The following is a 72089-nucleotide window of genomic DNA, read 5'->3' on the forward strand; positions in this document are numbered from 1 at the left end:
ACTACCTATCCCATTTATGTGGCGTTGTCAAAGATGGAATCTTTGCTATCGTCAGTTTATTCCAAGGTCAGCATGCAGCTGTAGTGCTTCAAAGTCCCTGTGATAAGGTTAGCGATAAACTGAACATAACTACACCCTCTTCTACCATTGTCTAAAATATATTTAATGGTCTCGTTGCAAAAGCTAAATTGTCGCCAGGGAACTTTAAAAAAATATATTTCACCTTTATTTAACCAGGTACATACTGGACTGATAAGGAACAGTGCTATAACTATTATTATTAGTAGTGTTATAATGATTTAAACATTTGAACAAGTTGGGACAACCCTTCAGTTAACTACTGTACCTATAAATTATCCAATAGTAGTGATTATGGTTCCTCAATATACATTTAACATATTAAAACGTAGGCTGTGTTACAGCACTACTTTTGGTGTCCCCCTCAGGAATTGCTCTTGAGAAAATTTGGTGTAATTGTCCCCTCCAAAGTTGGTATCAGATTTTCGCGCCTGCATCTTCCACGCTATATTTGACTATTTAGCAATAATCTATGTTATGTGAAGTGCCCTTGTCGTTATTTTCCGTGTAATGCATTTTTATGGAATAGTTTTAAGCGTGCTGGGTTTGTCCATTGACTAGTGGTCTGTTGCGACTCCTGTTGGTTTTCCTCAATCGCATTATGACCACGAGATTCATGATCTTAATAAATAGGTTATGGTCAATATCTTAAAGTAGATCATGAGTGACGAAATATGGATGATTAAATGTCCAAATTAGTATGAAATGGTATATTTGGAATTGTGACACCTACTGAACACTACATTTTCTTGCTTTCTATTTATTTTCCGTCATGATTGAAGACGCTCAGTCATAGACCGTATTGTGTATAAGTACTGAATCAGAGACGGTCATTGTGCTACAGAATTATATAATTTATTAATTTATCAGTTATTTATTATTTGATCACTTTTGGCTTCTTGGCAGTCACAATACATTCAGTTTCTCTTGTTTTAATAGTGCTGTAGATAAATCACACAAAATATTGAATATCACATTTTATACAAAATCTAAATATACTTTATCTTTTATAAAACATTTAGACATCATCTACAGTCATTTAATACAGTCATCACTTGTATCATCTGGCATAAAATTCACTGAGAAAGAAGAAAAACATCTCTTAAAGGTCCAATGCAGATGTTTTTATCAGACATCAAGTCATTTCTGGGTTACAATTAAGTACCTTACTGGGATTGCTGTCTATTCAAATTGTCAAAAAGTAACTAATATCTAAATAACCAGATAGCAAAATTAGAAATTGCTCTTCGCTAAGAAGCTAAGACTATATGGGAGTGGTCTGATTGAGGGGAAAACTTAAAACTAGCTGTTATTGCCAGAGAGGTTTGGAACTCTCTTATTTGACTATTAACTAATGTACCACCTGGCAGTAAACAGGTGGTATTTTCAAACAGCGCTTACACTAAAAGGGCATTATCATCATTTTCACAGTATTACTCAAACCTCAGTGTGGAAATATACATAAAACACAGGAATATCACATTTGACTGCACTGGGCCTTTAAGGTACATATATATGATTTGTTTTCATTACAGTACAGTATTTAAAATATCTTTATTTACCACAGCAAAACATATACAGTAGGCTAATACTTCTGCCCCAGAGGTTGCTAAAATAAACAGAGGGGAAGTTTTAAAGTGTAATACACAGATCGCCATCTCTCCCAGTGGGTCCCAATGCTTTTGGCTTCCCATCCTTACCTTATTTCCTTCATGGCCACTGATAGGACTGGAGAAGTGTCCACCATATTGCTTTTACCTGTCCGTTTTTTCAGTAAGGTGGTGAGGAAGTAAAGGAGGCAAGGAAAGTTATCTCTAGAAGATTATTGGCGTTGTCTCCAGTGTGGGGTAGAGAGAACTGCATCTGAGTAGTCTATAGTGGCTCCCTCTCCTTGTTCCCTTTCTTTCATCAGATATACAGTGCCTTGTGAAAGTATTCGGCCCCCTTGTGAACTTTGCAACCTTTTGCCACATTTCAGGCTTCAAACATAAAGATATAAAACTGTATTTTTTTTGTGAAGAATCAACAACAAGTGGGACACAATCATGAAGTGGAACGACATTTATTGGATATTTCAAACTTTTTTAACAAATCAAAAACTGAAAAATTGGGCGTGCAAAATTATTCAGCCCCCTTAAGTTAATACTTTGTAGCGCCACCTTTTGCTGCGATTACAGCTGTAAGTCGCTTGGGGTATGTCTCCATCAGTTTTTTACATTGAGAGACTGAAATGTTTTCCCATTCCTCCTTGCAAAACAGCTTGAGCTCAGTGAGGTTGGATGGAGAGCATTTGTGAACAGCAGTTTTCAGTTCTTTCCACAGATGCTCGATTGGATTCAGGTCTGGACTTTGACTTGGCCATTCTAACACCTGGATATGTTTATTTTTGAACCATTCCATTGTAGATTTTGCTTTATGTTTTGGATCATTGTCTTGTTGGAAGACAAATCTGTCCCAGTCTCAGGTCTTTTGCAGACTCCATCAGGTTTTCTTCCAGAATGGTCCTGTATTTGGCTCCATCCATCTTCCCATCAATTTTAACCATCTTCCCTGTCCCTGCTGAAGAAAAGCAGGCCCAAACCATGATGCTGCCACCACCATGTTTGACAATGGGGATGGTGTGTTCAGGGTGATGAGCTGTGTTGCTTTACACCAAACATAACGTTTTGCATTGTTGCCAAAAAGTTCCATTTTGGTTTCATCTGACCAGAGCACCTTCTTCCACATGTTTGGTGTGTCTCCCAGGTGGCTTGTGGCAAACTTTAAACAACACTTTTTATGGATATCTTTAAGAAATGTCTTTCTTCTTGCCACTCTTCCATAAAGGCCAGATTTGTGCAATATACGACTGATTTTTGTCCTATGGACAGAGTCTCCCACCTCAGCTGTAGATCTCTGCAGTTCATCCAGAGTGATCATGGGCCTCTTGGCTGCATCTCTGATCAGTCTTCTCCTTGTATGAGCTGAAAGTTTAGAGGGACGGCCAGGTCTGGGTAGATTTGCAGTGGTCTGATACTCCTTCCATTTCAATATTATCGCTTGCACAGTGCTCCTTGGGATGTTTAAAGCTTGGGAAATCTTTTTGTATCCAAATCCGGCTTGAAACTTCTTCACAACAGTATCTCGGACCTGCCTGGTGTGTTCCTTGTTCTTCATGATGCTCTCTGCGCTTTTAACGGACCTTTGAGACTATCACAGTGCAGGTGCATTTATACGGAGACTTGATTACACACAGGTGGATTGTATTTATCATCATTAGTCATTTAAGTCAACATTGGATCATTCAGAGATCCTCACTGAACTTCTGGAGAGAGTTTGCTGCACTGAAAGTAAAGGGGCTGAATAATTTTGCACGCCCAATTTTTCAGTTTTTGATTTGTTAAAAAAGTTTGAAATCTCCAATAAATGTCGTTCCACTTCATGATTGTGTCCCACTTGTTGTTGATTCTTCACAAAAAAAATACATTTTTATATCTTTATGTTTGAAGCCTGAAATATGGAAAAGTTCGCAAAGTTCAAGGGGGCCGGATACTTTTGCAAGGCACTGTAAATGTGCTGGACACACAGAGGTGTAAACAGATTGAAACCTAGTAGGCTTACCCCAAGTTGCTTTTCAGTGACCCTGTCTTTTTTTATAACAGTTTAGATGAATGAGAGGAGAAGAGGAACCCCCTCAAGACTAGATGCAACCTAGGTTAGGAGAGAGGTAGGTGAGAGGAGGTTAGGCGAGAGGTAAGGGGAGACTATGTTAGAAGAGAGGCTTGGTCCAAGCATAAAATGGAGACAGATTAGACAGTGATGTCCAGATTATTTAGGGAGTATCCTATACCTGCTCTGGGAGCCAATTGGAATTCCCAAGCCCATTTCACAGGGGGAGGAAACAACTGCACACTTCAGAGAGAAGTGGGGAGATCAGATTTGTGCTCCAGTGAATGGAAGTGAATAAACCAATTGGAATAGTCAGTTTCAATTTGCAATTCCGGGTTCATTATGTAATGGTCTTTGTCTAATCCTTCTTCATCTTAATCTAGAGCCAGTCCAGGAACACTCTTCAGAGGTGATTTCAGGCTTGTGCAAATAGGAGACTCAGTGATACGAACACTAAACGTGTGTTATTCACTAATGCAAAGCAAATGCCCATAGGTTTCTTTATATCATATTTTGAAGAAAGAAATCTCAAGCACATTTTACTAAGGCCATTTCAAAAACTGTAATACTGATTTGAATGAAATCCCCACTAGGTGAAATCAAGGGGTGGTTATGTAGAGGCAGGTTTGCCCAACCATTCAGATTTAGTTTGGATTTAGAGTTTTGGTCTCAGATGGTGGTTGTGTTGCAAGGTGCTAACTCTGTGTTCTTTTATTACAAGGGGACATGAACAGAAGGAGAGGAGGAAGGGAAAGGGAGAAGTGGAGATCATTGAAACATGCAGAGTGATTGGTTAGCTTGGGTGTCTGCAGGGGGCTGAGTAGGAAGGGGATTGGGTAGGAGAATGGGAGATATTTCCTGGTCAGTCTCAGAATCATGACAGTAGAATGCTCATATAGAGGGAACTCGGCTCCAAGACATTTGAGGTGTAGTGCTAGTTTATTCTCAGAAACCCTGTCTGTATCCATCCTCTGTTGTGGGGAGGGAGAGGATTAGATGTGTGTGTAAATTGAACTTGAACCTTTATTTAACCAGGAAATACCTTTTAGGTTAGACTGATGTGACCTGGATGTTTGTGTTTGCATTTGTATTTCTGTTTGTATGAGGGATTGGAGTGTGTTTGTCTTCAAAGCCGATTCCTCCTTGAGGGTTTCTCTCGCCCTGTCTGCACTCCATCGGCTGGTCGTCCTTTAGAATATGCTCTGCCTTCTGTTCTTCCCCCGACCTGGGTTTGGTAAAGAGAACAGGAGGATCACATGAATGAACTGAACATGTTTCATGGTTTATTTGCAGTAGTTGTTATTTGTGTTATTGTGATGGTTTATGGGAGTAGTACTGTATTTGTTGTACTGTATTGTACCTGGAGGCTGGAACAGTGAGCTGCGGTGGCCTGGGTCTTTCTGTAGTTTAATTTCTCTGAGAGAAAACACAGAGGAGGCTAGAGAGAGGTGAGAGAGAGAAAGTGAGAGGGAGGGAGTGAGATAGAGGTGAGAGAGAGAGAGAGGTGAGAGGGAGGGAGTGAGATAGAGAGAGCATGAAGCACAAAACATAAATTGCAACTTAATACATCATTCTCACCACATGATTGAAGTCAAATACATTTAATGTGTGTGTCTTACTGTCTGCGAGGCTGTGGATGTTCTCTCCCAGGGTGAGGAAGTAGGGGTGTCTAAGAGATGCTTCAGCTGAGACTCTGGTCCTAGTGTCATACTGAAATAACACGGACATGCACACAACGCCAGAATAAAGGTTTGGTACTGAACACTATTGGTTACAGGTTGGTGTAAGTGTTTTTCTTACCAGGAGTAAAGCAGTTAGCATGTCAATCCCCTCAGTGTCCAGCCTGGAGAGGACAGTAGATTCTGGTTATGTTACTGGGTTGTGGTTTGTGTTACCTGAGCTAGTGGTTGGTGAGTGGTCTTATTGCGGTAATGCTGTGGTTGTGTTACCTAGGCACATGGTTGATGAGTGGCTGAGGTCTGTACTCGGGGAACATGTAGGATCTGAACTCATCATTATTGGAGATACCTGGCCAGCTGTCTTCTTTTGGGGTACCTGAGAGAGAGCGAGAGAGAGAAAGGTTCATGTAAATGCTTCATATTCTATGTCTGTATGGGGGGGTTGTCTGTATGTCTTTGAGTCTACCGTAATTGCTGGACTATTAAGCGCACCTGAATATAAACCGCACCCACTGAATTATTAAAAAATATGTATTTTGTACATAAATAAGCCGCACATGTCTATAAGCCTGCCTACTGGTACATTGAAAGAAATTAACTTTACACAGCCTTTAAACGAAACACGGCTTGTAACAAAAATTAAAACAGAAGCCTACCAAGAAAGTCATTGGTCACTATCTTCCTCCTCCTGTGCACTGAAACCACTGAAGTCATCTCCTTCAGTGTCGGAGTTGAAAAGCCTCAGAATTGCTTCATCCGATGTTGGATCGTTTTCATTGTCGCTCTCGTCACTTTCATCCGGAGGCAAATACCCCGCTGAGCTCAGGCTGCCCCTTCAACACAGAGCAGTCCAGCCTTTCGAAAGACGTTGATGATAGTGGATTTTTTGACAATGCTCCACGCTGTCAGGACCCACTGGCAGACTTGACCATAAGATGCTCTTCGCCTGCGGCCCGTTTTAGTGAAGGATTTCTCCCCACTTGTCATCCAAGACTCCCACTGAACAAGGAGCGCCACCTTAAATGCACGATTTACACTGATGTCGAGTGGCTGCAAATACTTTGGGCCATCTGCTTTTCTTCCCTCTGAAAGCTTTTGTTGTCTTTCTGCACTGAGTCAGTTCCTCACGCTGCTGTTTCCAACGTCTTATCATCGACTCATTAAGGCCAAGCTCCCATGCAGCAGCTCTATTTCCTTTTCCAACAGCCAGATTTATCGCCTTCAACTTGAAAGCTGCATCATATGCATTTCTCCGTTTCTTTGCCATGATGAGGGTGACAAAATTACTACCGTAATGAGAATGATGGGAGGTTTGAGCGCGCTCGATTTACGTCACATTATGTGACGGTGCTCAGTTTTTTGGCGGCATGAATCTTGTGAAAGAGGGAAAAATCCATAAATTAGCCGCGTCATTGTATAAACCGCGAGGTTCAAAGTGTGGGAATAAAGTAGCGGCTTATAGTCCGGAAATTACGGTAGTTACCAGCACAATTGCCCAGTGGTATAAATGAAAGAGTAGAATTACCAATGATTCTGAAGACTAAGTGCAGCTCCTCTTTCACTGAGGAGCCTGGGAACATGGGACGACCTGTCGCCATCTCAAATAGAATACAGCCCACGCCCCTTTAACACATACACAGGAAGCACAGACACAGAGGATTGAAATGGAAAGTAAAGGATGCGTTTGACATAGCAGATTATTTGTAGATCAGTCAGTCATTCACAATTGACCCATGATACATGACAGTTTTGATGTTCTGGAACATGTCCAAAGTGATCTTTGGAGACTAATGCCTGAAGGGAGGTGGTAATGCTTCACAGTGTGTATGGAAATAACAAACCCCTGGAGCTGCACACACACTCACACTGATGGACTCACATCACATGGTCTAGACCACCATGTACACACACCACACACGCACACATAAGTAAATATTTCACTGTTAGTCTACACCTGTTGTTTACAAAGTATGTGACAAATAAAAGTTGATTTGATTTGACACAGAGCAGGAGATTTGTCAGTAGAACAGAGACACACACACACATCTAAAAGCAGGCCTGTGTATAAGCCAAGGTGTAAGAGAGTACAATGATGTCCTCTGCTCTGATGGAGACCCATCCACTGATGAAAATAATGTGTTGCGAATTAGTTGAAAGTTGCTGTATTGTGTTGCTGGATAACAGCATTTGAAGATTCAAGGTAAATTCATGTGATGCAGAAATGATCACCATGGTGATTACTCATATCAGGAGTGATGGCTTATATGCGAGTTAAGTGAAGGAACAGCTTAGCTATGTTGCTGTGATCAAGTATAGTGTGGACAAGACATCTGATCAAAACATGGTTTCTCTCATTTAGGTTTCCATTGTTGTTAATGAAGGTTAATCAACGTGACAGACATGTAGAGGTTTTCTGAAAGGATTCTGTCTCTCCGAGTCAGAATGGAGGTCTGTGTGTGTGTGCATTTTTGTGTGTACCTGTGTAGTGTACTACTCACCACATGTCGATGGGTGTAGAGTACTCTGTGGTACCCAGAAGTACTTCAGGGGGGCGGTACCATAGAGTCACCACCTCGTTGGAGTAGGTCTTAGTGGGGACAGACTTGGCCCGTGCCAGACCTGACCAATCAAACAAACAGTCATGAGCTGGATCTCCGAGAGGGAACGTTATCTACTGATCTGGTCATCTACATGCCGAATGGGTGTTGAAAAGGTTGCTAAGTTACCAATGTCTGTGTATCGATCTGTATGGGGAGACTATCTGTATGTGTGTGCGTGTGTGCATGTCATACCAAAGTCAGCTAGTTTGAGCTCTCCCTTGTCGTTGATGAGCAGGTTCTGAGGTTTGAGGTCTCTGTGAAGGATCTTCCTCTTATGGCAGTAGGACAGACCACGTAACAACTGGAACATAAAGATCTACAGAGAGAGAGAGAGAGAAGAGAAGATGATGAACTGTTTTCAGTAGGGGTGACAATAACCATATATTTAGAGTTAGGACATTGAGGTTTCTGCTTTATGATGCATTTACATGATACAATTACAATCAAATAATTCCACACGGCAGCCATGTTAGCTCCCCATGAGAAGTATTGTCCAATAGCAATTCCTGGAATTTTTCTTAATTTTAAACAATGCTACAGAATGTTACTGAACTTCTAAAATTAGAATCCAAATTCTTGTCATGACTGGATAAATGGACTGCTCATTGGCAACTACATGGCGTCTGTTTCTAAAAGGTGGCCCAACTCTCTATTGCTCTGGGGACTAACCTTGACGTTGTTCATGCTCATCAGGTTTCCACAGTTGTCCAGGTACTGTTTCAGATCACTGTCCTGAGAGACACACCGACAAACACACACACTATTTAAGAACATGAAGCTATGTAAAAAAAAAAAAAAAAAAGATACTGATTATTAAACTGCTCAAAGTATTTGAAAGATGTTTGAACTACTCACCAGGTACTCAAAGACAAGAGTGAGGGAGCGTTCTGTGTGTATGATGTCATGCAGTGTGACAATGTTGGCGTGTTTTAGGTTCTTCAGTAGAGACACTGCAGAGAGACAGAGAAAATGGTTGGATGTACCTCTGGCTGCATGGATGACATGGTAATTACATTTTCGCTCCACTGGGTGGCGTCACATCCATTTCTATGGGCACAAGCACTGTTCATGACACAAACTGTTCACACTTCTTGTTGGCAGAGAGAAAATGAGCTACAGTAGTAAATCTCAGCCCTGTTGAAACACGTTTGTGGGTATGTGTGGTGTGATGAGGGGTGAGCAGAGGTTCGGAGAGAGGTTTGATGGTTGTATAGGGTGCTGTGTGTTACCTTCTCTGATAGCTGTACAGGGCGCACCCTCCTCGTGCTCTAGCCTAATCTCTTTCAGCGCCACCAGGTTCTCTGTCAGTTTGCTCCGACCCTTAAAAACGGTGGCATACGTCCCCTACACGGGATCAGGAAATAGGAAACAGGAAGGAATAGTCATTGCCAAATGTCTAACCCTGACCCTTTTAACTACTGAGTCTAACCCTATCCCATAACCTTACCCCTAACCATAACCTATTAAGAATAAGGTTAATTTTGCTACCAGGCAGCTTTAAGTCATTGCTGTCTCTCTTGAAACAATGACTTGTTTCATGGCAGGATGTAAGGTATTTAAAGAGGACCACATTGTTATGTGGAGGAGCAGTCATGGTTGGCCATTCATTGGTTCTGTTAGTTTACTGTAAACACATGTTTTAACTCCCCCCTCTGGTTTGAGATGACCTAGACTGCAATACATTCCAGAACACTGCTCCCACCCTGATGCGGCCCATGTTCACTCCCCTTCACAGATCTGGCAGGACTGAATAGGTGTAAGACATATGAAGAAAACTAAGTAGGGGGATTGCTTACACCTATCCAGCTATTGTAGATTGGTGAAACCCAGTATGACCCCAGAGAATGTGTTGACTCACTTGAGGTAAAAGGGAAGGTGAATACCCACACGCTGATAACACCCACACGCTGATAACACCCACGCGCTGATAACACCCACGCGCTGATAACACCCACGCGCTGATAACACCCACGCGCTGATAACACCCACACGCTGATAACACCCACGCGCTGATAACACCCACGCGCTGATAACACCCACACGCTGATAACACCCACACGCTGATAACACCCACGCGCTGATAACACCCACGCGCTGATAACACCCACACGCTGATAACACCCACACGCTGATAACACCCACACGCTGATAACACCCACACGCTGATAACACCCACACGCTGATAACACCCACACGCTGATAACACCCACACGCTGATAACACCCACGCGCTGATAACACCCACATGCTGATAACACCCACACGCTGATAACACCCACGCGCTGATAACACCCACACGCTGATAACACCCACACGCTGATAACACCCACGCGCTGATAACACCCACGCGCTGATAACACCCACGCGCTGATAACACCCACGCGCTGATAACACCCACGCGCTGATAACACCCACGCGCTGATAACACCCACACGCTGATAACACCCACACGCTGATAACACCCACACGCTGATAACACCCACGCGCTGATAACACCCACACACTGATAACACCCACGCGCTGATAACACCCACACACATTTACTTTCAAGTTTCTCCTTTATTTTCACATGTTATTCTCTGTATCCTGCACCTATTCCATCAGCTGGATGTGTGGCTTGAACTGCAGCTGAAAGAGCGTGACCATAGCGATACACACTTACCTCTCCCAGTTTGCCCAGTTTCACGTACGTCTCCAGCTTTCCAAAGCCAATGTCAGACTGCATGGAAAAACACATTAGGTAGCCTACTATGGTTAGGGCAATAGGGTATTATTACAGTATTGGGATATTGGTTAGTTATGTGTAGGGTAACTGTGCTGTAGGGTTATGGATGGTAAAGGGATATATTTATGGTTATGACCATATGATTTAGGGATCATGGTATTGGGTATAGGCGGTAGCCTACTGGGTGTTGTGGTATGGGTATATTAGGCTATTGGGGTATAGGGGGGGGGGGGTACAGGATACTGACCAGTGATGCCCGTAGGGACATGCGTCTGAGTGGTTTGATTTAGTGTATTGGGGTATGGGTGTATTATGGTATATAATGGTACAGGTATGTGATACTGAACAGTGAAGCCCGTAGGGACATGCGTTTGAGGGGTTTGATTTAGGGTATAGGAGTATGAGGTATACAGTAGGGGTACGAGGTCTGGGGTACTAACCAGTGAAGCCCGTCGAGACATGCGGCTGAGGGGTTTGCAGGGAGGAGAGTTGTTCTCACTCTCCATCTCTCTCTCCATCTGCAGCTTCTTGAGGAACTCAGGAGGAAGGCGGATGTCCATGGGCAGAGACATACGCTTACTCACATCCTGCAGACAATCAATAATCCGTCATCAATATGCAACACTCACACATAATCAATCAGTATTCGTCAATATACATACCATCATAAATGGGCAATATTCTCATATTATCAATGACACATTGCACCAGAATGTTCATTGCCAGAGGTGAGGAGGGATTGTGGCTATTTAAAGCTAGGGATGATGAGACAACTATTGGTTTGAGAATGTCATCTTCTCTCTGTGACTCTATTCTGTATGAATGGAGACCTGTTTGAATATAGGCAGAGATGAATCAAACCTCTGTTCAATTAATCATTTCCCCCAGTCTCTCACCCTCTGACACAGTTTCTCCTGTGAGTGACTATCTCACGCTTCCCCCTGTAATACACATCTGGAACTGTCTAAAATAACGTTTTTGTGTGTATGTACATTTCCCCAGGGTGTGTGTGTGTGCTCGTTTGTGCGTGCGTACACAAACATATGCATTTGTGACAGTCGCTCTTTGCAGTTATTTTTGTTGAAAAGTAATACGGCTGAATTCTCCCACTAAAGGTATCTGTCACGGCTGGGTTTAGTGGAAGCAAAAAAGAAGAAGAAATAAAGCGAGAGACGGTAAAGAAAGAACATTCCGATGATTGTAATTCCCTGTGGGCTGTCTAGCAGCTACTGCTGTTCTGAGGCTGAGAGGAAGCCACTCAGCCTGGAGAGGAACCCAGTCACTTATGATATCATAATGGTGTTATGACTGGTTTCATAACGGTTTTATGAATGCCTTATGTATACCCCCTTCAAGTAATGTGTTACCTGACTTGTGTACAGGAGGCTATATTTACTTAGTGTCTCTCTCAGTATAGCAGTTCCTTTCAGATTGGTGTTTCGAGCTATACTATACTAATCGGTCTGTCAATATTAACTTTATCACATTTAAACTCTCTATATTTTATATACATTTGTCTTTCTTCCCAACTCTCCCTCCCTGTCTCACTTCCATAGAGAAGCGTCGGTGGGGTGCTTTGCTGCGGTACTGGAGCTGGGAGGGGGACTGTGCTCCGGGTATGGCTGGCTCAGGGCTCACTGGACTGGGACTGGCCTCAGGGTGCAGTGTTGGCAGAGTCAGGCTGTCTGGAGTCAGTGCTGCAGGTCAGACAGAGAGGGAGACAACATACACTTTAGTGTTATAGAAAACGTAACACACAGATACTGATAAATACATATTGTAGCCTCATACACACACACACACTTGCTTTAACAATCTATCCTCTTCAGTTTTGTACACAACATATTGAGTGGACAATTACTCTTTATGAAACAACAACACAGCACTCTTTCAGTCTGGACACTGCACAAGGCTGTATCAGCTATACTGTGTGGAAGTGTGTGCATGTGTAACTGTGTCAGGCCGTTGAACAGCTCAAGGTGGAGTGTTTCAGCCTTGGTTTGACCCTGTATGTGAATGGATTGTTGGTCTCACTGCTTTTGGATGTGTTTGGAGTGGATATGTGTCTCTTCCATCACACCGATTGAAACCTCTATGTATGTGTGTCTGTGCATGTGTGCCTATGTGTGTATAGTGATTTGATGTGTGTGTGTGTGTGTGTGTGTGTGTGTGTGTGTGTGTGTGTGTGTGTGTGTGTGTGTGTGTGTGTGTGTGTGTGTGTGTGTGTGTGTGTGTGTGTGTGTGTGTGTGTGTGTGTGTACAGTAGCAACGCGCATAACCCACCCACTTGAGGATCTGTCGTTTTCAGCCATTTATTTTGATGGTTGTTCATTTTTTTTGTAATTGAAAAAAGTAATGATTTAATACAGTTGAAATGTTTACAAATTAGATGCACTGAAATGAAGGCAAGTTCCGAAAATGAACACTTGGATTATAGTGATATTATAGTATGTCTGATCTCGCAAACAATTAAAAGTTTGTATAGGTACTGTCACGTTCTGACCTTAGTTCGTTTGTATTAGTATGGTCAGGGCGTGAGTTGGGGTGGGCTGTCTTTGTTTTTCTATGTTGGTTTGTGAGTTCGGCCTAGTATGGTTCTCAATCAGAGGCAGCTGTCAATTGTTGTCCCTGATTGAGAATCATACTTAGGTAGCCTGGGTTTCACTTTTGGTTTGTGGGTGTTTGTTTCGTGTTTCGGTTATGGTAACTTCACGTTGTCATTTATTGTTTAGTGAGTTTTAATTAAACATCATCATGAACACTTACCACGCTGCGCTTTGGTCCTCCTCTCTTTCTCCCGACGACATCCATTACAGGTACAGTTGAAGTCAGAAGTTTACACACACCTTAGCCAAATACATTTAAACTCAGTTTTTCACAATTCCTGACATTTCATCCAAGTAAAGATTCCCTGTCGTAGGTCAGTTAGGATCACCACTTTATTTTAAGAATGTGAAATATCAGAATAATAGTAGAGAGAATGATTTATTTCAGCTTTTATTTATTTTATCACATTCCCAGTGGGTCAGAAGTTTACATACACTCAATCAATATAAAAAAATATTTTTGTTTCATCAGACCAGAGGATATTTCTACAAAAAGTACGATCTTTGTCCCCATGTGCAGTTGCAAACCGTAGTCTGGCTTTTTTACGGCGGTTTTGAGCAGTGGCTTCTTCCTTGCTGAGCGGCCTTTCAGGTTATGTCGATTTAGGACTAATTTTACTGTGGATATAGATACTTTGTACCTGCTTCCTCCAGCATCTTCACAATGTTCTTTGCTGTTGTTCTGAGATTGATTTGCACTTTTTGCACCAAAGTACATTCATCTCTAGGAGACAGAACATGTCTCCTTCCTTAGCGGTAAGACGGCTGCGTGGTCCCATGGTGTTTATACTTGCGTACTATTGTTTGTACAGATGAACTTGGTACCGTCAGGTGTTTGGAAATTGCTCCCAAGGATGAACCAGATTTGTGGAGGTCTACAAATTTTTTTTAAATCTGAGGTCCTGGCTGATTTCTTTTGATTTTCCCATGATGTCAAGCAGAGGCATCAAATTTGAAGGTAGGCCTTGAAATACACCCACAGGTACACCTCCAATTGACTCAAATTATGTGAATTAGCCTACCAGAAGCTTCTAAAGCCATGGCATAATTTTTGGGAATTTTCCAATCTGTTTAAAGGCACAGTCAACTTAGTGTATGTAAACTTCTGACCCACTGGAAATGTGATACAGTGAATTATAAGTGAAATAATCTGTAAACAATTGTTGAAAAAATGACTTGTGTCATGCACAAATTAAATGTCCTAACCGACCTGCCAAAACTATAGTTTGTTTACAAGAAATCTGTGGAATGGTTGAAAAACGAGTTTTAATAACTCCAACCCAAGTGTATGTAAACTTCCGACTTCAACTGTATACTCCACACACAGAGACGCATACAGAGTTCTCCCTCGCCCTCAATTTAACAAATCTGACCATAATTATATCCTCCTGATTCCTGCTTACAATTAACAATTAGAGGGAAGCACTAGTGACAAGATCAATAAAAAGTGATCAGATGAAGCAGATGCTAAGCTACAGGACTGTTTTGCTAGCACAGACTGGAATATGGAGTACACCACAACTGTTAATAGCTTCATCAATAAGTGCATCGATGACGTTGTCCCTACAGTGACTGTACATACATACCCCAACCAGAAGCCATGGATTACAGGCAGCATCAACACTGAGCTAAAGGCTAGAGCTGCCGCTTTCAAGGAGCAGGATTCTAACCCGGTAGCTGATAAGAAATCCCGCTATGCCCTCCGACAAACCATCAAACAGGCAAAGTGTCAATACAGGACTAAAGTCAAATTATACCACACCGGCTCTGACGCTCGTCGGATGTGGCAGGGCTTGCAAACCATTACAGACTACAAAGGGAAGCACAGCCGAGAGCTGCCCAGTGACATGAGCCTACCAGACGAGCTAAACTACTTCTATGCATGCTTCGAGGCAAATAACACTGAAACATGCATGAGAGCACCAGCTGTTCCAGAAGACTGTGATCACGCTCTCCACAGCCGGTGAATAAGACCTTTAAACAGGTCAACATTCACAAGGCCACAGGGCCAGACGGATTACCAGGACGAGTACTGCGAGCATGCGCTGACCAACTGGCAAGTGTCTACAATGAAATGTTCAACCTCTCCCTGTTCGAGTCTGTAGTACCAACATGTTTTAAGCAGACCACCATAGTGCCTGTGCCCAAGAACACTTAGGTAACGTGCCTAAATGACTACCGACCCGTAGCACTCACGTCTGTAGCCATGAAGTGCTTTGAAAGGCTGGCCATGGTTCACATCAACACCATTATCCCAGAAATCCCTAGACCCACTTCAATTTGCATACCACCCCAACAGATCCACACATGACGCAATCTCTATTGCACTCCACACTGCTCTTTCCCAGCTGGACAAAAGGGACACCTATGTGAGAATGCTATTCATTGACTACAGCTCGGCGTTCAACACCATAATGCCCTCAAAGCTCATCAATAAGATAAGGACCCTTGGACTAAACACCTCCCTCAACAACTGGATCCTGGACTTCCTGGGTAGGTAACAACACATCCGCAATGCTGATCCTCAACACAGGGGTGCTTGCTCAGTCTCCTCCTGTACTCCATGTTCACTTATTTGACTCCAACACCATCATTCAATTTGCCGATAACACAACAGTGGTAGGCCTGATCACTGACAACAACGAGACAGTCTATAAGGAGGAGGTCAGAGACCTGGCCATGTGGTGCCAGGACAACAACGTCTCCCTCAACGTGACCAAGACAAAAGAGATGATTGTGGACTACAGGAAAAAGAGGACCGAGCACGCCTCCATTCTCATCGACGGGGCTGCAGTTGAGCAGGTTGAGAGCTTCAAGTTCCTTGGTGTCCACATCATCAACAAACTAACATGGTCCAAGCACACCAAGACAGTCGTGAAGAGGGCACAACAAAACCTATTCCCCCTCAGGAGACTGAAAAGATATGGCATGGGTCCTCAGATCCTCAAAAGGTTCTACAGTCTGCCATGAGAGGTGACTGTATAGTTCCCCTAAGGAAAAGCACCTTTAATAAATCTGCATTCTCTGTGAGAGCTTCCCATGTCTGGAATACACTGCCATCAGACACACATAACTGCACCACATATCACACTTTCACAAAATGCTTGAAGACATGGCTAAAGGTCAATCAGATTTGTGAACATGGTCCCTAGCTGTGTGTTGCCGCTTTCCATGTTGTCTGTTGTCTATAGCTTGTGAGGTGTGGAAACACTTTGTTGCTTTTATGAATTTTGTCTTGCTGCTTTTTGTTCTGTGTTGCTCTGTCTGCTACGTCTTGCTTGTCCTATGTTGCTCTGTCTGTATGCTATGTCTTGCTTGTCCTATGTTGCTATGTCTTGCTTGTTCTATGGTGCTATTGTCTATATTGTAATTGTTTTTAATAACCTGCCCAGGGACTGCGGTTGAAAATTAGCCGGCTGGCTAAAACCGGCACTTTTACTGAAACGTTGATTAATGTGCACTGTCCCTGTAAAAAATAAAATAAAATAAAAAATAAGCTGCACCTTCGAGAGCATCCTGACTTGTTGCATCACTGCCTGGTATGGCAACTGCTCAGCCTCTGACCACAAGGTACTACAGAGGGTAGTGTGAACGGCCCAGTACACGGGCCAAACTTCCTGCCATCCAGGACCTCTACTCCTTTACTGCCATTCAGGACCTCTGTTGTCATCTAAGCATAGTCACTTTAATAACTCTTACCTACATGTACATACTACCTCAACTAACCGATGCCCCCGCACATTGACTCTGTACCGGTACCCCCCTGTATATAGTCTCGCTATTGTTGTTTTACTGCTGCTCTTTATTTACTTGTTACTTTTATCTCTTATTCTTGTCCGTATTTTTGGTTGGGAGCTTGTAAGTAAGCATTTCACTGTAAGGCTTACACCTGTTGTATTTGATAATAATAAAATATATAAAGTAACAGTCAAAAGTTTGGACACACCTATTAATTCAAGGGTTTTTCTTTAAAAAAAAAACTTTTTCTACATTGTAGAAAGTGAAGACATCAAAACTATGAAATAACACATGGAATCATGTAGTAACCAAAAATGAATGAATGAACGAACGAACGAACGGACGAACGGACGGATGGAGAAACAGACACCTCACAATTCCTCAACTGGCAGCTTCATTGAAGAGGTGAGTTGCAAAGAAAAAGCCATATCTCAAAATGGCCAATAAATATAAAATATTAATATGTGGAAAAAAATGACACTGGACAGAGGAACTCTGCCTAGAAGGCCAGCATCCCGGTGTCACCTCTTCACTGCTTACATTGAGACTGGGGTTTTGCAGGTACTATTTAATGAAGCTGACAGTTGAGAACTTGTGAGGCGTCTGTTTCTCAAAGTAGACATTCTAATGTACTTGTCCTCTTGCTCAGTTGTGCACCTGGGCCACCTACTCTTCCTATTCTGGTTAGGGCCAGTTTGTGCTGTTCTGTGAAGGGAGTACTACTCAGCGTTGTACGAGATCTTCAGTTTCTTGGCAATTTCTCGCATGGAATAGCCTTTATTTCTCAGAACATGAATAGACTGACGAGTTTCAGAAGAAAGTGCTTTGTTTCTAGCCATTATGAGCCTGTAATCTAACCCACAAATGCTGATGCTCCAGACACTAAACTAGTCTAAAGAAGGCCAGTTTTATTGCTTCTTTAAATCAGCACAACAGTTTTCAGTTGTGCTAACATAATTGCAAAAGGGTTTTCTAATGATCAATTAGCCTTTTAAAATTATAAACTTGGATTAGCTAACACAACGTGCCATTGGAACACAGGAGTGATGGTTGCTGATAATGGGCCTCTATACACCTACGTAGATAATCCATTTATTTTAAATCAGGTGTTTCCAGCTACAATAGTCATTTACAACATTAACAATGTCTACACTTGTACGGGTTTCTCCTCCTCTGAGGAGTAGTAGGAAGGATCGGAGGACCAAAGCGCAGCATGGTATGCGTTCATGATGTTAATATTTAATGAATCAAACTGAACACTGCAATACAAAACAACAAAGTGAACGAAAGAAACCGAAACAGTTCTGTCTGGTGCAGAATACAAACACTCAACAGAAGATAATCACCCACAACTCAAGGGTGAAAACAGGCTACCTAAGTATGGTTCTCAATCAGGGACAACAATTGACAGCTGCCTCTGATTGAGAACCATACCAGGCCAAAACAGAAATCCCAAATCATAGAAAAAAGAACAGACTGCCCACCCCAACTCACGCCCTGACCATACTAAAACTAAGACAAAACAAAGGAACTCAGGTCAGAACGTGACAACACCTTATTTCTGATCAATTTGATGTTATTTTAATGGACAAAAATGTGCTTTTCTTTCAAAAACAAGGACATTTCTAAGTGACCCCAAACTTTTGAACGGTAGTTTATATACACACACAAGTACATACATTTTTTTTGCCATTTGACAATATAATGCCTGAACTCCATTCATAAAAATTTGAAAAATGTAGTGCCACAAGGCTCAGTTGGTAGAGCATGGTAATGTCAGGGTTGTGGGTTGGATTCCCACAGAGGACCAGTACGAAAAGGTATGAAAATGTATGCACTCAGTACTGTAAGTCACTCTTGATAAGAGTATCTCCTAAAAGACTAAAATGTTTTTTTTTAAGTGTTCATCCATTGTCCAACTGTTGCATTTATTAAAATAGTTTTTAAAACCTTTTAACAATTTCAATGACCGTTGCTAGGGTGTGTTTGTGCTTCTGCGCGTTCTTGTGTGTGTTCAGCCAATTGCCTCCTGAGGTGTTTGATGTAGTCTGCAGTGAGCTCTTTAACTCCTTGTTTCCATGGAGACACTGATTGCAAACAAAAGCATGTGAGGATAGGGCTAAACAGAGGGAAATATTCTCTCTTCGCACCCCTCCCCTATCTCTCTCTCGGTCTCCTCTCCCCCCTCTTTCTCTGTTTCCTTCTCTTGTCTCCTCTCTCTCTGACAGATAGCTCATCCATTAATATTTATTCCTGCACCCACAGTCTTCCTTTTATTAGTAGATACACTTGTGTCTGCAAACACAGATACCATTTCTGGTATACATGCACGCAAATGATGATGATGGAAATTTAGATGGTAGATTTTAGTTTAAATAAAAGTGAATCATTCATAGGCAGAAGGCAAGTATCTAACCAGCTCACTTAAGTGTTAGAAAAATAAGGTGAATAATTGATTGGGCAAGAGAGCGATAGAGAGATGGAATAGAGATCGAGAGATCAACGAAGGCGAGAGAGAGGGAATTGGATGGAATGAAGTAGAGGTCGACCGATTATGATTTTAACGCCGATACCGATAATTGGAGGACCAAAAGAAGCCGATACTGTCATGTGTTTTCTTAAATTATTTGTTCAGGCCAGGGTGTGACATGGTGTTATTGTATTGTCGTATTGGGGTTTTTGTAGGCATTGGGATTGTGGTTGATTAGGGTGTGTCTAGTATAGGCTTGGCTGCCTGAGGCGGTTCTCAATCAGAGTCAGGTGATTCTTGTTGTCTCTGATGGGGAACCGTATTTAGGTAGCCTGGGTTTCACTTTGTATTTCGTGGGTGATTGTTCCTGTCTCTGTGTAGTTTCACCAGATAGGCTGTAATTAGTTTTCACGTTCCGTTTGTTGTTTTGTTTTTGTATTAAGTTATTTCATGTATCGCTCTTCATTTATTAAAGTCATGAGTAACCACCACGCTGCATTTCGGTCCGACTCTCTTTCTACAAACGAAGAACGCCGTTACAGATACCAATACCGGCTGATTTAAAAAAAATATATATTTGTAAAAATTACAATTACAACAATACTGAATGAACACTTATTTTATCTTAATATAATACATCAATAAAATCAATGTAGCCTCAAATAAATAATGAAACATGTTCAATTTGGTTTAAATCGTGCAAAAACAAAGTGTTGGAGAAGAAAGTAAAAGTGCAGTATGTGCCATGTAAGAAAGCTAACGTTTAAGTTCCTTGCTCAGAACATAAGAACATATGAAAGCTGGTGGTTACTTTCAACACAAGTCTTCAATATTCCCAGGTAAGAAGTTTTAGGTTGTAGTTATTATAGGAATTATGGGACTATTTCTCTCTATACCATTTGCATTTCATTAACCTTTGACTATTGGATGTTCTTATAGGCACTTTAGTATTGCCAGTGTAACAGTATAGCTTCTGTCCCTCTCCTCGCTCCTACCAGGGCTCGAACCAGGGACACATTGACAACAGCCACCCTCAATGCAGCGTTACCCATGCAGAGCAAGGGGAACAACCACTCCAAGTCTCAGAGCGAGTGACGTTTGACGCTATTAGCAACCCCCCCCCGCTAACTAGCTAGCCATTTAACATCGGTTACACCAGCCTAATCTCGGGAGTTGATAGACTTGAAGTCATAGCCTTAGGTCATTAATATGGTCGAATCTGGAATCTATAATTTCGAAAACATTTATTATTAAAATTCTGGCAAATTAGGCGACCCAAACTGTTGCATATACATTGACTCTGCGTGCAATGAACGCAAGAGCAGTGACACAATTTCACCTGGTTAATATTGCCTGCTAACCTGGATTTATTTTAGCTAAATATGCAGGTTTAAAAATATATTGTTTGTTCTGTTATTGTTATGATTGTTATGAAAATTTGAAATCATCCCTAATTAATTGGCCATTCCGATTAATCGGTCGACCTCTAGTATGAAGTGGTGATAGATTAATGGTGAGAAAGATAGCTATGATATCTTAGTTTGATTAATACTTCTGCTATGGGTGGTTACAGAACGAGAGAGCGAGAGGGGAAGAAATAAAGGGAGCAGGCTGGTCATTTAAATATCACAGTTACAGCAACCCTTTGATCTGTCTGCTTGTAATTGGGGTCAGGGCAGGTGAGACACACACACACGCGCACGCACACGCACACACACGTATAAGACAGCCTGTTTGGAAAAGGACAATCCAATCAGTGGACCACAAGATGTCTTTATGTAAGGCCATGTCCACAAAGAAGGAGAGTTAGTGAGTTTGAGATAGTTTGTAGTCGTGTTTTTGTTGGTGTGCGGGTACAGGAGGAAGAAAAGTGTTCACAATAATATTGTTCTTTATAATGAGAGGGTACAGAGTCTTCAGCCGATGTGTATATTTAAAAGACTGTGTGTTATAGTCCTATCCTATCTAAATTGGGAGATCATATAGACATCTGATGAAGTGAATCATGTATTAAAGGGCAGACAAAGGCTCTCACATGGCCAGGTAGGAAACTCAAATTCAAGCTGTCTGCTGATTGTTGGTTCCTCTCAGAGTTGCATTTCTAATGAAGCTTACTGTTGTAGGCTACTACAATGTTGTCTACCGATGGGGCATCCATTCTTCTCTAGCTGGCTCTGGTAATGTGATGCCCTGAACTAATTCAATTATTTCATTATGTTTATCTTTCCATCAGCATATAAAAGTATTACTTAATATAGTGAAACTATACCCCTTGACTTTTTCCACATTTTGTTATAGCCTTTTTCTAAAATTGACTAAATAAATAATCCTCAGATATCTACACACAATACCCCATAATGTCAAAGCTAATTATTCAGACCCTTTGGTATGAGACTCGAAATTATGCTCAGGTGCATCCTGTTTCCATTGATCATCCTTGAGATGTTTCTACAACTTGACTGGAGTCCACCTGTGGTAAATACAGTTGATTGGACATGATTTGGAAAGGCACACAACTGTCTATATAAAGGTCTCACAGTTTACAGTGAATATCAAAGCAAAAACCAAGCCATGAGGTCGAAGGAATTGTCCGTAGAGCGCCGAGACAGGATTGTGTCGAAACACAGATCTGGGGAAGAGTACCAAAAAATGTCTGCAGCGTTGAAGGTCCCCAAGAACACAGTGCCCTCCATCATTCTTAAATGGAACAAGTTTGGAACCACCAAGACTCTTCCTAGAGCTGGCCAAACTGAGAAATTGGTGGAGAAAGGCCTTGGTCAGGGAGGTGACCAAGAACCTGATGGCCACTCTGACAGTGCTCTATAGTTCCCCTGTGGAGATGGGAGAACCTTTTTAGAAAACCTGCTCCCGAGCCCTCAGGACCTCAAAGTGGGGAGAAGGTTCACCTTCCAACAGGACAACGACCCTAAGCACACAGGCAAGACACCACAGGAGTGGCTTTGGGACAAATCTCTAAGTGTCATTGAGTGGCCCAGCCAGAGCCCAGACCGGAACCCGATCAAACATCTCTGGAGACCTAAAAATAGCTGTGCAGCAACGCTCCCTATCCAACCTGACAGAGCTTCAGAGGATCTGCTGAGAAGAATGGAAGAAACTCCCCAAATACAGGTGTGCCAAGCTTGTAACGTCATACACAAGAAGACTCGAAGGCTGTAATCGCTGCCAACGGTGCTATAACAAAGTACTGAGTAAAGGGTCTGAATACTTATGGAAATGTGATAAGTTTTTGCTTTGTCATTATGGGGTGTATAGATTGATGAGGGAAAAAAAACTATTTAATACATTTTAGAATAAGGCTGTAAACGAACAAATTGTGGAAAAAGTCAAGGGGTCTGAATACTTCCCGAAGGCACTGTAAACTAGGTTGCTCTATTCGATTGGCTTAAAGATTAGACTGGCAGGTGGACGGGTGGCCTCCCTGGTACACACACATTAGCCTGTAAGGTTTGCTAATGAATTAATCTCTCACTCAGACGTGACTAATTGACGTTTTTTGCTTACCTACCGAGACAGGCGACTGAAGGAGATATTATGTTGATAAAACTGCCTTAAGGATATACACCTATATATAGTCATTCTGATCTGCGAGCTGATTGTGTTTCTCTTTTTGTTTGCAATAAAGATCCATTAGAAACAATAAAGACATGACCACTGTAAAGACAGCTGCTCTGATGCATGTGACAAACTGTTTGTGTGTTCTGGTATTTCAGTGTCAGGGAATATGATTGAGCTGTATCTTGATGTGAAAAAACATTATTTGAGAGTCTAGGAAAGGTTGTGTTACTGATGTTTTATCCCAAACTCATTAGGAGTTGAAAGGAATGTTAGGTTATGTGGTTAATTCTGGGGAAAATGTCAGCCAATTCCTCACTCCAAACATGGACAGAAAGTTGGACAGCATCGCCCTGATTCAAACTCTTTGTTCAGTTGTTGTCTGAAACAGGCTGTGATGGAATAAGGGGTTGCGAAGGGTAGAATGTCTGGATTGACAGAGAGCCTAAAGAACACTATGAACACCAGAGCACAATAGTTAAAAGGTTTTCTTTCACTGCTTCAGGGCAGACTAGTGCCAGATGAGAGGATGGTTGTTGCTCTGACCCAGTGGCCTACAACAAGCGAGATTGGCTTGTATAAATGTGTCTTGAACACTGCTAATCCCCATCAGCCTCAGCTCCCAGCACCCCGTCTCACTCTTCCACCCCTCCCTCTCCGTCTTTCTCCCTCCCTCCCTCCCTCCCTCCCTCCCTCCCTCCCTCCCTCCCTCCCTCCCTCCCTCCCTCCCTCCCTCCCTCCCTCCCTCCCTCCCTCCCTCCCTCCCTCCCTCTCTGTCTTTCTCCCTCCCTCCATCCCTCTGTCTTTCTCCGTCTTTCTCTCTCCCTCCCTCCCTCTCGGTCTTTCTTCTCCCTCCCTCCCTCTCGGTCTTTCTCTCTCCCTCCCTCCCTCCCTCTCCATCTTTTCTCTCCCTCCCTCTCTGTCTTTCTCTCTCCCACCCTCCCTCTCCATCTCTCTCTCACTCCCTGTCTTTCTTTCTCTCTTCCCTCTCCCTCCCTCCCTCCCTCCCTCCCTCCCTCCCTCCCTCCCCCTCCCTCCCTCCCTCCCTCCCTCCCTCCCTCCCTCTCTTCTCTCTCTCTCCCTCCCTCCCTCCCTCTCCGTCTTTCTCTCTCTCTCTCTCTCTCTCTCTCTCTCTCTCTCTCTCTCTCTCTCTCTCTCTCTCTCCCTCCCTCCCTCTCAGTCTTTCTCTCTCTCCCTCCCTCCCTCTCCGTCTTTCTCTCTCCCTCCCTCTCTGACTTTCTCTCTCCATCTTTCTCTCTCCCTCTCCTGTCCTCTTATACACACCTCTCTTTCTGCTTCTCCTCTCTTCTATCTCTCCACTCGGAGCTTGTGTAAATGTGTGTCCTAAACTCATCAAACTGCAGCCTTCCCTTAGCTGGATATCAGTGATATACAGGCTGTGGGGACAGAGTGGGGCTGGTACAGAGATGACTGGGCTGGTGGTTTGATTACAAACGGATCAAAGAATGGCCTGATCCATTAATAAAAGGATGAATAAATGAATGCAGGGAGGTATGGAGGAGAAAGTAGTGTAAGATCTGGGATCAGGATTTTGAGCTTCCTGTTTCTAAATATAGTCCCAAAACGTTGTCATCCATTAGCAACACTCATAACAGCAAGACCCACCGGATACAAGGAGGACAGAGGAGATGATTTGCTGTGTGTCATTGGACAGTGTTAGACAGGCAGTGCAAGGTAGTTAGTGGTCTTACCCTGAGTGTGTTGGATGTTGAGCTGGTTGATTTGCTCAGTGAACTCGTTTTCCTCGATGGTCTCAGTGCGAGGGACAGACAGAGAGAAACGTCGCTTAAAGTTCTTCATCTTGTTCATGGCGCTGAGAGAGAGAGAGAGAGAACAAGGCATACATGTATGTAAATTAACTGGGTATCGAACCCTGTTTGTTTGCTGTATATCACTCCAGACTCATACTACACCGGCTCCGACGCTCGTCGGATGTGGCAGGGCTTGCTAACTATTACAGACTATAAGGGGAAGCACAGCCGCGAGCTGCCCAGTGACACGAGCTAAATCACTTCTATGCTCGCTTCGAGGCAAGCAACACTGAGGCATGCATGAGAGCATCAGCTGTTCCGGACGACTGAGTGATCACGCTCTCCGTAGCCAACGTGAGTAAGACCTTTAGCACATTGGCTAACCGGGCTATCTGCATTGTGTCCCACCACCAGCCAACCCCTCTTTTTACGCATCTGCTACTCTCTGTTCATCATATTTGCATGTCACTTTAACGATACCTACATGTACATACTACCTCAATCAGACTGACTAACAGGTGTCTGTATTTAGCCCTGCTACTCTTTTTTCAAATGTCTTTTTACTGTTGTTTTATTTCTTTACTTACCTACACACACACACACACACACTTTTTTTTCACACCATTGGTCAGAGCCTGCAAGTAAGCATTTCACTGTAAGGTTTACACCTGTTATATTCGGCGCATGTGACAAATCAACTTTGATTTGATGTAAGCCCACTGAGGTAAAAGTCATCCCAGCTTACAATTGGCTCATTCATCCCCCCTCCTATCCCCTGTAACTATTCCCCAGATCGTTGCTGTAAATTAGAATGGGTTCTCAGTCAAAGTACCTGGTAAAATAAGGGTTAAATAAATAACACAATTTTTCAGATCCAAGGCAAAGTTACTCAAACAACACCATGTCCTTAACATTTTACAGGCTACGACCACATTATACAATTTGAACCACTAACCATAATCCCCGGGGTGAAAGAGCATAACGATCAGACTGTCTGGACAGAGGAAAGTGAATATGTAACTACCCTCTGCTGAACCAATGTTCTCTAACCTAACTGCACACCCTCCCATGGCACACCAAACAGAACAGCTCCCGTTAGTGATTGGGTTGTGGTCTTTGGTCAGAAACAGAGAGACAGAGAGGCAGTCTCTGTGTGTGGTGCTCCCTGGCTGTTAAAGATGCTAACATCAGATCACTGATTGACGGAATAATGAGGCAGCGAAATAGCAGGAGAGCATTTAATCAATACAGTCACCTCTCTGTCATGGCCCAGACACTGCTTTGTCAATACATCACATAACCATATAACCCTCTCCCCCACTCATTATATCGTTCTCACACTCTCACTCACTGAGCAGCAGTGCAGGTTGGTTGCTATGGTCTCCTACTTTCTAATTAGTTTCCTTTCAGACTGTGTGTGTGATGTCATTATTTTAAGACCTAAGAGTAGGCAGAACTATGTTCCTCAGTCGTACACATGCTTGTGCGTGCATGTGTGTAACGGACATCACGCTGCTTGCTTAGAGTACCACGTCCTCCTAATTTGGCTCACCCCGAGGCATGAATCCAGGACCTCTGCATTTCTAGCACACGTGATCACCCTCTTGAAGCATCTTACCAGTCGGTGCCACTACAAAATGTACAATTCGTCTGTGTAATTTCTTATTCCATTTTTCAATCATTTGAACCTGAAGATGCACACTTCCCTTTAAAGTGACAATCAACAGTAGAAGCAATATCAGCTCCTGTTTAGGTAAAAAGGCTGAGGGATAGGCCTGGAGAAATGTAACCACCATCCATGATATCAACATCTTAGTTCTGACAATGTTGAGGCTACATAGTGTTTGTTTACATTTACAAACATTGGAGTAAAACAAGCTTATATTTTGGGTTCTGATGGGGTACAACAGTTGAACTAAGCTCATGATAATAAGAATTCTGTTAATTGACTACAGCTCAGCATTCAACACCATAGTAACCTCCAAGCTCTTCATCAAGCTGGAGGCCCTGGGTCTTAACCCCACCCTGTGCAACTGGGTCCGGGACTTTCTGACCGGCCACCCCAGGTGGTGAAGGTAGGAAACAACATCTCCACTTCGCTGACCCTCAACACTGGGGCCCCTCAAGGGTGTGTGCTCAGCCCCCTCCTGTACTCCCTGTTCACCCACGACTGCGTGGCCATGCACGCCTCCAACTCAATCATCAGGTTTGCAGATGACGCAGCATTAGTGGGCTTGATCACCAACAATGACGAGACAGCCTACAGGAAGGAGGTGAGGGCACTCAGAGTGTGGTGTCAGGAAAACAACCTCTCACTCTACGTCAACAAAGCAAAGGAGATGATTGTGGACTTCAGGAAACAGCAGAGGGAGCACCCCCCTATCCACATCGAAGGGACAGCAGGGGAAGTTCCTGGGCTTACACATCACAGACAAACTGAAATGGTCCACCCACACAGACAGTGTGGTGAAGAAGGCACAACAGTTCCTCTTCAACCTCAGAAGGCTGAAGAAATTTGGGTTGTTAACCAAAACCTTGACAAACTTTTACAGATGCACAATCAAGATCATCCTGTAGGGCTGTATCACAGCCTGGTACGGCAACTGCACCGCCCTCAACCGCAAGGCTCTCCAGAGGATGGTGCGGTCTACACAACGCATCACCGGGGGCAAACTACCTGCCCTCCATAACAAAAATGATCATCAAGGACAACCATCATCCAAGCCACTGTCTGTTCACACCACTATCATACAGAAGGTGTGGTCAGTACAGGTGCATCAAAGCTGGGACCGAGAGATTGAAAAACAGGATCTATCTCAAGGCCATCAGACTGCTAAACAGTCATCACTAACACAGAGGCTGCTACTGTATACATTGTGACCCAATTACTATTAGTTTTATTTCACCTTTATTTAACCAGGTAGGCTAGTTACACATGGAATAAACAAACAATACAGTAGAAAAGGTCTATATACAGTGTGTGCAAATGAGGTAAGGCAATAAATAGGCCATGGTGGCGAAATAATTACAATATACCAATTAAACACTGGAGTGATGGATGTGCAGAAGATGAATGTGCAAGTAGAGATACTGGGGTGCAAAAGACAAAGATAAATAAATAAATAAATAAATACAGTATGGGGATGAGGTAGTTGGATGGGCTATTTACAGATGGTCTATCTACAGGTGCAGTGATTTGTGAGCTGCTCTGACAGCTGGTGCTTAAAGCTAGTGAGGGAGATATGAGTCTCCAGCTTCAGTGATTTTTGCAGTTCATTCTAGTCATTGGCAGCAGAGAACTGGAAGGAAAGGCGGTCAAAGAAGGAATTGGCTTTGGGGTTGACCAGTGAGAAATACCTGCTGGAGGGCTTGCGACAGGTGGGTGCTGCTATGGTGACCAGTGAGCTGAAATAAGGCGGAGCTTAACCTAGCAAAGACTTGTAGATGACCTGGAGCCAGTGGGTTTGGCAACGAATATGAAGCGAGGGCAAGCCAACGAGAGCGTACAGGTCGCAGTGGTGGGTAGTATATGGGGCTTTGGTGACAAAACAGATGGCACTGTGATAGACTGCATCCAATTTGTTGAGTAGAGTGTTGGAGGCTATTTTGTAAATGACATTGCCGAAGTCGAGGATCGGTAGGATGGTCAGTTTTACAAGCATATGTTTGGCAGAATGAGTGAAGGATGCTTTGTTGTGAAATAGGAAGCCGATTCTATATTTGATTTTAGATTGGAGATGGTTAATGTGAGTCTGGAAGGAGAGTTTACAGTCTAGCCAGACCCCTAGGTATTTGCAGTTGTCCACATATTCTAAGTCAGAACCGTCCAGAGTAATGATGCTGGACGGGCGGGCAGGTGCAGGCAGCGATAGATTTAAGAGCATGCATTTAGTTTTACTTGTATTTAAGAACAGTTGGAGGCCACGGAAGGAGAGTTGTATGGCATTGAAGCTCGTCTGGAGGTTAGTTAACACAATGCCCAAAGAAGGGCCAGAAGTACACAGAATGGTGTCGTCTGCGTAGAGATGGATCAAAGAATCACCAGCAGCAAGAGCAACATCATTGATTGTATACAGAGAAGAGAGTCGGCCCGAGAATTGAACCTTCTGGCACCCCCATAGAGACTGCCAGAGGTCCGGAACACACGCCCTACAATTTGACACACTGAACTCTATCAGAGAAGTAGTTGGTGAACCAGGCGAGGCAGTTATTTGAGAAACCAAGGATGTTGAGTCTGCCGATAAGAATGTGGTGATTGACAGAGTCGAAAGCCTTGGCCAGGTCGATGAATACGGTTGCACAGTAATGTCTCTTATCTATGGCGGTTATGATGTAATTTAGGACATTGAGCATGGCTGAGGTGCAACCATGACCAGCTCTGAAACCAGATTGCATAGCGGAGAAGGTACGGTGGGAATCGAAATGGTTGGTAATATGTTTGTTAACTTGGCTTTCGAAGACCTTAGAAAGTCAGGATAGGATAGATAGGTCTGTAGCAGTTTGGGTCTAGAATGACTCCCCCTTTAAAGAGGGGGATTATGGTGGCAGCTTTCCAATCTTTGGGAATCTCAGACAATACGAAAGAGAGGTTGAACAGGCTAGTAATAGGGGTTGCAACAATTTCAGCAGATAATTTTAGAAAGAGAGGGTCCAGATTGTCTAGCCTGGCTGATGTGTAGGGGTCCAGATTTTGCAGCTCTTTCAGAACAACATTCCAATCACTGGACACTTTAATAGATGGATCACTAGTCACTTTAAATAATGCCACTTTAAATCGTGTTTACATATATTACATTACTCATATCACATGTGCAGTATATACTGTATTGTATACCATCTATGCCGCTCGGCCATCGCTCATCCATATACTTACATTTGAAGTCGGAAGTTTAAATGTATTTGGCTAAGGTGTATGTAAACACAGTTTTTCACAATTCCTGACATTTAATCCTAGTAAAAATTCCCTGTTTTAGGTCAGTAAGGATCACCACTTTATTTTAAGAATGTGAAATGTCAGCATAATAGTAGAGAGAATGATTTATTTCAGCTTTTATTTCTTTAATCACATTCCAATTGGGTCAGAAGTTTACATGCAATCAATTAGTATTTGGTGGCATTGCCTTTAAATTGTTTAAGCTTCCCACAATAGGTTGGGTGAACTTTGGCCCATTCCTCCTGACAGAGCTGGTGTAACTGAGTTAGGTTTGTAGGCCTCCTTGCTCACACACACTTTTTCACTTTTTCTTTTTCACTTTTTCTGCCCACACATTTTCTATATTCAACAAAGTCCAATACCTTGACTTTGTTGTCCTTAAGCCATTTTGCCACGACTTTGGAAGTATGCTTGGGTTCATTGTCCACTTGAAAGACCCATTTGCGACCAAGCTTTAAGTTCTAACTGATGTCTAGATGTTGCTTCAATATATCCACATAATTTTCCTACCTCATGATGCCATCTATTTTGTGAAGCACACGAGTCCCTCCTGCAGCCAAGCACCTCCACAACATGATGCTGCCACGCTGCCACGCTGCCACCCCCCGTGCTTCATGGTTGGAATGGTGTTCTTCGGCTTGCAAGCCTCCCCCTTTTTCCTCCAAACATAACAATGGTCATTATGGCCAAACAGTTCTATTTATGTTTCATCAGACCAGAGGACATTTCTCTATAAAGTATGATCTTTGTCCCCATGTGCAGTTGCAAACCGTAGTCTAGCTTTTTTTTAACGGCGTTTTTGGAGTAATGGATTCTTCCTTGTTGAGATGAACGTGGTACAGATGAATGTGGTACCTTTGAAAATTTCCCCCAAGGATGAACCAGACTTGGAGGTCTACAAATTTGTCAAGCAAAGATGCACTGAGTTTAAGGTAGGCCTTGAAATACATACACAGGTACACCTCCAATCGACTCAAATGATGTCAATTAGCCTATCAGAAGCTTCTAAAGCCATGACATACTTTTCTGGGATTTTCCAAGCTGTTTAAAGGCACTGTCAACTTAGTGTATGTAAACTTCTGACCAACTGGAATTGTAATACAGTGAAGTATAAGTGAAATAATCTGTCTGTAAACAATTGTTGGTAAAATTACTGTGTCATGCACAAAGTAGATGTCATAGCACTATAGTTCTAGCAAGTCAGTTAGGACAAGAAATTTGTGTAGTGGTTGAAAAAACGAGTTTTTAACCAATAAAATTAGATTGAGTCATTTATAAACTATATTCTTTAAGAATGAATGGGTGTATGCCATTCATTTATAAAAATAGATGTAGCATCTGGTGATTGCCCCTTTAAAAGCAACGTCTGTTAGGCAGATGACCAGCAAACCTGGTGTTGCATTAAATCTTTCCCCTCAAAGGTTGGGAGAGACAAGAGAATGATAGTTCTATGTCCTTTGGATTCAACCTCTCGATTCATTGCTCTTCTCAGAGATCTGTATTCAATGATGAGATGCTCATGTCTCCGTGCCCTAACAATGGGAGTCATTGTCCCAAAGGCGGGAAGACAGGCGACAAGCTTAGATCCAAAATAAGCCCATAGAAACGCATTTGGCTTATTTTGCAAAGATTTGGGCAAGAGTGAAACATCTCACTTCACCTTTTCCTCACTGCTCTCCTCCCCCTTTCTCTTTCCAGCTCTCCAAAGCAGCTTAATTGTGTGTCGTAAAGTAAATATTTTGTATTTCTTACAGATCGCCATTAGTATCTGCCAAAGCAGCAGCTACTCTTCCTGGGGTCCAAAAAAGACTAAGGCAATTACAAATCACACAACACACTACTTTACCACATCATATTGTAACGGAATTACTCTTCTTCAGAGGAGGAGTAGCAAGGATCAGACCAATGTGCAGCGTGGTAAGTGTCCATAATGATATATTTAATAAATCAACAGAACACTGAACAAAAATACAAACAAACAACCGAAACAGTCCCGTATGGTGAAAACACTAACACGCGATACAACCACCCACAAAACACAATAGAAAACAGGCTACCTAAATATGGCTCCCAATCAGAGACAACGACTGACACCTGCCTCTGATTGAGAACCATACGAGGCCAAACACATAGAAATATTACAACAGAACAAAACATAGAAAAACAACATAGAATGCCCACCCCAACTCACACATGTTATTGATGTTAGCTCTCCGTGTACATTTAAGGGCCAGCCGTGCTTCTCTGTTCTGGGCCAACTGTTGTTTGCTTGTCCCTTTTTGTGGCACTTGACCATATGACTGGGCAGTAGTTCAGGTGCGACAAACCTAGGGCCTGTAGGACTTGTTTTGTTGATAGCGATACGAAGAGGCCTCTCCCCATCTTAGCTACCGTTGTAACAATATGTTTTGACCATGACCGTTTGCAATCCAGGGTTACATCAAGCAGTTGTCTCCTCAACATGCTTGATTTACACATTAGTCATTACATGATTTAGTTGAGGTTTAGTGTTTAGTGAATGATATGTCCCAAATACAATGCTTTTAGTTTTTTTTAGCTTTTAGTTTTTTTTGCCAAACATTCTAAAAATGACTGCAGCTCTTTGTTAAGTGTTGCAGTCATTTTATTTGCTGTAGTAGCTGTAGTGCTGAGTAATCAGCATACGAAGTGTTCCTGAGCAGAGTAAGTATGTTTGTGTGTTGTCAGGAAAGTGTTACCAATGGTGGTGTGCTACAAGAATCTTGTTTACAGACAACATATCCCTCTGTTTGGAGCAGGGTGCATTCTGGGAGCTCTATGCTCTGAGCCAATAGGATGGCTTTAACACTGTCAAAGAACATGGCGTCAGGCTCAGTAAATGTACAGTATGACTATGTGTGTGTGTGTGTGTGTTCAATGCAGGATACACAACTACAGAAGACCAGAAGATGCAGAGAAGATTGAGAAAAATAAGTTACGAGTGTTCTATGTTCAACACATGAAGGCTCAGTGGGGTTTGGTGTATTTGATTGGGAACACAACCCCCCACCACACACACACACACACACACACACACACACACACACACACACACAGATGGATCATGATGATTCATTCAATTAACTATTGTTCAAATAGTCTTTCTAGCAAAAAGGACTTCCATAATAACTCCTGTCATATACTGTAAATCCACAACCCAAATGTCTGTAGAAATCAACCATTGTCCTGGATTAAACTTCTCTCAAGAATACAGCCTACTGAGGTAGATGATGTGTTGCTTGTTCACTTTGGCTTCATGGGTTTATGCAGGTCAGTGCACATCAGGAACATGACACACACACACTCTCCAGCCCACAGAAATATCCCAAAACCACATGAAATAGGCTGAAATGTGTGCCTGGGCTCAATGGTAGGAAAATCCATTACAGTAGGAAGCAGTCTAATCTGACCAGTGTGATTTTCCAATCAGACCTCTGAACCTGGCAGGAGAGGAGACAGCAGTCACAAACACACAGATACACAGATATTTCAATGGAAAAAGAAAGGATGAGAACATTGAAAAAAACATTCAAAGTACCATGGCAAATGTGCATCACAATCCTAAATACCAATAACTTGCCCTTGACATGGTTTGATGGGTTTTAAAAAGGAAGTTGTGGAAAGCAGATGAGCATGCAGTAAGAATGGCACATGCTGTGAGGAGAGGGGGATGTGAGAGGAAGAGAAAGAAAGATTGAGCTGGTGTTTATTTTTTATAAATGGATTTAAGGAAGAACAATGCATGAGTGTGCCTTTGTACTGTGCAGACTTTGTTACTGCTCAGTAGTGAGGCCAACTCTGGGCCTGTGGTCATATTACCTCTCGCCCCAACAGTTCACACGCACCGAAAGACTGCTCATTCAAGCGCTGCCTTTGTAACCGGCGGTAGCTCTCCAAAACACACACAAACATACATACACACACATTGCACATGCAAACTCTTTCATCCACACAAACTCGTTGTCTACGAATACACACAACACATACACTGTCTCTACACACATCCGACAACATTCTCCTAGAGAGAATGTCCCGACAGGACTACAGACAGAAGGCACACACAGGAACATTAAACATCTGTCCCCCATATACCAGAGTACAGAAGCACCATTGCACACAAGCAGGTACACGCACAAACAAATTCACATCCAAACACAGCCGTTGACCAGTCCAGTGCAAAGTTTGTTATTTCCAGGTGCAAGAGACTAAAAGACAAGCTACTTTCAAGACACAAAACAATCCATTATACACAAAGAAAACAGAATTGGAAGCACTTATGTTCTTCAGTGAAATGTTAGGGCTGTAAAGGGCTGTTGCGGTAATTGTGTGTGAGTGACTGCAGATAATATAAGTACAGTGGTGAAGGACTGTTGTTTCTCCTCTGGTAATGTTCCAAAGGGACTGTTGTTGTGTTCAACATTACAATGACACGTCTCATGGACTCAGACTCACCATGCATGGTAGGAGTTTTCCCCTGACCTGTCCCTCCTCCATCCATCCCTCTCTCCTCATCTGTGGTGAGACAATAATAAAGATAACCTTTTGTATTTCTCCTCGCCAGCAGCAGAGAGATGACTCGTAAGACAACAAATGCTCCTTTCTTTGGGCTCTGTCTTATCCTCCCTCTCGGTCTCTCCATCTTCGGTGTGTGTGTGTGCATCTCTCTCGCTCTCTCTCTGAACAGAAGGCCGACTGTACATCATGGGCCTAAGTGAAAAACAAATATCTCACTCTGCTGGGTCAACATTAGAGTGCTCCATTGTGTTCCAGGCTTGGCCATGCAGCTTTATGTAATAGGACATTTATGTTATGCATTCTTATCTTGTTTGGTCATTTTCCTTTTGGTTGTAGTCATAATATGACATTGTGCTTGCAATTACAAAGTCTTTGTGTGCACTCAGTGTTTGCAAGTGTATATTGTAAAAAATAAGTGTGTGTGTATGCTTGTTAATGTGCTTATGCAGGTGCATGTGATGTGATTGTACCTGGAACATCAAATGTCGACCTTGGCTGTGTTGAACTAAGTCTGCTGGAGAGTGTATGATTGCAGAGTGTCAATTACTATGTACTGTACTGACTCACACAGGTGATTTTGGCATATATACAGAAAACAGAGCAGGCTGGGCACTTTCCTCTGTCTGTACTTACAGTAAACACCCCTGCACAGTTATTGAATGATAATGTCTGTTTAGTCTCTACACATAACCTTTGGAAGGTATCTCAGTGAGCTAGATATCTAAAGGAAGAGTGGAGAATCAGGACATACTTAATCTGCTGCTGAGGTCAAGTTATGGTTAAGATAAATGTTATTTACATAATGTACAGTCATAGCCGCAGGAAGTAGGGGGGGGGGTCATTAAAGTAGTGCACTGGGCCTTTAATAGTCCTGTATAAGCGGAACCACACACCGACAAAACACACACGCACTACCCTCTGTAGTGCCTTGCGGTCGGAGGCAGAGCAGTTGCCATACCAGGCCATACCATACAACCAGTCAGGATGCTCTCGATGGTGCAGATGTAGAACTTTTTGAGAATCTGAGGACCCATGCCAAATCTTCATAGTCTCCTGAGGGGGAATAGGCTTTGTCGTGCCCTCTTTACAGCCATCTTGGTGTGTTTGGACCATGATGGTTTGTTGGTGATGTGGACACCAAGGAACTTAAAGCTCTCAATATGCTCCAATACAGCCCTGTCGATGAGAATGGGGGTGTGCTCGGTCCTCCTTTTCCTGTAGTCCACAATCATCTCCTTTGTCTTGATCATGTTGAGGGAAGAGGTTATCTTGGCACCACATGGCCAGGTCTCTGACCTCCTCCCTATAGGCTGTCGCATCGTTGTCGGTAATCAGGCCTTCCACTGTTGCGTCATCGGCAAACTTAATGATGTTGGAGTAGTGCCTGGCCATGCAGTCATGAATGAACATGGAGTACAGGAGGGGGCTGAGCAAGCACCCCTGGGAGGCCTCCGTGTTGAGGATCAGCGTGGCAGATGTGTTGTTACCTACCCTTACTACCTGGGGGCGTCCCGTCACGAAGTCCAGGATCCACTTGTAGAGGGAAGTGTTTAGTCCCAGAGTCCTTAGCTTATTGATGAGCTTTGAGGGCACTATGATGTTGATCGCTGAGCTGTAATCAATGAATAGCATTCTCATATATGTGTTCCTTCTGTGGGAAAGGGCAGTGTGGAGTGCAATATAGATTGCCTCATCTGTGGATCTGTTGGGGCGGTATGCAAATTGGAGCACTTCATGGCTACAGATGTGAGTGCTACGGGTTGGTAGTCATTTAGGCAAGCTGCCTTAGTGTTCTTGTACACATGGACTATGGTGGTCTGCTTGAAACTAGAGGTCGACCAATTATGATTTTTCAACACCGATACCGATTATTGGAGGACCAAAAAAAGCCGAGACCGATTAAAATCGGTCGATTTTTATTTATTTATTTGTAATAATGACAATTACAACAATTCTGAATGAACACTTATTTTTAAATAATGCAAAAACAAAATGTTGAAGAAGAAAGTAAAAGTGCAATAGGTGCCATGTAAAAAAAGCTAACATTTAAGTTCCTTGCTCAGAACATGAGAACATATGAAAGCTGCTGGTTCCTTTTAACATGAGACTTCAATATTCCAAGGTAAGAGGTTTAGGATGTAGTTATAGTATTTATAGGACTATTTCTCTCTATACCATTTGTATTTCATATACCTTTGACTATTGGATGTTCTTATAGGCACTTTAGTATTGCCAGTGTAACAGTATAGCTTCTGTCCCTCTCCTCACCCCTACCTGGGTTCGAACCAGGAACACGTCGACAACACATCAACAACAGCCACCCTCGAAGCATCGTTACCCATCGATCCACAAAAACATTTATTATTTCAGTGAAATACGAAACCGTTCCGTATTTTGTCTAACGGGTGGCATCCCTAAGTCTAAATATTGCTGTTACATTGCACAACCTTCAATGTTATGTCATAATTACATAAAATTCTGGCAAATTAGTTCGCAACAAGCCAGGCGGCCCAAACTGTTGCATATACCCTGACTGCGTGCAATTAAAGCAAGAAAAGTGACACAATTTCACTTGGTTAATATTGCCTGCTAACCTGGATTTATTTTAGCTAAATATGCAGGTTTAAAAATATATACTTTCTGTATTGATTTTAAGAAAGGCATTGATGTTTATGGTTAGGTACAGTCGTGCAACGATTGTGCTTTTTTCGAAAAATGCGCTTTTGTTAAATCATCCCCCGTTTGGCGAAGTTGGCTGTATTTGTTAGGAAGAAATAGTCTTCACACAGTTCGCAACGAGCTAGGCGGCCCAAACAGCTGCATATACCCTGACTCTGTTGCAAGACAAGTGACACAATTTACCTAGTTAAAAGAAATTCATGTTAGCAGGCAATATTAACTAAATATGCAGGTTTAAAAATGTATACTTGTGTATTGATTTTAAGAAAGGCATGGATGTTTACGGTTAGGTACACGTTGGAGAAACAACCTTTTTATAATAATATGCAATGCAGGACACGCTAGATAAACTAGTAATATCATCAACCATGTGTAGTTAAACTAGTGATTATGATTGTTTTTTATAAGATAAGTTTAATGCTAGCTAGCAACTTACCTTGGCTTCTTACTGCATTCGCGTAACAGGCAGGCTCCTCATGGAGTGCAATGAGAGGCAGGTGGTTACAGTGTTGGACTAGTTAACTGTAAGGTTGCAAGATTGAATCCCCAAGCTGACAAGGTACAAATCTGTCGCTCTGCCCCTGAACAAGGCAGTTAACCCACCGTTGCTAGGCAGTCATTGAAAATAAGAATGTGTTCTTAACTGACTTGCCTAGTTAAAAGGTGGATAAACATTTATACAATTAAATATATATATATATATATATTTTTTTTTTTAATCGGCCAAATCGGTGTCCAAAAATCGCGATTTCCAATTGTTATCAAAACTTGAAATCGGCCCTAATTAAATCGTCCATTCAGATTAATCGGTCGGCCTCTACTTGAAACATGTTGGTATTACAGAATCAGTCAGGGGCAGGTTGAAAATGTCAGTGAAGACACTTGTCAGTTGGTCAGCGCATGCTCGGAGTACAAGTCCTGGTAATCCGGCTGGCCCTGCGGCCTTGTGAATGTTGACCTGTTTAGAGGTCTTCCCGTTGTAGTCTGTAATAGTTTGCAAGCCCTGCCACATCTGACGAGCGTCTGAGCCGGTGGAGTGTGATTCAATCTTAGTCATGCTTTGCCTGATTTATGGTTCGTCAGAAGGAAAAGCGGAATTTCTTATAAGCTTCGTGGTTAGAGTCCCGCTCATTGAAAGCGCCAGCCTGTAATCCATGGCTTCTGGTTGGGGTATGTACGTACAGTCACTGTGGGGACGACGTCATCTTATGCATTTATTGATGAAGCTAGTGACTGATGCCATCGGAAGAATCCCGGAACAAATTCCAATCTGTGCTAGCAAATCAGTCCTGTAGCCTCTGCTTCATCTGACCACTTTTTTTATTGAACGTGTCACTGGTGCTTCTTGCTTTCGTTTTTGCTTGTAAGCAGGAATCAGGAGGATAGAATTATGGTCAGATTTGCCCAATGGAGGGTGAAGGAGAGCTTTGTACGCATCTCTGTGTGTGGTCTAGAGTTTAGAGTTTTTCCCCTCTGGTTTCACATTTAACATGCTGGTAGAAATGAGATAAAACGGATTTAAGCTTCCCTGCATTAAAGTCCCCGGCCACTAGGAGCGTTGCCTCTGGATGAGTGTTTTCCTGTTTGCTTATGGCCGTCTACAGCTCATTGAGCGAGGTCTTAGTGCCAGCATCGGTTTGTGGTGGTAAATAGACAGCTACGAACAATATAGATAAACTCTTGGTAAATAGTGTGGTCTACAGCTTATCGTGAGATACTCTACCTCAGGTGAGCAAAACCTTCATTAGATGTTGTGCACCAGCTGTTGTTTACAAATATACATAGACCGCCATCCCTTGTCTTACCAGAGGCGGCTGTTCTATCCTGCCAATACAGAATAAAAACCCGCCAGCTGTATGTTATTCATGTCGTCGTTCAGCCACGACTCGGTGAAACATAAGATATTACAGTTTTTTATGTCCTGTTGGTAGGATTATACGTGATCGTAGTTTGTCTATTTTATTATCCAATGATTAACCATTGGTCCTATTAGCCAACGTACAAAGGCAGATTACCCACTCGCCGTCAAATCCTTACAAGGCACCCTGACCTACGTCCCCGATATCTCAGTCTCTTTCTCCTGCGAATGACGGGGATGAGGGCCTTTTCGGGTGTGTGAAGAAAATACTTTGTGGCCAACTCCTAAAATAAAAAATATTCCAGTACGCGGTGAGTAATCGCTGTCCTGATATCTCAAAGCTCTTTTCGGTTATTAAAGATGGTGGCAGAAACATCATGTACAAAATCAGTTACAAATACTGTGGAAATAACACACACAATAGCACAATTGGTTAGGGGACCATAAAACAGCAGCCATCTCCTCCGGCGCCATTAATACTAGTCCCGTGCGAATCTACATCCCTGTGTTTTGAGAAAAATGTCTGAGTTTGACAGGTGTTGGTCACAGTTTGAGCACGAAAACAATAACTGATTCGATAAATTGAATGTTCTGAGCATAGCCTATATATTGTTGTATGTCCTACGTGGAGTTGATCAGCCGTCTCCTGTTGCATTACCACAGTTGTTAGCTAATGGTAGCTAGCTACTGTACTGTAGTTCGATCAATGATCCTGGACCCCTGTCAACTACTCGTTGTTTGGAGGCGTGGAAAGAAGGCGTTTTATTACCAACTTGTAAATAATATAATGCACTAGACCAACTAGCTCCAACACAAGAACTAGCTTGGTTCCATGATGGGGAAATATGTCAAGACACTTAAACCGGTGCGCAACAAATATAGCTGAATAACTCTCACATGATTGGCTGGTAAGCCATCACTCATACAATAACTATGTAGGCGGGATCTTCACTTACAACACCACCCCCCTCCAGCAGTGCCGAGTCCCTTGGGCACTCACAATAACTAACCATTTTCCCCACTATGAACAAACATACTGGTAAAAGTTAAGTGCAAAGTTAAATGCATTTCAAACATTTGAGTGTCATCAGTAGTAACAGCAAACAAGGTAAGTATCTCTTTTCTCTCTTTTTTACTGAACAAGTGACTACCTTGTTCAGTAACTAAAGGTGAGTGTTAATGTCCTTTTCACAACTTCACTTTTCAGGATGACAGTAACAGTTCCCTTTCACTGAAAAACATCAGTAACTAGAGACAATATTTGCTTGTTTGCTTGTTTTTTTTCCAATGTGTCAGTCCTGATAACAAGTGGACTACTCGCCCTCTGTGTTTTATTCTTGGCTGATGGTGTTTGTGTTTTCTTCAGCACGCAGCGACTGCGTGCAGCCGGTCAGAGCTTTCTTTTTCTTTTCTCCTCACAGTGATTTTCACTCTGTTCCACAGCTGTGGAAATTGGGTCTTGGTTGTCAGGGGTGTCTAGGCTTTGTGTGGGTTCAGTTGAGGTACTCCGGTGTTGTATGGTGACCTGATGTCTGAAGCTTGATGCCTTGATAAGTTCCTTTCCTGAGGACGGCTCACCTCTCACAGTTCTGGGCGACTTTAACCTCCCCACGTCTACCTTTGACTCATTCCTCTCTGCCTCCTTCTTTCCACTCCTCTCCTCTTTTGACCTCACCCTCTCACCTTCCCCCCCTACTCACAAGGCAGGCAATACGCTCGACCTCATCTTTACTAGATGCTGTTCTTCCACTAACCTCATTGCAACTCCCCTCCAAGTCTCCGACCACTACCTTGTATCCTTTTCCCTCTCGCTCTCATCCAACACCTCCCACACTGCCCCTACTCGGATGGTATCGCGCCGTCCCAACCTTCGCTCGCTCTCCCCCGCTACTCTCTCCTCTTCCATCCTATCATCTCTTCCCTCCGCTCAAACCTTCTCCAACCTATCTCCTGATTCTGCCTCCTCAACCCTCCTCTCCTCCCTCTCTGCATCCTTTGACTCTCTATGTCCCCTATCCTCCAGGCCGGCTCGGTCCTCCCCTCCCACTCCGTGGCTCGATGACTCATTGCGAGCTCACAGAACAGGGCTCCGGGCAGCCGAGCGGAAATGGAGGAAAACTCGCCTCCCTGCGGACCTCGCATCCTTTCACTCCCTCCTCTCTACATTTTCCTCCTCTGTCTCTGCTGCTAAAGCCACTTTCTACCACTCTAAATTCCAAGCATCTGCCTCTAACCCTAGGAAGCTCTTTGCCACCTTCTCCTCCCTCCTGAATCCTCCTCCCCCCCTCCTCCTCCCTCTCTGCAGATGACTTCGTCAACCATTTTGAAAAGAAGGTCGACGACATCCGATCCTCGTTTGCTAAGTCAAACGACACCGCTGGTTCTGCTCACACTGCCCTACCCTGTGCTCTGACCTCTTTCTCCCCTCTCTCTCCAGATGAAATCTCGCGTCTTGTGACGGCCAGCCGCCCAACAACCTGCCCGCTTGACCCTATCCCCTCCTCTCTTCTCCAGACCATTTCCGGAGACCTTCTCCCTTACCTCACCTCGCTCATCAACTCATCCCTGACCGCTGGCTACGTCCCTTCCGTCTTCAAGAGAGCGAGAGTTGCACCCCTTCTGAAAAAACCTACACTCGATCCCTCCGATGTCAACAACTACAGACCAGTATCCTTTCTTTTCTCTCCAAAACTCTTGAACGTGCCGTCCTTGGCCAGCTCTCCCGCTATCTCTCTCTGAATGACCTTCTTGATCCAAATCAGTCAGGTTTCAAGACTAGTCATTCAACTGAGACTGCTCTCCTCTGTATCACGGAGGCGCTCCGCACTGCTAAAGCTAACTCCCTCTCCTCTGCTCTCATCCTTCTAGATCTATCGGCTGCCTTCGATACTGTGAACCATCAGATCCTCCTCTCCACCCTCTCCGAGTTGGGCATCTCCGGCGCGGCCCACGCTTGGATTGCGTCCTACCTGACAGGTCGCTCCTACCAGGTGGCGTGGCGAGAATCTGTCTCCTCACCACGCGCTCTCACCACTGGTGTCCCCCAGGGCTCTGTTCTAGGCCCTCTCCTATTCTCGCTATACACCAAGTCACTTGGCTCTGTCATAACCTCAAATGGTCTCTCCTATCATTGCTATGCAGACGACACACAATTAATCTTCTCCTTTCCCCCTTCTGATGACCAGGTGGCGAATCGCATCTCTGCATGTCCGGCAGACATATCAGTGTGGATGACGGATCACCACCTCAAGCTGAACCTCGGCAAGACGGAGCTGCTCTTCCTCCCGGGGAAGGACTGCCCGTTCCATGATCTCGCCATCACGGTTGACAACTCCATTGTGTCCTCCTCCCAGTGCGCTAAGAACCTTGGCGTGATCCTGGACAACACCCTGTCGTTCTCAACTAACATCAAGGCGGTGGCCCGTTCCTGTAGGTTCATGCTCTACAACATCCGCAGAGTACGACCCTGCCTCACACAGGAAGCGGCGCAGGTCCTAATCCAGGCACTTGTCATCTCCCGTCTGGATTACTGCAACTCGCTGTTGGCTGGGCTCCCTGCCTGTGCCATTAAACCCCTACAACTCATCCAGAACGCCGCAGCCCGTCTGGTGTTCAACCTTCCCAAGTTCTCTCACGTCACCCCGCTCCTCCGCTCTCTCCACTGGCTTCCAGTTGAAGCTCGCATCCGCTACAAGACCATGGTGCTTGCCTACGGAGCTGTGAGGGGAACGGCACCTCAGTACCTCCAGGCTCTGATCAGGCCCTACACCCAAACAAGGGCACTGCGTTCATCCACCTCTGGCCTGCTCGCCTCCCTACCACTGAGGAAGTACAGCTCCCGCTCAGCCCAGTCAAAACTGTTCGCTGCTCTGGCCCCCCAATGGTGGAACAAACTCCCTCACGACGCCAGGACAGCGGAGTCAATCACCACCTTCCAGAGACACCTGAAACCCTACCTCTTTAAGGAATACCTAGGATAGGATAAGTAATCCCTCTCACCCCCCCCCCTTTAAGATTTAGATGCACTATTGTAAAGTGACTGTTTCACTGGATGTCATAAGGTGAATGCACCAATTTGTAAGTCGCTCTGGATAAGAGCGTCTGCTAAATGACTTAAATGTAAATGTAAATGTATGGAGACAGGTGGTCATGTTGGAGGACCTTCTTTCCTCGCAGACCACTGATTTCGTACAGGACTGGTCCAAAACATGCACTGATGACAAAGGGGCCTTTCCTATGGTGCTTTTAGCTTAGGGCATAGTCCTTATTTCTTGGTGCTGTCCCGCATGTACACCAAGTCTCCCAGTTGGTAGGTTCACTCCATAGTCATATGCTTTCTTCTGCCGGACCTGTGCTGCGCGAAGATGCACAAAGGCAGGTATGTTTCTGTTTGTTTTGCAGTACTGCTGTGCAAAGCCAGATGTCCTGCGGTTGATATAGCTCTGCCCAGCATCATTCTGTTGGGTGTGAACCCCATTGTGGAGTGTGGGATGCTGCAGTAGGCAGTACTGAGTAGGGGTAAGTGCTGGTCCAAGTTCTTTTGATTCTCATCAACATAGAGGCAGTTCATCTACAAGAGCGTGCGATTAAACCGCTCTACCATTTGAGGATGGATGGTAAGGTGTGGTACTTGTTTTTGTTATCTGTAGTAGGCGGCACACTTCCTAGAACAGAAAGCTTTGGAAATGTATTCCTTGATCTGTGTGGAGTTCGAGGGGACTACCAAAGCGAGCAATGAACTCCATGAATGAACTACCTTGGTCTGGGAGACGGTAGGCCTCAGCCCAGCGTGCAAATTGATCAACCCCATTAACTTAGACTGGGATCTGAAGGCTTGGGCCTCGGCTGGCAGCTCGCCCTATTCTCGGGACTTGTTCATGGTGGTGAGGTCTGGAGTTGGGCGTCTCTCTAGAGTTCTGGATGGGGTGGGGCTAGGAGACCTTGAGCATTGTCTTCTGAAATGCCCGTACCGACACTGGAAGCAGGTGGTTTTGGCACCTTTGTTTGGGCTTGGGGACTGGAACATGACTCCGCCTTGGCCGGACCTCCTTCTCCCCCGCTCAGTAGACAGCTCTAGGTAGCTGATGGGGCCAGACATGACAAACTTAGGGGGTGCAGGGGGTTGTTCGAGGCTTCTCAGCTCCACCCGTAACGGTTTAATTTCTTCCAGTAGAGACTCAAACTTATGTGGGCCCTTGAACCATGTGTGTCACTGGTTGTTCGTCTGAGTCAGACCACGATAGGCTTCGGGCCCTGTGCCTTGATTTGCTGTCACAACCAACAGTTACCTTTAAGTTGTGCTCGTGCACCTCCACGAGTTGCTGTGCTTGAGCCAGGGTCACAGGGGCACAGTTTACCACCTTGTATGCCACCTTTTGTTTTTTGAGTCCATTAAGGAAAGTGTCAGTGGCAAGCTGATCCTGAGGCACCAAGCTAACCCCAGGATAGGCAAGAGAAACCAGGCAATTGACCTCCTCTGCAAACTCAGCAGATGTTTCCATACCCTGCCTAATCTCCCCCAGTTTCCTCCTCACAGTCGTGGGTGGTTCCTTCTGACCAAACCTGGTCTGCAGGTGCGTGACCAGCTGGTCGTTGTCCTCCCTAACATACTGTGGGAGGGAGCACACAAAAAAGATGGAATGACCCCTCAGGCACTCGTGCATCCAGTCAAGTTTCTCTGAGTTCCAGTAGTATTTCCGTGCTAGACATGAAAAAGGAATCATGAATGACCCCCAATCCTCCTTCCCCTCAAACATAGCCAACTTGGTCTTCAGGCCATCACCTTCATAGAAGCAGCCCTCCCCTTATTAAAGTCAGTACTCATGGGGGTGCTGTGCATGGGCCTGTGCCTCTCCTCTGTGTTTCCTTCCCCTACCGGATGACTGGCCACAGAAGATCTGGACGTGGGCCTATTGGCAGTTTCATGGGTGTGTCCAGATATGTCATGTTCGAAGGCCATGGGAGAATTCTATACAAGCCTACAACCAGTTTCCCTCGGTCTGACTGGCATACTGGTCAATGACATGAAGTTCTGCTGCAAAGGGTGATGTGTTTGATGGGGCCCCATTGAAAAAGAGACCAGATGCAGAACCATGATAAGTGAGCAGAGCGGAGCAGACTCACATGAGCTTAGGATGACGTCTATCTTCCTGACGATTCTCTTCTCCAGTTGGTCACATCTCTTCTCTGATTTGTCGCTTAGCTGCCACAAAGTGGGAGAACAGCACATGCCTTTAAAATTACACTGTGATTATGAAAAATACTGTATATTCTGAGCTAGAAAAGGAAAAACTATATCTCAATCTGTATCCTGATGCACTGGCTCCATGCACTGACAGCGTCCTGCCACAGTGTATCACTTTCCAAAGTTGAAATGGTCCTCCTCAAGATGCAACATCTTATCAGGTATGAAGGTAAGAACTAGATGCAGACCACATTGAATAAACAATAGTGTAATATTCCAACAGGGGCAGGCAATAGACAGGTCAATGCAGGCAGGGGTCAGTAAACCAGAGGTGTGGAAACGGTACCGGGTAGAAGGCAGGCTCAGAGTCGGGGTAAGGCAGAGGTCGGTAATCCAGAGGGTGGGCACAGGTACAGGTTGGCAGGCAGGCTCAGGGGCAGGCAGAGTGGCCAGGCATGCGGGCTCGGAGTCAGGACAGGCAAGGGTCAAAACCAGGAGGGTGAGAAAAGAGAGACTGGTAAAAACAGGAGCTGAGACACAAAATGCTGGTTGACTTGAACAAACAAGATGAACTGGCAACAGACGAACAAGTATAAACACACAGTGGATAATGGGGGAAATGGGCGACACCTGGAGGGGGGTGAATACAATGACAAAAACAGGTGAAACAGATCAGGGTGTGACAGTACCCCCTCTCTAGGGGCGCCACCTGGTGTCATACCTGGGCGCATACCTGGTTGACCGGGGTGTCAGTGCTGAAAGTTCGCAATGAGGCCTGGGTCCAGGATGTTCCTGGCGGAACCCAGGACCTCTCCTCCGTGACATAATCTTCCCAGTCAACCAGGTAATAGAATCCCCTGCCCCGAGGTCGAACCTTCAGTAGACTCCTCACTGTGTAAGCCAGTTGGCCGTTGATGAGACGGGGGAGAGTAGTGGGCTTGGAAAGGGGAGACAAAGGGCTGTGAGATATGTGTTTGACTCTGGACACATGAAAGGTGAGATGTATACGAAGGGTACCGGGCAACAGAAGCCGAACAGCAGAGGGGCTAATGAACTTGGGAATGGGGAACGGGCCGATAAACCGGGGGGACAGTTTGCGGGATTTCCACCCGGAGGGGCAGATCCCGGGTGGATAGCCATTTCTTCTGCCCGAGACAATACTGGGGAGCTGGGGTCCGATGGCGATCCACTTGTCGTCGATACCTGGAGGTGGTCTTGAGGAGTGCCGACCGGGCTTTCCTCCATGTACGATGACAAAGGCGGACAAACATCTGGGCAGAAGGTATGGCGACTTCCTCTTGCTCAGGGAAGAGCGGGGGCTGATACCCCAGGGAACACTCAAACGGTGATAGGCCCATGGCAGAGCAGGGAAGGGTGATGCAGGCATATTCCACCAACACCAGCTGCTGGCTCCAGGTGGTGGGACTGGAGGAGAACGGGCAGCACAGGGTGGTCTTGAGGTCCTGGTTGGCTCGCTCCGACTGGCTGTTAGACTGGCGGTAGAACCCGGAAGACAGGCTGGCCGATGGCCCAAATGAGGGTGTAGAATGCTTCCAGAACCGGGATGAGAACTGAGGGCCGCATTCGGAGACCATGCCCATGGGCCCGGAAGACGGCCCAGCTCATGGTGCAGCACGTCTCCTTGGCAGAGGGTAACTTGGGGAAAGGAATGAAGTGGACGGCCTTGGAAAAGCGATCCGCCACGGTCAAGATGGCGGTGTTGCCATCAGAATGGGGGGGCCCCTACTTATAGAGTGTCCAACCAACACTCTAATATCCACGAGAATGGAGAGGGGCTGAGTGGGGATGTTCAGCTCGGAAGCCAGCATGGCATTCAAAAAGCTCTCATCGTCCCCAGTCAATGAGGACCCGGAGAGATTTGGACTGGTTTCCCCACAGCAGAATCACATGAAAATGGTGCGAGTAAGGGAAGGAAAAAAGTTCCCCATATGGCCACCAGAGTACTCGCTCTTATCGGTGAGCCTGGTCTTTTTCCAGGCACGAGGACACAAAATTACCAAAAGTCCCGCAATACAGACAGCTCCTTGTTCTGATCCGGTGTTGCCGTTCCGCTGGCGACAGCCCAGCCCTGCCTATTTGCCTGGGCTTGGGAAACAGTGCCTTGGCCATCCTCGGTGACTCTCGAGGAAGGTCGGGAAATCTCGGGTGCTCTCGGTCATGGGACCGTCGGGGACTTCCTGGATGACTCGGAGGCGAGGTGGAATCCCTGGACGTGCTAGTGAAATCGAATTTCCTCTCCATCCGTTGTTCCCACAATCACAAATCAATGCGAATGGTTAAACCGATGAGGGAGCCAAAATCTTTGGATCAGGATCAGGGTAAGGCAGAGGGCGGTAATCAAATCAAATCAAATTTATTTATATAGCCCTTCGTACATCAGCTGATATCTCAAAGTGCTGTACAGAAACCCAGTCTAAAACCCCAAACAGCAAGCAATGCAGGTGTAGAAGCACGGTGGCTAGGAAAAACTCCCTAGAAAGGCCAAAACCTAGGAAGAAACCTAGAGAGGAACCAGGCTATGTGGGATGGCCAGTCCTCTTCTGGCTGTGCCGGGTGGATCCAGAGAGGGGCAAAGGTACAGGTCAGCAGGCAGGCTCAGGGGCAGGCAGAGTGGTTAGGCAGGTGGGCTCGGTGTCAGGACAGGCAAGGGTAAAAACCATGAGGGTGAGAAAAGTGAGACTGGAAAAAACAGGAGCTGAGACACAAAACGCTGGTTGACTTGAACAAACAAGAAGAACTGGCAACCTACGAACAGAGAGTCCAGGTATAAATACACAGGTGATAATGGGCAAAATGGGCAACACCTGGAGGGGTTGGAGACAATCACAAAGACAGGTGAAACAGATCAGGGTGTGACATCTGGCTTCAGTTGTTTTTACAGTTTTGTCATGGCAATGTGATGATCATCAGCCATAGAGAGATAGGGATGTTGGTTTCGCGCTGGCTAGCTACACCAATTGAGGGGAGTCTAATGTCTGTTTACTTATATAAACAGTCAATAAACTTGTAGCTGGACGGCACAATAATGTCTCTGAGTTTATAGTCGTTTCCGATTACCGTTAGTTGTCCAGAACTAGCTTGACTCTGTTCTGGGGCAATATGTCAAGTCAAAATCCGACACTTAAAACAGAGCCCAACAAATATAACCGAATAACTCTCATGTGATTGGCTGGTAAGCCATCAGTCATACAATAACTATGTAGGTGGGATCTCCACTTACAACAATATGAAGGGCCACTGTGAATGATTTTGTTTATATGATAAGTGCGATTTTATTGAACATAGGCAAATGTATCATAACACATATTTATTTATTGAGCCCTTGCTGTTAATAGATCGCAAAGAAGCATAAAATTGAGCTAAAGGTTTGGAAATTAAAACTTCACTTTCTCATTCATAGCTTAAAAATGCATATCAAGTGCACTGTTTAGCTCAAATCTGAAGGCTGGAGGGCTTTTAGGACATCTTCTACTGCAGATTTAACATCAGAATCCTCCTCCCTAAATTTGCTTTATTCACTGCTTTAGCACACTCCGCCAACCCTGATGTCCAAGCTGTGTATGAATCCTGGTTTAAGAAGGCCACCAACATTTCTGAAATTTCTATCCCCAATTACAACATTTCCCGTCAAGATAGAACTGCAATCTTCTGTAGAGAGAGCCTGCTGAGTTCTGTAATACTATCCAGGTTTATGTCCAAACAGTTCGAGCTTCTAATTCTAAAAATCCATCTCTCCAGAAATAAGTCCCTCATTGTTGCCACTTGTTATAGACCCCCCTAAGCTCCCAGCTGTGCCCTGGACACCATATGTGAATTGACTGCCCCCCATCTATCGTCAGAGTTCATGCTGCTAGGTGACCTAAATTGGGATATGATTAACACCCCGGCCATCCTATAATCAAAGCTAGATGCCCTCAATCTCACACAAATTATCAAGGAACCTACCAGGTACAACCCCAAATCCGTAAACATGGGCACCCTCATAGATATCACCCTGACCTACTTGCCCTCCAAATACACCTCTGCTGTTTTCAACCAGGATCTCGGCGATCACTGCCTCATTGCCAGTGTCTGTTATGGGTCCGTGGTCAAACGACCACCCCTCATCACTGTCAAACGGTCCCTAAAACACTTCTGCGAGCAGGCCTTCCTAATCGACCTGGCCCGGGTATCCTGGAAGGATATTGACCTCACCTCCTCATTAGAGGATGCCTGGTTATTTGAAAAACATGTGCTTTCCTCATCATCTTAAATAAGCATGCCCCATTCAAAAAATGTAGAACTAAGAACAGATATAGCCCTTGGTTCACTCCAGACTTGACTGCCATTGACAAGCACAAAAACATCCTGTGGCATACTGCACTAGCATCGAATAGTCCCCGCGATATGGAACTTTTCAGGGAAGTCAGGAACATATACACAGTCAAGTTTGAAAAAGCTAGCCTTTGCTTTCCTAACAGAAATTTGCATCCTGCAGCACGAATTCCAAAAAGGTTCTGGGACACTGTAAAGTCCATGGAGAATAAGAGCACCTCCTCCCATCTGCCCACTGCAATGAGACTAGGAAACACTGTCACCACCGATAAATCCACGATAATTTCAAAAAGCATTTCTCTATAGCTTTCCACCTGGCTGTGCACCCCCTGCAGCAACTGCCCCCCCCCCTCTGTGTGTCAAATCGGAGGGCCTGTTGTCCGGACCTCTGGCAGTCTCTATGGGGGTGCCACAGGGTTCAATTCTCGGGCTGACTCTTTTCTCTGTATACATCAATGATGTCGCTCTTGCTGTGGGTGACTCTTTGGTCCACCTCTACACAGACGACACCATTCTGCATACATCTGGCCTTCTTTGGACACTGTGCTAACAAACCTCCAGACGAGCTTCAATGCCATACAACACTCCTTCCATAGCCTCCAACTGCTCTTAAATGCTAGTAAAACTAAATGCATGCTCTTCAACCAATTGCTGTCCCCGCCCGCACGCCTGACTAGCATCACTACTCTGGACAGTTCTGACTTAGAATATGTGGAAAACTATAAATACCTAGTTGTCTGGCTAGACTGTAAACTTTCCTTCCAGACTCATATTAAGCATCTCTAATCCAATATTAAATCTAGAATCTGCATCCTATTTTGCAACAAAGCCTCCTTCACTCATGCTGCCAAACATATTCCGCATAATATCAGTTCTCTTAGTTCTCCTGAACTGCACAAAACAGGGTGCTACACATCAGCAAGTTCCCCCATTCAATACAAATCACTATTAGTTCAAGTGAAAGAAGCTTTACAATCGAGACTAGTTGCTTAGCCAGTCAAGTACAGCAAGTTTGAATTCTGGGCAGGTTTGAAATTCTAAAAAGTCAGGGCACCCCATTAACCTTGTAAATGGGTCATTCTTGAAATGTGGTGGCAAATAGTTGCACATCGTCACGTGAAAAAGTAAGTACACCCTTTGGAAAGTGGTCTTATATATATATACTGTATATGGAATTGCATTTCTGTAGATTTTTGATGAATAAATTATTGCAAAGTATAAGTACCTTTATCCGTCAAGTGTTGAAGTGAAGGTTACATATTCATCTGTCCAAATAGAAATACTACTTTCCAGGGGGTTTTCACATGACTGTAATACATATTTTGTTTATATTGAACTGATTATCAATGATCAAACATAATGCAAGTCATTTATACCACAGAAGTCATTTAAAAATGTTCTGTTTGAACCCTATCCCAAAACTTAAAGACATGCTCTGGAAATGTTTGTGAATAGAAAATTATTTTTTAATCCTCCCGCTTTGGGCTGGATGTGTCAATGTGTAGTTCATACATGCAGAATCTGCATGATCAGAATGACTATTTTACCTCAATTAGCCATGAAATCTCTTGTTTGAAACTAGCTGGGGTTTTTTGTCATTTTTTGCCATTTCCCCTACATTTCCCCCCATGTGGGCCTGCCCCCTAGCAATTTGATTTCTAACCAAGAGCTTCAGTTCAGACCCTCGCCATTTGAGTGATAGCTAGCAAGATGCACACACAGCAGAGCGAGAATAATGACGGGATGCACATATGTGCACATATGACATTTTATGTGCTTTTCAGGGACCACGTTTGGCTCGTAAGTGCTACTGTGGAACTACTGGCTAAAAAGTATACAACAGTACCAGAGGATTCTTTTAACCCATTCCTTAACTTGTCTGAATGCCTAAACTTAAACTTGAGTTTTGACATTCCTCAATTACCTTAAATGTGTAATTGGTGTTACTACTTTTACTGGTGGCATATTGTTATCATACTGGTAAAAATGATTTAAAGTCATTAAACTGCCATATTAGTTGATTTACAATTAGGGATATGTTTTTTTAATCACGAAAAATTAACCATGCCCAAATGCCACCGCAATTCAAGAAGAACCAAAATATAACAATCGGCTGGGAATGCCTTAAGTGAAACGTCTGCTTCCAACTCACACTCTCAAACACATAGATCCCCTGAACACAGCTCACTCTCTAGATCCCAATCACCTGAATTCTGATCACCTGTTCACACACCTGTATGTCATTTACACACACTATTTAGTTCACTTCTTTGCACCCCATCATTTTGAGGTATTGTTTGTTTTGATACACAATCTAGTCGAAGCTCTGTTTATTTCCGTATTAGTCCTCCTGTGTATCATAGTTTTTGGCCATCCTCACTAACAAAGTCTTTTTGCCTATTCCCTGCCTATCAGATTTCCTATCATGAACCTCTTGCCTGATCTCTTGGATTTCGTTATTAGCCTTTTCCCTGCCTGTACAGTTACCTTGTTGGAGTCCCTGTGTATGACCTTCTGCCTGTCCCTGGACCAAGCTACCTGCCTTCTGTGATCCTTTACTAAAAAACACCTGCTTGCGCCCTGCGCTTGAAACCAGCTCTCTGTCTCCCATCGTACTCATTACATTAAGCAAGCTGAACTATTCTCTTTCATAAGTATTCATGAGCCAGGCCATCTAAATAGTACTGATGATGTCACCATCCCGGACATCTGAGTGGTGATGTATTGGCTCTATTGACGGCTTCATCTAACCCTGATTTCAGAGTACTCTCAAATTACTCATTGCTGTTTGTCCCCCAGCCCTCTCACAATCAATGCGTGTGTGTGATTGGTGTGTGTGTGTGTATGAGGCCAGAGAAGGTTGATGCTGACTGCTGACCTTTTGCCCATACATCCGTGCCTCAGAGAGCAGAAAATCACCACTACTCATATCATGGTTGAGGAGTGACTGCCACTACAGGTCTCAGGGCTAAGGCTAAGACGATTAAGCGTAAGCTGGCAGAAACAAGCAGACCCCTTCTACATGAGGTACAGAGGAATGTGTCTTATCATCTCTGTGAGGCAGTGTATCTTTACCAAGGAAAAGTGTTTTTACTTTGTGTCAACTAAAGACGCAAACAGAAGCTACTAAGAGTATCAAAGTGTCCTCAGCCAAAAAAAATATATTTTCTCAAGAACAGTTGCCTTTTCTCTTCCCTTCCACAGTGTTGTATTTCTCTCCTACATAATGAAAAACAACTACTGAAATACTAGACAAAACATATTTTGTGCAGTAGTGGCTATGTAGAGACTTGTAGGGATTGTGTAGTTTATGCACTACTCAGATACACAATTAGAGTTGTGCTCTAGTCGGCTGGCCCTCGCTACATATTCGCGCCAGACCCACTGGCTCCAGGTCATCTACAAGTCCATGCTAGGTAAAGCTCCGCCTTATCTCAGTTCACTGGTCACGATGGCAACACCCATCCGTAGCACGCGCTCCAGCAGGTGTATCTCACTGATCATCCCTAAAGCCAACACCTCATTTGGCTGCCTTTCGTTCCAGTACTCTGCTGCCTGTGACTGGAACGAATTGCAAAAATCGCTGAAGTTGGAGACTCATCTCCCTCACCAACTTCAAACATCAGCTATCTGAGCAGCTAACCGATCGCTGCAGCTGTACATAGTCTATTGGTAAATAGCCCACCCATTTTCACCTACCTCATCCCCACACTGTTTTTATTTATTTACTTTTCTGCTCTTTATCACACCAATATCTCTACCTGTACATGACCATCTGATCATTTATCACTCCAGTGTTAATCTGCAAAATTGTAATTATTCGCCTACCTCCTCATGCCTTTTGCACACATTGTATATAGACTCCCCTTTTTTCTACTGTGTTATTGACTTGTTAATTGTTTACTCCATGTGTAACTCTGTGTTGTCTGTTCACACTGCTATGCTTTATCTTGGCCAGGTCGCAGTTGCAAAGGAGAACTTGTTCTCAACTAGCCTACCTGGTTAAATAAAGGTGAAATAAAAAAATCTAAATAAAAGTAGGAAAACAGTGTTTCCAGTAGTAAAGTAGTACGCAGGGAGAGATTTTAACTACTTGATGTTGGTTGTAAATAAGTATTAAAAACACTAACGCTTTAGTACACACAGGCTTGTCAATAGTAATCAGGTAGTGATTTTACTAGTTGACATTGGTAGTAAATAAGCAGTCACTACAGCAGAAGAAGACAAAACAGGAAGTAGATAGTTGTTGTTGTTAGCTAGCTAGTAAGTATGTATTTTTCTATCCAAATGTACAGTATGTTCATATTGGTATACTTACCCATCCTACTTAGTACTTTTGACCTGTTCCCAAGGAAGCCCTCGACATAAGACTAGAGGCCGTTGTTTGTAAGAATAACATTGTTTATCAAATGTTTTTCTGTGTATGTGACCTCTGTTAGCAGATGATTGATAATGGCTTATTAAAATGGTTGTCTCTTGTGCCTGTCTTTGTTTTCTAAAAAGTTATGTGGTGGAGAAATGTGGCTGCAACAAAAAAGAGGATCTGAATATATATTGAACAATAATATAAACGCAACATGTAAAGTGTTGGTCCCATGTTTCATGAGCTGAAATGAAAGATCCCAAGGGTGCTGAGGAATATTGTTGTCTGTAATAAAGCCCTTTTTTGAAGAGGAACTCATTCTCTTTAGGGGGGGCCTGGCTCCCCAGTGGGTGGGCCTGTGCCCTCCAAGGCCCACACATGGCTGCACCCCTGCCCGGTCATGTGAAATCCATAGATTAGGGCCTAATTCATTTAAATTGACTGATTCCCTTATAAGAACTGCAACTAAATGATATCTTTGAAATTGTTGCATGTTGCGTTTAGTTTTTATATAGTATAGTTAAGTCAAAGCTGAATGAAGACAAAGCCTCAAAGGGATTAACAAAAATATACATGTCATTTTATAAATAATTTCATTTAAAAAATGCAAGTACGTTTGTATAAGCATACTAGTTCTTGTTTGATGATATAACTACAGTTAGAAACTTAAGGAAATAACATGTGCACTACTCTAGTCCCTCAGTCTTCATGGTAGTGTGCACATTTTTTATTTAACCTTTATTTTAATTATGGTAATGTAACGACATAATACAAACAGTGCTGATAAAGGCTGTTGAGTTATTAATAGTTGTCTGTCTGTTTATCTCAGTCTGTCTCCCTCTGCCCTGCTGACAGTCTGCTGCCACAGAGCTTCCACACAACACACTGATGAATATTCAAAATATATATTTTAAAAAAGAAAGAAAAAAAGGGGAGGTTCTATGTTAATTAGGTGATGCATAATTGCGATAATCCCAGTCGGTATTAGAAAACAACCTGTTGTTACCTAGGTTACCCCATTGGCTCACAACAAATAGTTTACGTTTTTCAAAAGCAATTTTGTTGTTGTCTGCTTGTTTTAGTCAAATACAAAACAACATTTAAGAAGTAGAAGTACAACATTTAAGAAGTACAATATGCCTAATCCTTAACAGTCTATTAACGCACATGTGTGTCAATCTAAGGGTGTGTTTGTAAATTTACTCTGGCTATCTACTCCGATTTCAGAGCACTCTAGTCTGAGTGTGCCAGAGCGCAGAATAACTGGCAACACTTTCCATAGACTGACCAGGTGAATCCAGGTGAAAGCTGTGATCCCTTATTGAGGTCACTTGTTAAATCCACTTCAAATCAGTGTACATGAAGGGAAGGAGACAGGTTAAAGAAGGATTTTTAAACCTTGAGACAATTGAGATATGGATTGTATATGTGTGCAAGAAAAAAGGGGAAGAAAAATGGGCAAGAAAAAAAGATTTTAGTGTCTTTGAATAGGGTATGGTAGTAGGTACAACTCAATATTAGGAAGTGTTCTGCAACAGGGTGATTAAATTAAGATCCTACACCTGTACACACACCTTTACGCTCCCTGTTTCTTTCTCAGTGATTCCATCTTCACTCTCATTGTGAGACCGTTTTTTAAACTAGCTCTTAAACAGCTATCTTTAGCCTAGTGTCTTTGGAGAACCAAGCTGGCAATTATAAATAAATAAAAAATAATAATAAAATAAATTGTGCAAGAGTGCCAGAGGTGAATATGTGTCACTGCAAAGGACACAGGGCAAGGCCTTACCGAGCCAGGGTTGGCAAATCTGTAGAAACCTCAAGCTAAAACTTTTAATTTAACTCTAGCATTTTGGATTTGAGATCAAATGTAACAACACTACAGAATGTCACCTTTTATTTGAGTGTATTCTCATATTTGATCATATCCCCAAGACATGCTACGTTAATGTGTGTGTTACCGTGATTACTTGTTAGATAATAATAATAATAATAATAAATGCCATTTAGCTACACCTTTTATCCAAAGCGACTTAAGTCATGTGCATACAACACGTGGTATGATTGACCCACTACAATTTGATTATGGATAATCATGAATGAATCGTCACTATTGATGAGTGAGAAAAGAACACCAGCACATTAACCTCCGATGTTATTGGTAATGGTGAGAGGTTAGCATTTTTTTATGGGCGGGGGGTTATGAACACACAGAGAGAGTGAGAAAGAACACAGACACACAAAGATTATGGCAGGGTTACATTTTTTTGAGGGGGGGGTATGACACACACAGAGAGAGAGAGACACAGACACACAAAGATTAGCAGGCATACTTTTTGAGGGGGGGTATGATCTCTCTGCCTGGGTCATTTTCTCACTCATTACATTTTCACGATTTATCCCTCAATATCCATAATCATGGAGGCATTTCACATTAATATAGAGGTGTTCAGAAACATATTTTCTTATTAACAATTTTCCATTATCTTCTATTGGACACAACAATCTGAAACAAAACAAACTGAAAAATGCATCCAACAAGTTTGTAGATTCACACGCTTGGTGTAGTCATTGCGTGCTAGGGAATATGGGAACAACAAAGATTTGATTACTTTAATACACTGTCCAAATACATGACACCTTCAAATGGGGGGACTAGATACATAAAGTACTTCCATTTGCAAACGGTAAAACAGATAGGTATGAAAGATAGAGAGAAAGAGATACAGACAACGTGAGAAGTAACGTTACACACCGCTGCAGAGAGGGGTAGAGAGCAGCTGCAGTTGTACTTACAGGGGAGAAGAGGTCGCCCGCGAAGGGAAACAGAAGCCTCTCTCCTTCTGTTTACGGTATCCAGAGATTTCCCAGGTGTGTGTGTAAAAGTGTAATTCTGTGTTTTAGGCAGATAATCCAGAGCTGCAGGAATGTTATTCCGATGGTAGCAGGCAGAACACAAGCAAGAGAGAGAAATAGAGAGAGCGTAGTAGCAAGAGACAACCACTCCAATCTCCCCCTCTGACAGCGCAGGACTCAGCCACTCCGTCCGCCTGCATGCAATGACCTGCTGACTGAAAAATAATAAACAGAAAAAAACAGAAACTAACTCGAGATTATGAGAAGAGAGGGAACGTTTACAGAAGAGTGTTATCGTCAATCTCTCTCTCCGCCCCCTACCGCATTCACCCCGCCCTCATTGTTATAGCAACGGCCAATCACAGCTCAGCATCGCACAAGCGTTCCACAGCCTGCCCTCAGTGTTGACATGATTCTCACTTTAACCAGCTAATGCAGGACAGCCATTTTTTGGAAACAGGTTGAAGCAACTGAACAAATCACACGCGCCGAATAAAACCGGTGTAGACCGTACAGTGAAATGCTTACTTACAAGCCCTCAACCAACAATCCAGTTTTAAGAAAATACAAAAAATGAAGAGATAAGTATAACAAATAATTAAAGAGCAGCAGTAAATAACAATAGTGGGGCTATATACAGGGGCTATATACAGGGGTTACCCGTACAGAGTCAGTGTGTCAATGTGCAGGGGCACCGGTGTCAAGGTCATTTATGTAATTATGTACATGTAGGTAGAGTAATTAAAGTGGCTATGCATAGATAATAACAGAGTAGCAGCAGCGTATATTGGGGGGGGGGGGTGTAATGCAAAAGTCTGGGTAGCCATTTGATTAGCTGTTCAGGAGTCTTATGGCTTGAGGGTAGAAGCTGTTTTGAAGCCTCTGTGACCTAGACTTGGCGCTCCGGTACCGCTTGCCGTGCAGTAGCAGAGAGAACAGTCTATGACTAGGGTGGCTGGAGTCTTTGACAATTTTTAGGGCCTTCCTCTGACACAGCCTGGTATAGAGGTCCTGGATGGCAGGACCCTTGGCCCCGGTGATGTACTGGGCCGTACGCACTACCCTCTGTAGTGCCTTGCAGTTGGAGGCCGAGCAGTTTCCATACCAGGCAGTGATGCAACCCGTCAGGATGCTCTCGACAATCATCTCCTTTACAGCAGTTATGAGAACAACACATGCACCTTTTAGTCTCGTAAACCCGACCCAAGGCAAAAGCAGTGAATATCTAGCAAACCGGGAACATTCCCAGAACATTAGCTAAGATTCCCATTAAGTTCTAGCTAGAGTTTTATCTTGAGAAAATGTTTTGACAAAATATATTTGTTTATCAAAAATGTTTGAGATTAAATATCATTGGAATGTTCTCCTAACATTCTCTAAAATGTTGTCCACAACATCTGTAACAACCACCAAAGAACATTCACCAAATGTTTGTATGTTTGCATAAAACATGTGCCTGATGTTGCAAGAACGTTCCTGTAACACATTTTAATCTGTTATTTTAAGTCCACGAATGTTTCATTCGGTTGTGGAAACAGTCTGGTGGGAACATTGTGGGGACATCACAAAAGATATGTTCCCAAAACACAAAAACTGTCCGGTTGTGCAGAAGATTCTACAATGTCTCTTTTAGAGTGCAAAAAACATTAATCTGATGTTACAAAAATGTCTCGATAACACATTTTGTCTGTTCTTTAAAGGTTCCCAGAATGTTTCATTAGGTTGTGGGAACATAGGGTTGACATGACTTGAAATACGTTCCCAAAACGCTAAAACTGTCCAGTTATGCTGACGTTCAGAAAATGTTTGTATCAAGGTTCACATAAGTAAAGCGTTTACGGTAAGGTTGTTGTATTCAGTGCATGTGACAAATAAAATTTGATTGGATTCCTTTGATGTTGCAAGAATGATAACATAACAGCCTTTATCAGTTATTTAAAGGTTCCCAGAACATGTAAATACAGTGCATTCGGAAAGCATTCAGACCCCTTGACATGTTCAAATTTTTGTTACGTTACAAATCAATCTACACACAATACCTCATAATGACATAGTAAAAACAGGTTTTTAGAAATGTGTGCAAATGTATATAAAAAAACAACAACAGAAATATCACATTTACGTAAGTATACAGATCGTTTACTCAGAACTTTGTTGAAGAACCTTTGGCAGCGATTACAGTCTTGAGTCTTCTTGGGTATGACGCTACAAGCTTGGCAAACCTGTATTTGGGGAGTTTCTTCCATTCTTCTCTGCAGATCCTCTCAAGCTCTGTCAGGTTGGATGGGGAGCGTCGCTGCACAGCTATTTTCAGGTCTCTCCAGAGATGTTAGATCGGGTTGAAGTCCGGGTTCTGTATAGGCCACTCAATGACATTCAGAGACTTGTCTCGAATGCCACTCCTGCATTGTCTTGGCTGTGTGTTTACTGTAGGGTCGTCGTCCTGTTGGAAGGTGAATCTTTACTCCAGTCTGAGGTCCTGAACGCTCTGGAGCAGGTTCTCATCAAGAATCTCTTTGTACTTTGCTCCGTTCATCTTTCCCTCGATCCTGACTAGTCTTCCAATCCCTGCTGCTGAAAAACAACCTCGCAGCATTATGCTGCCACATGAAGCTTGGCATTCAGGCCAAAGAGTTCAATATTGGTTTCATCAGAACAGAGAATCTTGTTTCTCATGGTCTGTGAGTCCTTTAAGCGCCTTTTGGCAAACTCCAAGCGGGCTCTCATGTGCCTTTTACTGAGGAGTTGCTTCCGTCTGGCCACTCTACCATATAGGCTTAATTGGTGGAGTACTGCAGAGATGGTTGTCCTTCTGAAAGGTTCTCCCATCTCTACAGAGGAACTTTGGAGCTCTGTCAGAGTGACCATGCTCAGTTTGGCCGGGTGGCCTGCACTAGGAAGAGTCTTCCATTTAAGCATGATGGAGGGCACTGTCTTCTTGGCGACCTTCAATGCTGTAGCTTTCCCCAGATCTGTGCTTCGACACAATCCTGTCTCGGAGCTCTACAGACAATTCTTTCGACCTCATGGCTTGGTTTTTGCTCTGACATGCACTGTCAACTGTGGGACCTTATATAGACATGTGTGTGCTTATCCAAATCATGTCCAATCAATTTAATTTACCACAGGTGGACTCCAATCAAGTTGTAGAAACATCTCAAGGATGATCAATTTTATTTGTCACATGAGCTCAATTTCAAGTTTCATAGCAAAGGGTCTGAATACTTATGTAAATAAGGTATTTTTGTTTATTGTTGTTAATACATTTCTAAAAACCTGTTTTCGCTTTGTCTTTATTGTGTGTATATTGATGAGGAAAAATGTAATTTCATCCATTTTAACATAACAAAATGTGTAAAAAGGTGTCTGAATACTTTCTGAATGCACTGTATGTTGTGGGAACATTGCAAGAGGTAGGCTACCAAAACACAAAATATGCTTAGTTGTGATGTAATTCATACATTCATGTTTAAGTTACGTTGCACAGAACATTCACCTTAATAGCATATTTGTTTTAGGTTTAAAATAATATTCCATTGATGTTCATGTCTTGGAGGTCCTCCAAACATTTAAAAAAAATTGTATTTAAGTTTGACCTAATATCACCATAACATATCACAGCAACCAAATTAAAGCATATTGGAATACATCCCCATTATGTTTCTCTCAAATCAAATCAAATCAAATGTATTTATATAGTCCTTCTTACATCAGCTGATATATCAAAGTGCTGTACAGAAACCCATCCTAAAATCCCAAACAGCAAGCAAAGCAGGTGTAGAAGCACGGTGGCTAGGAAAAACTCCCTAGAAAGGCCAAAACATAGGAAGAAACCTACATTCTTTCCAGATGTAATGCCAATGTGCATTTGAGGACTGTATTGTAGGTGATATAGTATTTTCATTTCATTCATAGGACATTTGAACAGCATTTAATTATGCAAACACACCCATATTTATGTACACTTCATTCAGTATATTGACAATCTGCACATGTGGGGTTTGAACCTGCAGTGTTTGGATCCTCTTGGAAGCTCTCTTTCGTTGTCTTTTTTTTAGTATGTAGACATGGCAGTATGGTCAATTAGGAATTTCATGCTTATTTTTTAATCCTTTTTTGACATAACTAATCCAGGAAATTGATGGTAACTGGGTTATTCTCCATCATTTCACCCATTTTCTTTATATGCTGAGTACTTCTAGGCCCATATTTACAAGATTTACAAGATCCAAGAGTGCTGATCTAGGATCACTTTTGCTTTTCAGATTATGAAAAATTATTGGGGGACCATATCAAGCGTCCCGTCCCCCCGCTTTGTTTTTGTTTTTGATTTTTGTTCTAGTGTTCAGTTTCTTTATTAAATTTACCATGAACACGTACCACGCTGCACCTTGGTCCTCTTCACATTCTTCCACCTACGACAACCGTTACAATTCTATTCAACAATTGGCAAACTGATCATGCTTATCACATTTCATTTCTGTGGCTTGACACAAGGTATTTGACCCCCAGAATCATAAAGATATATATTTTAACCACTAACATGTCGATATACATTTATGTGAGACAGCTGATCCATCAAGTCAATTAATTAAGACGTAAGTCGTTCTAGGGATGTCATATATAATTTTCAAACATTGTCACTTGTTGATATTTTGCTAACATCAGAAATTAATCTGAACTAGAGGAGACAATGGCCTGTACGTTAAATATTTTTTATTTTATTCCAGGTCATCAGTTAACATTTACTTTCATCCAGCCTGTCTCTCCTATAACATCTTGCAGGCTATAACACCCAAGACTAGGTAACATGATACTTGAAACCTATGCTGTCATTTAGTCAGATGGATTATGAAAATGACATGTTTGGAACCTTAAACAACTAAACACAACTACAACCAAACACGTCCGGGTCCATTTGATTTACTTATAGTGCCTTCAGAGTATTCACACCCCTTTACTTTTTCCATTGTTGTGCTACAGCGTGTGTAGGCCAGCGTGTCACTGGCTTACACACAACACCCCATAATGTCAAAGTGGAATTATGTTTTTAGAAATATTCACAAATTAGATTAAAAACTAATCTGAAATGTCTTGAGTCAATAAGTATTCAACCCCTTTTGTCTTGGCAAGCCTATCTAAGTTCAGGAATAAAAATGTGCTTGACAAGTCACAATGTAAGTTGTATGAATTCACTCCGTGTGCAATAAGTGTTTGTTTTTTTATGACTACCTCATCTCTTTACCCCACATATACAATTACTGTATATGTTATTTTAAGTCCCTCAGTAGAGCAATGCATTTCAAACACAGATTCAAGCACAAAGATAAGGGAGCTTTTCCAATGCCTCACAAAGAAGGGCACCTATTGGTAGATGGGTAAAGTAAAATAAAAACAGACATTGAATGTCCCTTTGAGCATGGTGAAGTTATTAATTACACTTTGGATGGAGTACACACCCAGTCACTAGGCATCAGCTCAGTTGGCTAATGTGGTCTTGAGTTGTGCAGGAAAGTTTGAATGGTCACATGTGACAGCAGATGCCAGATAGCTTCTATCACAGTTAGGACAGTAAAGCTGTATCATGGTCATGAGTTAACTGAAAGGAGTCATACAATCATTCACAATGTCTGTAGAGAAGTGAGGGCTGACCAAACCTGGTCCTGAATGGAGAGATAGGGCAAATAAAGTGCTGACTGTTATCTATAGCGCTTATATGGCTTAACGCTTAACATAGAAGTGGAAATTCCTTAGACAGACACAAACTACTCTCCTTCCTCTGATGGGGTTCAGGTCCTTTTGCATTCAATTGAAGCATTCAATTGACTTTTGATGCCAACACAGGACTACTCTAATCGTCTGTGCCTGCTTCTGTCTATATTTACCTGGTACAATCTATTGGACAACTAACCAACAACAATAATAGACTGTTAGATATTAAGGTATTAAAGAACTCTGTGGCCGGTTGAACCTCTCTAATGGAGGAGTAGCAGTGTGAGCAGTGGTCTTTACAGCACATACGTTTGTTTTGTAACTGATGGCAATGGTGCTAAGGGGTCAGAGGTCAGGATCAGAGCGCTGGTGGGTCCAGAATCAGGCCAGGAAACAGGAAGTAGGGTACCAAAGGCTTGCTGCTGATTAGATGATTATTTGGATTAATTGGCTTGCAGTGGAATTTACACAAAACCCTCCAACTGTATTTGGCCTCAGTCCCACTAGGCAGGGCTGGAGAGAGAGAGGGGGAGATAATCTCTCTATTATCTACTACTGTTTACATCAGTATGTACATTGTGTGGCTGTGTCTGGTTTGTTTTTCATATTCTGCATAACTGATCTGCATTGGTGCTCCGCCTCAGCTGGTGAATTATCAACACAACCATCTCTCAATTATCTCACTTTCCACTTCACCCTCCACAGCCACCTCACCTTCCTCAAATACCTGAACTCATTTCACCCTCCACAGCCACCTCACCTTCCTCAACTACCTGAAGTCATTTGACCCTCCACAGCCCCCTCACCTTCCTCAACTACCTGAAGTCATTTGACCCTTCACAGCCCCCTCACCTTCCTCAACTGCCTGAAGTCATTTGACCCTCCACAAAGCCCTCATCTTCCACACATTTTCTGTTCACCCAGGGTCTATCTGACCCTCTCTATGGGAGGTGTCCTCTTCAACACCCCTCACATCAGGTAGAAGTCACAGAGGGAAAATCTGCAATGGAAACCTATATGTAGATGACTTCCCTTGCGGAATAAATGCCGTTTGACTTGAGAGACAAAATTAACAATGACCCCAAGCATACTTTTAAAGTTGTGGCAAAATGGCTTAAGGACAACAAAGTCAAGGTATTGGAGTTGCTATCACAAAGCCCTGACCTCAATCCTATAGAACATTTGTGGGCAGAACTGAAAAAGCGTGTGTGAGCAAGGAGGCCTACATACCTGACACACACACACACACACACACACACACACACACACACACACACACACACACACACACACACACACACACACACACACACACACACACACACACACACACACACACACACACACACACACACACACACACACACACACACACACACACACACACACACACACTTTTGGTGAGCAGGGGCAGATGACTAGAAACACATGAATTTCCCAGGCAGAGGGAGGAACCCTCCAGCCCAGACCAATTACACTGTCTCTGTAGAGAACAGAAAAGAGTTCCCCTCCAACAATACATCCAGAGGAGAGATAAACACACTGCGAAGTACCTTCATTCTTTACACTCAGCAGGAGTATAAATACATCTCTCTCTCTTTCTCTCTCTCTCTTTCTCTCTCTCTCTCTGTCTCTCTTTCTCTCCTCTATCCCTTGCTGTTTTTTATGTTCTTTCATTAGTTCAGTTTCAAGGATTAGTTTCTCATTATCATTATATAAACTCAGCAAAAAAGGAAACATACCTTTTTCAGGACCCTGTCTTTTGAAGATAATTCGGAAAAATCCAAATAACTTCACAGATTTTCATTGTAAAGGGTTCAAACACTCTTTCCCATGCTTGTTCAATGAACCATAAACAAAACATTTTTTATATATATTTTTTAATTTATTTCACCTTTATTTAACCAGGTAGGCTAGTTGAGAACAAGTTCTCATTTGCGACTGCGACCTGGCCAAGATAAAGCAAAGCAGTTCAACACATACAACAACACAGAGTTACACATGGAATAAAAAAACATTCAATCAATAATAGAGTAGAAAAATCTATATACAGCATGTGCAAATGAGGTAGGATAAGAGGTAAGGCAATAAATAGGCCATAGTGGCAAAGTAATTACAATATAGCAATTAAACACTGGAATGGTAGGATGTGCAGATGATGAATGTGCAAGTTGAGATACTGGGGTGCAGAGGAGCAGAATAAATAAATACAGTATGGGGATGAGGTAGATTGGATGGGTTATTTACAGATGAGCTATGTACAGGTGCAGTGATCTGTGAGCAGCTCTGACAGCTGGTGCTTAAAGCTAGTGAGGAAGATATGAGTCTCCAGCTTCAGAGATTTTTGCAGTTCATTCCAGTCATTAGCAGCAGGGAACTGGAAGGAGAGGCGGCCAAAGGAAGATTTTGCTTTGGGGGTGACCAGTGAGATATAGCTGCTGAAGTGCGTGCTACGGGTGGGTGCTACTATGGTGACCAGTGAGCTGAGATAAGGCAGGGCTTTACCTAGCAGAGGTTTGTAGATGACCTGGAGCCAGTGGATTTGACAATGAGTATGAAGCAAGGGCCAGCCAACGAGAGCATACAGGTCACAGTGGTGGGTAGTATATGGAGCTTTGGTGACAAAACGGATGGCACTGTGATAGACTGCATCCAATTTGTTGAGTAGAGTGTTGGAGGCTATTTTGTAAATTACATTGCCGAAGTTGAGGATCGGGCAGATGGTCAGTTTTACGAGGATATGATTGGCTGCATGAGTGAAGGATGCTTTGTTGCGAAATAGGAAGCCGATTCTAGATTTAGTTTTGGATTGGAGATGTTTAATGTGAGTCTGGAAGGAGAGTTTACAGTTTAACCAGACACCTAGGTATTTGTAGTTGTCCACATATTCTAAGTCAGAACCGGGCAGTTGCGGGCAGCGATCGGTTGAAGAGCATGCTTTTAGTTTTACTTGCATTTAAGAGCAGTTCCGTGGAGGCGACGGAAGGAGAGTTGTATGGCATTGAAGCTCGTCTGGAGGTTAGTTAACACAGTGTCCAACGAAGGGCCAGAAGTATACAGAATGATGTCGTCTGCGTAGAGGTGGATCAAAGAATCACCAGCAGCGAGAGCAACATCATTGATGTATACATAGAAGAGAATCGGCCCGAGAATTGAACCCCGTGGCACCCCCATAGAGACTGCCAGATGTCCGGATAACAGTTGGTGAACCAAGTGAAGCAATCATTTGAGAAACCAAGGCTGTTGAGTGTGCCAATAAGAATGTTGTGATTGACAGAGTCAAAAGCCTTAGCCAGGTCGATGAATACGGCTGCACAGTAATGTCTCTTATCGATGGCGGTTATGATATCGTTTAGGACCTTGAGCGTGGCTGAGGTGCACCCATGACCAGTTCTGAAACCAGATTGCATAGCGGAGAAGGTACGGTGAGATTCGAAATGGTTGGTAATCTGTTTGATAACTTGGCTTTCAAAGACCTTAGCAAGGCAGGGTGAAAATAGATATAGGTCTGTAGCCATTTGGGTCTAGAGTGTCTCCCCCTTTGAAGAGGGGATGACCGCGGCAGCTTTCCAATCTATGGGAATCTCAGACGACACGAAAGAGAGGTTTAACAGGCTAGTAGTGGTTGCAATAATTTCGGCAGATAATTTTAGAAAGAGAGGGTCCAGATTGTCTAGCCTGGCTGATTTGTAGGGATCCAGATTTTGCAGCTCTTTCAGAACATCAGCTATCTGGATTTGGGTGAAGGAGAAGTGGGGGAGGTTTGGGCGAGTTGCTGTGGGGAGCGCAGTGCTGTTGACCGGGGTAGGGGTAGACAGGTGGAAAGCATGGCCAGCCGTAGAGAAATGCTTATTGAAATTCTCAATTATTGTGGATTTATCGGTAGTGACAGTGTTTCCTAGCCTCAGTGCAGTGGGCAGCTGGGAGGAGGTGCTCTTATTCTCCATGGACTTTACAGTGTCCCAGAACCTTTTTGAGTTTGTACTACAGGATGCAAATTTCTGTTTGTAAAAGCTAGCCTTAGCCTTCTTAACTGCCTGTGTATATTGGTTCCTAACTTCCCTGAAAAGTTGCATATCACGGAGGCTATTTGATTTCAATGCAGAACGCCACAGGATGTTTTTGTGCTGGTCAAGGGCAGACAGTTCTGGGGTGAACCAAGGGCTATACAGTGCCTTGCGAAAGTATTCGTCCCCCTTGAACTTTGCGACCTTTTAACACATTTCAGGCTTCAAACATAAAGATATAAAACTGTATTTTTTGTGAAGAATCAACAACAAGTGGGACACAATCATGAAGTGGAATGACATTTATTGGATATTTCAAACTTTTTTAACAAATCAAAAACTGAAAAATTGGGCGTGCAAAATTATTCAGCCCCCTTAAGTTAATACTTTGTAGCGCCACCTTTTGCTGCGATTACAGCTGTAAGTCGCTTGGGGTATGTCTCAGTTTTGCACATCGAGAAACTGCATTTTTTTCCCATTCCTCCTTGCAAAACAGCTCGAGCCCAGTGAGGTTGGATGGAGAGCATTTGTGAACAGCAGTTTTCAGTTCTTTCCACAGATTCTCGATTGGATTCAGGTCTGGACTTTGACTTGGCCATTCTAACACCTGGATATGTTTATTTTTGAACCATTCCATTGTAGATTTTGCTTTATGTTTTGGATCATTGTCTTGTTGGAAGACAAATCTCCATCCCAGTCTCAGGTCTTTTGCAGACTCCATCAGGTTTTCTTCCAGAATGGTCCTGTATTTGGCTCCATCCATCTTCCCATCAATTTTAACCATCTTCCCTGTCCCTGCTGAAGAAAAGAAGGCCCAAACCATGATGCTGTCACCACCATGTTTGTGTCATGTTTTGTCTTATATTGTCTTGTCATTATGCTTTCCCTTCTGTTCGTTTCCCCCTGCTGGTCTTATTAGGTTCGTTCCCTTTTTCTATCCCTCTCTCTCCCCCTCCCTCTCTCTCTTCTCTCTATCGTTCCGTTCCCGCTCCCAGCTGTTTCTATTCCCCTATCAATCATCTAATCTTTTCACACCTGTTCCGTATCTTGCCCTCTGATTAGAGTCCCTATTTCTCCCCTTGTCTTCCGTTTCTGTCCTGTCGGATCCTTGTATATTGTTCGCCGTGCTGTGTCTTGTTTCCCTCAGATGCTGCGTGTGAGCAGGTGTCTGAGTCTGCTACGGTCGGTGCCTTCCCGAGGCAACCTACAGTTTATGGTCGAGTCTCCAGTCTGTCCTCGTCACTACGAGTGGAATTAGTTTTTTATGTTTTGTTTTCTGCTCTGATTTGTCTAGGAGTATTGCCTATTTCCTTTACTGGAATAAAGACTCTGTTTTCGCAAAGTCGCTTTTGGGTCCTCATTCACCTACATAACAGAAGGATCCGACCAAGAATGGACCCAGCGACTATGGATTCTCTCTACTCTACTCTCGAGTTCCAGGGAGCGATGCTCGGCAGACACGAGCAGGAATTGTCTGCTGCTCGGCATGCCGTTGAGACCCTGGCCGCTCAGGTCTCCGACCTCTCAGGACAGTATCAGAGTCTTCGTCTCGTGCCACCAGCTACTTCCGGGTCTTCCGAGCCTCCGGAACCTAGGGTTAATAACCCACCATGTTATTCTGGGCAGCCCACTGAGTGCCGCTCCTTTCTCACCCAGTGTGATATAGTGTTCTCTCTCCAACCCAACACATACTCAAGAGAGAGAGCTCGGATTGCCTACGTCATATCACTCCTTACTGGTCGGGCTCGGCAGTGGGGCACAGCTATCTGGGAGGCAAGCGCTGAGTGTACTAACAATTATCTGAACTTTAAAGAGGAGATGATAAGGGTTTTTGATCGTTCAGTTTTTGGGAAAGAAGCTTCCTGGTCCCTGTCTTCCCTATGTCAAGGTAATCGATCCATAACGGATTACTCTATAGAGTTTCGCACTCTTGCTGCCTCCAGTAACTGGAACGAGCAGGCGTTGCTCGCTCGTTTTCTGGAGGGACTCCACGCTAAGGTTAAGGATGAGATTCTCTCTCGGGAGGTTCCATCCAGCGTGGATTCTTTGATTGAACTCGCTATTCGCATTGAACGACGGGTAGATCTTCGTCACCGAGCTCATAGAAGAGAGCTCGCGTTAACTGTGTCTCCCCTCTCTCCGACACTACCATCTTTCCCCACTGACTCAGGTGTTGAGCCCATGCAGCTGGGGGTATTCGCATTTCGACTAAGGAGAGGGAACGGAGAATCACCAACCGCCTCTGTCTCTATTGCGGTTCCGCTGGTCATTTTGTCATTTCATGTCCAGTTAAAGGCCAGAGCTCATCAGTAAGCGGAGGGCGACTGATAAGCGCTACTAGACGGTCCTCTCCGTCAAGTACCTGTACTACCTTACCGGTCCATCTACGCTGGACCGGATCGGCAGCTTCCTGCAGTGCATTAATAGACTCTGGGGCGGAGGGCTGTTTTATGGACGAAGCCTGGGCTCGGGAACATGACATTCCTCTCAGACAGTTAGGGGAGCCCACGGTCATGTTTGCCTTGGATGGTAGTCCTCTCCCCAGTATATTATGTGAAACACTACCTTTAACCCTCACTGTATCTGGTAACCATAGTGAGACCATTTCTTTTTTGATTTTTTGTTCACCTTTTACACCTGTTGTTTTGGGTCATCCCTGGCTTGTGTCTCATAATCCTTCTTTTGATTGGTCTAGTAATTCTATCCTTTCCTGGAACGTTTCTTGTCATGTGAAGTGTTTAATGTCTGCTATTTCTCCTGTTTGTTCTGTCCCCTCTTCTCAGGAGGAACCTGGTGATTTGACAGGAGTGCCGGAGGAATATCATGATCTGCGCTCGGTCTTCAGTCGGTCCAGAGCCAACTCCCTTCCTCCTCACCGGTCGTATGATTGTTGTTCTGATCTCCTCAAGAAGCGTTTTGCATCCACTCCTATCCTTGTTGCACCTGACGTCACTAAACAGTTTATTGTTGAGGTTGACGCGTCGGGGCTGGGCGTGGGAGCCATTCTGTCCCAGCGCTCCGATACTGACGATGGGGTCCACCCTTGTGCGTATTTTTCTCATCGCCTGTCACCGTCGGAACGTAACTATGATGTGGCTAACCGCGAACTGCTCGCCATCCGTTTAGCCCTAGGCAAATGGCGACAGTGGTTGGAGGGGGCGACCGTTCCTTTTGTCGTTTGGACTGACCAAAAGAACCTTGAGTACATCCGTTCTGCCAAACGACTGAATGCGCGTCATGCTCGTTGGGCGTTGTTTTTCGCTCGTTTCGAGTTCATTATTTCTTATTGCCCGGGTACTAAGAACACCAAGCCTCATGCTTTATCCCGTCTCTTTAGTTCTTCTGTGGCTTCTACCGATCCCGAGGGGATCCTTCCTGTTGGGCGTGTTGTCGGGTTGACTGTCTGGGGAATTGAGAGATAGGTTAAGCAAGCACTCACGCACACTGCGTCGCCGCGCGCTTGTCCTAGTAACCTTCTTTTCGTCCCTGTTTCTACTCGTCTGGCTGTTCTTCAGTGGGCTCACTCTGCCAAGTTAGCTGGCCATCCCGGCGTTCGGGGTACGCTTGCTTCTATTCGCCAGCGGTTTTGGTGGCCTACTCAGGAGCGTGACACGCGCCGTTTCGTGGCTGCGTGTTCGGACTGCGCGCAGAATAAGTCTGGTAATTTTTTTTCTGCTTCTGCTCCTGGTCTTGCTGGGTCTCAGTCTGTTCCCTGCCATCGCATCTCTCCTGTTCTTGTTCCTGCCCTTGCTGTGTCTCAGTCTGTCCCTAGTTGTTACTCTCCTGGCCTGTTTGGTCCTGTTTGCTCTAAAGCTTTCAGTTCTCTACCCGTGTCTCATTTTTTTTTTAAAGTAGTACCCTAGTTTCCCTTTTTATCGTTTTTCGTTACGGTCCTGAGGAGAGGAGTTGGGTTCTTTCTCGGGACGTGCTGGACCGTTTGTGATCTATGATTTCCTCCGTTGCCGCCAGTGTTCCTCCTCGAGAGCGCCAGGAGGCGCTCGGTGAGTGGGGGGGGTACTGTCATGTTTTGTCTTATATTGTCTTGTCATTATGCTTTCCCTTCTGTTCGTTTCCCCCTGCTGGTCTTATTAGGTTCGTTCCCTTTTTCTATCCCTCTCTCTCCCCCTCCCTCTCTCTCTTCTCTCTATCGTTCCGTTCCCGCTCCCAGCTGTTCCTATTCCCCTATCAATCATCTAATCTTTTCACACCTGTTCCGTATCTTGCCCTCTGATTAGAGTCCCTATTTCTCCCCTTGTCTTCCGTTTCTGTCCTGTCGGATCCTTGTATATTGTTCGCCGTGCTGTGTCTTGTTTCCCTCAGATGCTGCGTGTGAGCAGGTGTCTGAGTCTGCTACGGTCGGTGCCTTCCCGAGGCAACCTACAGTTTATGGTCGAGTCTCCAGTCTGTCCTCGTCACTACGAGTGGAATTAGTTTTTTATGTTTTGTTTTCTGCTCTGATTTGTCTAGGAGTATTGCCTATTTCCTTTACTGGAATAAAGACTCTGTTTTCGCCAAGTCGCTTTTGGGTCCTCATTCACCTACATAACAGTTTGACAGTGGGAAAGGTGTGTTCAGGGTGATGAGCTGTGTTGCTTTTACGCCAAACATAACGTTTTGCATTGTTGCCAAAAAGTTCAATTTTGGTTTCATCTGACCAGAGCACCTTCTTCCACATGTTTGGTGTGTCTCCCAGGTGGCTTGTGGCAAACTTTAAACAACACTTTTTATGGATATCTTTAAGAAATGGCTTTCTTCTTGCCACTCTTCCATAAAAGCCAGATTTGTGCAATATACAACTGATTGTTGTCCTATGGACAGAGTCTCCCACCTCAGCTGTAGAGCTCTGCAGTTCATCCAGAGTGATCATGGGCCTCTTGGTTGCATCTCTGATCAGTCTTCTCCTTGTATGAGCTGAAAGTTTAGAGGGACGGCCAGGTCTTGGTAGATTTGCAGTGGTCTGATACTCCTTCCATTTCAATATTATCACTTGCACAGTGCTCCTTGGGATGTAGCTTGGGAAATCTTTTTTTTATCCAAATCCGGCTTTAAACTTCTTCACAACAGTATCTCGGACCTGCCTGGTGTGTTCCTTGTTCTTCATGATGTTCTCTGCGCTTTTAACGGAGCTCTGAAACTATCACAGTGCAGGTGCATTTATACGGAGACTTGATTACACACAGGTGGATTGTATTTATCATCATTAGTCATTTAGGTCAACAGTGGATCATTCAGAGATCCTCACTGAACTTCTGGAGAGAGTTTGCTGCACTGAATGTAAAGGGGCTGAATAATTTTGCACGCCCAATTTTTCAGTTTTTGATTTGTTAAAAAAGTTTGAAAAATCCAATAAATGTCGTTCCACTTCATGATTGTGTCCCACTTGTTGTTGATTCTTCACAAAAAATACAGTTTTTTATCTTCATGTTTGAAGCCTGAAATGTGTCAAAAGGTCGCAAAGTTCAAGGGGGCCGAATACTTTCGCAAGACACTGTATCTATTCCTAGTTCTACATTTTTTGAATGGAGCATGCTTATTTAAGATGGCGAGGAAGGCACTTTTAAACAATAACCAGGCATCCTCTAGTGACGGGATGAGGTCCATTTTTCTTCTTCTGGATACACGGGCCACGTAAATTAGAAACTTGAAGTGTTTTAGGGAGTGTTTGGCAGTGATGAGGGGTGGTCATTTGACCGCAGACCCATTACGGATACAGGCAATGAGGCAGTGATCGCTGAGATCTA

General features: G+C 43.7%; 1 protein-coding gene across 3 annotated transcripts; it reads right to left on the bottom strand.

Annotated features, from left to right (window-relative positions):
• Nucleotides 1-3538: 3538 nt before the first annotated feature.
• Nucleotides 3539-56698, bottom strand: cdk18 (cyclin dependent kinase 18). Of its 3 annotated transcripts, XM_046342439.1 has the most exons (17): nucleotides 56570-56698; nucleotides 34292-34351; nucleotides 24829-24950; nucleotides 12278-12426; nucleotides 11170-11316; nucleotides 10667-10723; nucleotides 9235-9349; nucleotides 8861-8955; nucleotides 8675-8737; nucleotides 8198-8321; nucleotides 7904-8024; nucleotides 6931-7028; nucleotides 5676-5781; nucleotides 5527-5569; nucleotides 5346-5436; nucleotides 5087-5164; nucleotides 3539-4951 (listed from the first exon to the last, which is right to left on the bottom strand). In XM_046342439.1, exons 3-17 carry the CDS (start codon nucleotides 24944-24946, stop codon nucleotides 4917-4919), a joined length of 1440 nt encoding a protein of 479 aa, XP_046198395.1. In that variant the 5' UTR covers nucleotides 24947-24950; nucleotides 34292-34351; nucleotides 56570-56698; the 3' UTR covers nucleotides 3539-4916. The 3 variants fall into 3 exon arrangements, with proteins under 3 accessions (XP_046198395.1, XP_046198397.1, XP_046198396.1); XM_046342441.1 differs by lacking the exon at nucleotides 10667-10723; XM_046342440.1 differs by lacking the exon at nucleotides 34292-34351 and having other exon boundaries at nucleotides 56570-56688.
• Between the last annotated feature and the right edge of the window lie 15391 nt (nucleotides 56699-72089).

This window comes from Oncorhynchus gorbuscha, linkage group LG03 (assembly GCF_021184085.1).
Source record: "Oncorhynchus gorbuscha isolate QuinsamMale2020 ecotype Even-year linkage group LG03, OgorEven_v1.0, whole genome shotgun sequence".
Taxonomy (NCBI): Eukaryota; Metazoa; Chordata; class Actinopteri; order Salmoniformes; family Salmonidae; genus Oncorhynchus; species Oncorhynchus gorbuscha.

Bases quoted from the DNA above. Each gene is read 5' to 3' on its own strand.
- cdk18 (XM_046342439.1), bottom strand. From the start codon at position 24,946: ATGAACAAGATGAAGAACTTTAAGCGACGTTTCTCTCTGTCTGTCCCT. The intron at 8,025-8,197 runs GTATGACATGCA...TTGATTGGTCAG, and splicing joins GCTCAAACTAGCTGACTTTG to GTCTGGCACGGGCCAAGTCT. The intron at 5,782-6,930 runs GTAATTCTACTC...GCTCTCTCTCAG, and splicing joins CTTAGTCTTCAGAATCATTG to GTACCCCAAAAGAAGACAGC.